Below are 70,697 nucleotides of genomic sequence, written 5' to 3' on the forward strand. Positions count from 1 at the left end.
TGTGTGTGTCTTTGACTTAATTTTTCTTGTTTTCTGCCCTGCATGTAATGTTAATGCATTTGTTTTGCTTCTTGTTTGTCTCCTTTGTAGCATGAATCAGCCATTGCATTTGCTGTAGATGTTAGCATTTGGTTTTGTATGTGCAGTGTTTCTGGATATAATGCTCGTCTATCATTATGTATGTTGATCAAGCCATTGAAGCACATTTGGCCCTTGCCAGCCACCGTAGATCCCCTTACATTGTGGTTTGGCTCTGTGCTCTTGCATTCATCAACACTCACCAACTGCATTTTTCAGAGCACAAAATTCATGTAAATAACAGAATCACTGGTTTTCCATCTATATGATGAGCTTCTCTTAACCCATTTTGTCATCAATGGCCTCTGAAAACAGAGTCAACAAATCGTTGTTGTATTCTGAAAATCGACCAGATTTTTTTCAAAGATGTTTTGACCCCCTAACTCCTAACTTGAACTCAAATTGGCCAGTGCTGGTAGACACACCATGCACCTAGTGAAAGTAGAACAACAAAGCAGACAAGCAATCCAGCAAGAGGAGTGGTAGTACAGACATTGTTTAAACCCCATCAACTCTGCTTCTGGCACGGACTGGAAACAGACCAGACATTGAGCTGATGGAAGTTCCCAATGAGAGCATTTGGATCGGAAATTCTGTCTGAAGAGGAAGCCTTTTCTGTTCTCAACTTTTATGCTAAGCTATGCTAAGGTATACAAAACTACCAGCATGAGAGTGGTCAGTATTTCATCTAACCCTTCAGAAAGTGAAAAAGAGTATAACCTAAAAAAGATAAAGAGGGAAAATCAGTGTTTACTTGCAACAACAAGAGTGAGGGGACAGAATTGTGACTGCTTTGATAAAAGCAGAGGGAATAAAAGAAGAAGAAGAAAAAAAGGAAAAAAAAAAAAAGAGAAGTCATGTGGGCGAGAGATTTAGGAGTTTAGAGAAGGAGAAAAGAGGAGGGATCCACAAAGTGGACACACAGACTGCAGTCACAGGGGAGAAAAGGAAAAAGAAACTCACTCCAGAATAATTTTGTCTGATTAAAACCAGTGTAGCGATGCTTGCTTTAGATTATCAAGAAACAAACATTTCTATCTCAGCTATGAATCATCTTTATGAGCAACACATCAGTCTGTGAGTCCAAAATGTCTGCATTTGCAAAGCACACACACCAACACAGCTGAGCTGCAGTGGACTGAAAGTCATGTTGGGAGTGGTGAGAGAAACCACTGCAGAAAAATCCTCCACAGAAAGTTAACTCTTCATGCTCCGATCACACTGACCACGTGTGAGGAAATTACAGGTCTCATTGATATAAATAGTGTGTGCGTGTGTGGCACAGGACCAGTATCTGCTTGAGTTTTTGACACTATTGACCATTTTGGAGTTCCTGTTTCTACTTAGCTGGAAGTCATGACATGATAGACTAAATCCCATGTGGTCATTACTCTCTCCTAAACTGCAGATGTTCAAAAGCTTCACCAGATTCACAAATAGAATCATTGCACACATTTTATTTAAGTGAATACTTGGTAGAGTTTTTGAAGGCTGACAGCTTCAAAGCCTGAACCTAAAAGTTAAGATAGTGATACGGTGCATGTGTTTTGCTGAATAATGGCTGAATATTTTATTCTAACTGCTCTACATAAGCATTTTCCTTTTTTTTTCACACAGAGAGTAGGAAACCTTAAGGGTTTAAAGTATTGTCCCTCAACATGTCATCGGCAGGGAAAGCCATATTGGGAGTCACGCTGTACAGTGTGAATGGTGAAATTAACCATTCAGACAGGAGACAGTTTTTATCAAGCTGTAAATATGTTTGCTTGCTGTGTTCACTGGCGTCTGTCCATTTTTTTTCCCTGTGAAAGTAGAATGGAGTTGGTTTTTATTGCTGAACCATAATTTGACTGCATCAGAGAAGTCTTTCCCATTTATTTAGTATGTAAAACAAACATAACCAAGAAGTATTAATCCAAACCAAAGTGCAAGTTCTGTGAAAGCTCAGCGAGACAGAAAAGTGAAACACCAGGCATAGAGGTAGACTGTAACTGGACAGCAAAATGGTGGAGGAAAAAGGGGTGGGAAGTGGAAAGTTAAAGCAGAGTGAAAGCAAAAGACAGTGGGGATGGCTGAGGCATCTGAAAGGGTGAAGAGGGAATGGAAAGGTTGAAAAAGACAAAAGGACTGATACGAGAAAGGAAGAAGTGCAGGAACAGAGTTAAAGAAAATCAAGAATTAAAAATAATACAGTTTGACGTGTGGTTAAAAGAGAATAGAATTTGAAAAGCATCTTTAAAAATGGGACATCTTAGGAGGGGCTAAGAAGAAGAGGCGGAGATTAAAGATGGGGGGACGAGGGTGGAGAAAACTGAAAGGAGGAGATAGACTAAGTGAAAGAAGATCAGAGAAATCTGCAAAAAGCTGAAAGCAAAATATATATTTGGCATCATTTATGATAATCAGGTATTGGTTTTCATACTAAAGAGTATTTTTTTTTTAGATATGGTTAGGATTTGAGTCTGATGTGCATAAGCTTTGAAGAGCTTTAACATCTGGTTGTGACGTCATAACTGTGGGATGGTGCCAAAACATCCTCTTCTCTCGACAGAAGAGGAGCAGAAAGTGACCGATGCAAAAATCTTTCACTCCTCTGAAGCAAAGTGACCAATCTCTTCTTTTCCACCGAACTGCAAATCAACTCCTTTTTTCTCTTCCTTTTTTTCAGTTTAGTCCCACATGGACAAACACCACACACACACACACACACACACACACACACATACACGTACAAAACTGCAGGCAGTGGTCAAACTCTCTGTAAAACATTGACCTCAATGGAAAAGAATGCAAACTCTCTCTCCCCTCTGAGTCTCTCCCTCTCTCTTGCTGTCTCCTCCCCTCGTGTGTCTGAAACACATATTGGTTAAATTAAACTGCCACAGAGAGGGGAGAGAGACACAGAGACAGAGAATTTTCTTTTTCCCACATTTGACCCAGACTCACTCTCTGTTTTCAGCATCAACTCTCATGTCCCCTTTTTTCTGACCAGCACAGAGAAAACAAACACCTTTTCTTCTTAAGCTTACTGGTATGAGCTGAAAGTATCTTCAGGCAATCAACTGATCACACAGGAAGTGTAGGTACTGGGAGCGAGCACACACAAACAGAAAACAGGGCTGGAGATCCTACATGTAACCATGGCTGCAATGTTTATATGAGAAATCAGCTGTTAGCAGCCTGTAGCATGTCAATGCTAACAAATGCAAGGCCTGATGTTTCCCCACAAGGTGAGGTGAAGGAGGTGAGAATGACGTACTGGTTCTCAGGTGTGAGCTACGTAGTGACAACATGGACCTGTCCTTCCATCCATCATTGTTGGGAACGTAAGATCCATCTCCAATAAGATGGACGAGCTAGCTGTGCTAACCCAGCAACAGAGGAATACCAGAGGGCAGAGTAGCATCATGCTATTCACAGACTAACCGAGCTAACACTAGGCACTAACACCACATTGGAAGAACTTCACCTACTGTGAGCAGACAGGAAACATGGTACAGTGACTGAACAGACTGCTGGAGAAGCTTGATCCTGGACCCTGTGGAGGTGGAGGCTGGCTGACTGGACAATGATGGACAAGCTGTCATCAACAATTTTGTTATGGACCTTTTTACACTTTCTTATTTTTTTTCTTCATTGCTGCTGTGACTCCTGAATTCCCCCCCCCCCCCCCCCCCCCCCCAATAAAGTATTTTCTGTTCTGTTCAATTCTATTCTATTCCTATATTTTTTTATTCTATTCTATTGAGTTGGTGTTCGTATGTTAAAATTTCACCCCTGAGCTCTGCCATGTCCTCAGACATTATTTGTTTATTTTTTTTGTAGGCCATCAGAGTACCACACCCTGCCATTAAACAGTAAATACACTAAACATTTAATTGTTTTTCTTCTCTGGTGCTTTTACTCTCTGTCACTTAAGGTTACGCCAAAAACTGCAAAATTCAACTGAGTACAGTTAAAACATTTTCTATGTTTGAACCCCCGCGACCCCAAAAAGGCTGTGGATAAAGATTACAGTCTCTAATATAGGTCAATAAATCAATAAATAGTTATTTTTAAGACAGATCAGCACAGAGTTTTTGAAGGGTAGAGGTGAAGAGAAACGAAAAGAACAGAAAAGACATGTTAGAGTCTGATTTGTAACAATGAACCAAAAATGTTATAAAATACAAAATGTAATGATGCTGAGCCCCAAAGGTAAAAATTTAATGTATCAAGTTGCTATATTTGGGGTTTTACTACATTTTAATGAAATTTCAGGCTCAGTCCATTTGTTCCAATATCAACCAATTTTTGATTTTCTTTTTTTTTTTTTTACTTTTTGGGTTGTTGTTACAAAATGCACTTTAACAAGTTTTTTGTGTTTTCAAGGGTACTTAACACACATTTTGGCTCCTAAGTGGGCACTTTAGCATGTGTCTTTCTCTTTTTAATAATTAGTCCATGGGGGGCCCGCACCCTCTGTGCACACCACTAAAGATAAGAGGCATTTATTTAACATATCTTTACGTGTCAATCTCAAGCTCTCAAAACCAAAAGCAGTCACTGAAAACTCTCCTGTTTAAACAAGTGTCAAACCGACTTATCGGAGGAAATTGAAACAGGGAAGAGGGAAATAATATAAACAACAACGCTGCCAAAGCTCACTCAGGCAGTTGTTTTAAAAGGGCAAAAAGTTTGGCCCATAGAAAGACCACCAGACTGTGAGTGTGGAGGCTTTACCAATGGGGGCAGTAGACGCTCAGCAAGGATTGGTAGCCAGAGGCAACACAGTTGAGTTTAAGTATCTTAAACTGCTTCCAGAAAGTGCTCCGAAACCTTGAGGCAGGGTGAGTCACCGTCAATAATGTAGCATTTTAGCCACATTAGCTCCATGCCCCTTTTAATGACAACATTTAAAAAAGTGTTGGATGGGGAAAGTTTGTATTTGTGAAATGTGGTGCATTTGATTGCTCAACTTCAGCTACTTGTCAGAACTCTAAGTTCAGTGGTTGATGGATTTAGAAAATGCTCTTCGGAAGTCTTCTGTTTTTATCAGGCTGTATACTTAAATGGACTTCATTAGGGTTCATTGACTGTGAAGACAAAATATTTAGAGCTCCTCCTGCTGGCTGGATCAGTCATTAACTCCAACTCCAATTTCTATGGAATGCAAAGGAGGCTTAAGTATGTCAGCAACTTTTCCACAACATAACAAAGATACAGACTGGCTAGCATATTATCACTATTATTGCTAGTATGCCATGCCAGAATTAGTCTAAAGTAAAGATCAGATGATAGAATGTTAATTGAGCTGATTTTCCCAATGCTTTGTATAAGATGCACAATAAGTATTTAAAAGAAGGTGTGTTAGAATGATTGAGAGCTATTTCAGCCAATAATGGCCAGTTACATAATTTCCTCCTTGATCTGCCTTCTCACTAAGAGACAGACCCCTCTGACTGACTAAAAAGAGATCCCCTTGTCGAATTGTCAAAATTAACCTCAAACTTCAGATGCCATAAAGCGTTTCTGTCCTTTGGGTCAAAATAAAGTAATTAAAAGTCAAACAAATAGTTTAATTCAACAGTCACATTATACAAATGTCAGTTAAATGCTAATAGCAGTGTGGAGATGTCTGTACTTTGTTTTTTGTTTTTTTGTTTTGTTTTGGTTTTCAAGTAAAAAAAGTAAAAGGTAATCACAAGAAACTCTGTGTGAGAGCTTTTTTCACCCTCTCCTGTAGTTTATTGAAAAGCTTCAAGTATCAGTTCCTTTGTCTCTAAATAAACGCTGAAGACAGAAGGAAAAAAAAAAGGTTACAGCCTCCCTCTCCTCCTACTCAGTTTTTCTTCTCTCTCTTTCTTTCCCTCTGTCTGTCAGCCAGACTCTGGGTTTGTCTTTGGGTTTTGCAACGTCACCCTGCCACGTTGAGGATGGAGAGTCTGCCTCTTTCGCTCTCCTTCTTCTTCTTACACACATAAGACAGGGGTCAAGAGAGGTAATGAAACAGAGTGAGAAGTGATGAGAATTTTTCTAAGTGAAGCTGCAAGCGAAGGAGAAACTACTGATTGCACAGAGAAGAGATTGATGTAAACATAGGAACTTCAGCAGCCAAGTATTATTATAAACACAAAGGTGTACCTTTAACTTCACCTTTTTTTTTTCTTTTTTTTTCTTGATCTGAGTATCAGATCCGTGCAAGAGTTTAAGGCAGAGACCTTTGATGAGTAGAGCCAAAAAAGTAAAGCTGGTGTAGAAAGAAGGAGGAAAGGGTTCAGACTAGACCATAAGAAGTTTATTTTGAGAGCGGTATGGGCAGGGCAGTTTGGCTGGCTTCTTTTAGGTCCTCATCATCTCACATTAACAGAGTTAGATTGCGTGTAGTGAGGAAACTTGAAGCATTCTGGGTAAAAACTTTCTGCCAGAGCAGATGAATGTGGTATCTGTACTGCATAAAAGGCATCATCTGCTTAACATGTTAATGTCCTGTTCTACCTGTTTAGCAAAATTTGTAACTCAGATAAGAACAATGATAAAGCAAAACTTACACTTTAGTTGAACGATGTTGAGTAGTGAAAGATGTTCCCTGAAATTTTCCCCATTTTTTTCATACATAGATGTTTTTCATGCATAGATTTTTTGTGCAATCTTAATATGTTTGTATGATTATTTTTCTATCTATTTCCACAGTTATAATCTTGAGGAATATTTCAGCGTTGTTGTGTGAAGGACAGAAAAACAAGACCCTGCATCTGGGGGTGATTGGTACCCAAGTCTGGAGCTTTTTCCTGGGCTGAGGTCGTTGGGTCTTAAGGCAGGTTGGAGCCCCAGCCTGGGATATGGTTGGGGAACTAGTGCTGTTCAAAACTAATTTAAATTAAACTTTTAATTTTTAATATCTGACAGTCATCTCCAAAAATTTAGTCTTGTCTTTCTCAGAAAAACAAATTGGGGAGAAAGTGTTTTAGCTTATCATCTTCTCATCTTTCTTATGAGATGGGAACAGATGCACATTAATCCTTTAATGCTTTTACATTTCTTTACATCACTGAAAATTTCACAGAGCCTTTTCAATGTCATATCTCCTTTGAATATTGTTGTTAAATTCCTGTCTTCTTGGATGCCCAATTAGAAATGCAGCAGAGAACTTCTGGGTAATGACATCCTCTGATATGTATTCTCTGCTGCCAGTTTAGCTTGGTGCAGATGCAATGTTCACTATTTCAGCATCGACTTGACTTCCCTCTTTACTTTCTGTTTTCTCAGACTGCTGGGGTCACCAACCTCTACGCCAATGATGCAAAGTATTCAGCATTGATGGAGAAAACATATGTCAGACTAACAGGAGGCAGAATTTACGTTCCACCACCCAGAGTGCAGAGCCCCAACCCACATCATTAAAAATATGTGTAGAAGTTAAGTCACATTTAGTGAGTTAAGGTTAAAGAAGAGGAGGGAAAATCATGAAATGAACGGATGGTAATGACATCAATGTGTTTACAGAATGAGTTACAGCATACCTGACGCCACGTGAGCCACCTGAGGTAGTAAAGCTCCACCCATCTGGCACTTAAGGGGTGATAAAACAAACACCTAAGAATTAATGAAGGTATCCTGAGCCTAGAGCAGAGGCAGCTGGTAAAGCTTTTACTGTGTCAGTCTGAGCAACTGATCCACCCCCACTGACACTTTACCACCCCCGACCTTTGACCTCCACAAGGCAACGAGCAGTGATGGCTCTCTGAGCTTTCATGTGGAAGTTTGTAGACACACACGTATGCACTCACACTCTGTCTTCAGACCTGACATCCTTTTCTTCTTCTAGCTTTCAAGCCAGGCCCCTCAGTCAGGATTTCTCACAGCTTTCCTATCATGTATTCTACGCTCCTGAGGGGCTAGAGCAGGGGGCAGATGTTATACTACTACTTTGCCAACACATCAAATTGGTACAAAAGTTGGTCAATCTAAAAACATCATGTAACAGTCACTGATCCATTCTGTGGACAAAGCTCTGGTACTTATCTTCTCACAGACGATTTAACAGGATAAGTTTGTGACTTATCTTCTAACTGCTGTTTGTTTGTTCATGCAGGTACAGCAGGTTTGTAACCACAGAGGTGGCGGAGATAAACGTTGCAGTGATTGCTGTGTTGTGTCTCTTCCTTTTCCCGAGCTTTGTGGTTTTGGATAGCAGCCAGAGGGGAAAAAAAAACATTAGTGAACGGAGCAGCAGCAGGCCACAGAGCGGGTAAACTGAGTCTCTGCAGACATGGAGGAGTTATTTGATCTGAATGTAGGGGATGATTTGGCACCGCCCACTCCCACCCTACTTGTCATACTTTTTAAGCGATGATACAACCACTCCAGCCACGTAGGGAATGACGGTACCATTGAGTCTGCTGCTTTTCTCTATATTCCTTCTCTGAATCTTCACGCATTTTCAGGAAGCCTCTCAAGCTGCTTGTTGAGAAGCAACAAAGGACTCTCTTTGAGAAAAGCTGTGGTAGCTGTTTTTAGTCTGCGTCTTCGTTTTCCCTGCTTTAATCAGCTAAACCTGAATTTAACATCACCTCTCTAGTCAGCACACAGCAGGACTGCCTTGTTTAAAGCTTGCAAATGGCGCCTGAGCGCACCATGAGGGCGAGGACACACAAACACAAAAACACACGAGGTTATAAACACACACACATTAACACAGGCACACACACACACAGGTGTGACGGGAGACTGGAGGCTGTGGATTTACAACAGAGGAAATGGAGGGACTGCTGGAGGTCATGACACGTCATTAACACACATACACACACATGCACAAATGCACAAACACACATATTTGATCAATTCTTCTGTCAAATGCGAAGAAAAAGTAAACTCAATGTAAATAGTGACGTAATCGGGGGCGGAGCTTAAAGTTGATAACACAGCTCATCGTGTGAAAGCTTGTTCAGAAGTGAGCTGAAACAGAGCAGGGTGTCTGCTGGTATGAGCCCCTCTGCTTTCAGCCATGTGGAAGCTGAGTAACTGCCCTGAGAGAGTGTGTGTCGCTGTTTTTGCAGTAACACTCGGTAGCACTTTAGATTACAGCCCGCGTCTTACAGTGTAGTTTCCCGTCTCTTACAGTGTAGTTTCGTCAACTGTAGGGGTAACTCTCACATATGTACCTTGACATTTTGCGGTACCTATCGGGTAGTTACGCTCTCGTCTTACAGTGTAGTTTCCCGTCTCTTACAGTGTAGTTTCCTCAACTGTAGGGGTAACTCTCACACATGTACCTTGACATTTTGCAGTACCTATCGGGTAGTTACGCTCTCGTCTTACAGTGTAGTTTCCCGTCTCTTACAGTGTAGTTTCGTCAACTGTAGGGGTAACTCTCACACATGTACCTTGACATTTTGCGGTACCTATCGGGTAGTTATGCTCGCGTCTTACAGTGTAAGTCCCGGAGTCTTACAGTGTAGTTTCCCGTGTCTTACCATGAACTTATCAAAACAGTGTAATTTTCCTGGACATATGCTCTAACTATGCAAACCTTGATGTATCACTTCCTCTTAAGAATCAGCATGGATAAAGATTATGTAGACCAATGATAAAGTTAAAAGCTGTAATGTATTGATGAGTATGGGTTTCACATAATAATGATATTCAGACGTATAAAATATCTTTATTTTTTTATACACACAGAGACCCCACATTGTAATTCTCCTTTTAAGGTACTGATCCATTAAGATCACACTTGTCTTTGCTTACTGGCTAACTATCCAGTATTTTCTGTTATAAATTGCCTCTGTTCTTCGTTGATGTGTTGTAAGCATTTTGTATATAATTTTATTCAGGCAACTTGGAGGGCAGACCGGGGTCCTTAGGATTTTGCGTATTTGCGTTCATGCCTTTATGCGGGCAGCCTGGGGTCCTAAAAGTTGTATAGCCCGAACGGAGATTCCGCGATTGTTTAAAAGCATCTTCAAAACATCTTATAAGTCATCAGTGATGCATTCTTGAGGAAGTAAGTACTTTAATAGCTTACAAGTTATCTTTAAGGAGTGTTGAGAGGGGAATAAACATTTAGTTTGTTTGATTATGTGGCAGGAATTTTGGCTCTTGTTTCCCTTACGTTGCACTGCTAATGCTAAATAGCTAGTGGGCGCATCATTAACGTCTGGTAGACACTGTCTTTGATTCACCTTCTGTTATTTATTGTTTCAGATACCATACACTGCCAACCCTGTTGAGATGCACTACTGATAAGTGGCTGTTGGACGTTGATGTCACACACATTATTCATCCTCTTCGTTCATTCATTCTCCATGCATCCGGCCGTTGCTGTAATGCTGTTTCTAAAAGGATACATAAAAGACTGAACTGTGAACTGTGGATCTGCCTTTACTCTCTGACCGGAGTATCTGTGTGGATAAAGTGTCCAAGCATTATTCATCATAGAAACACAGATGTCACTAGCTTCAACAGTTCCACTGCAACAACCCAGCACTTTACCTGTAACTACTGGTCAACACCTGGAACTGGACTAGATTATAAAATGCACACTAGTAGAGGGTAGTTAAACATTAAGTACAGCGAACAAGTGTGCACTTTAAAATCCAGCCCGGTTCCAGTTGTTGACCAGTAGTTACAGTAAAGTAGTGGGTAGTTACACAGTAAGTAAAGCCAACAAGTGTGCACTTTAAAATCCAGCCCGGTTCCAGTTGTTGACCAGTAGTTACAGTAAAGTAGTGGGTAGTTACACAGTAAGTAAAGCCAACAAGTGTGCACTTTAAAATCCAGCCCGGTTCCAGTTGTTGACCAGTAGTTACAGGTAAAGTAGTGGGTAGTTACACAGTAAGTAAAGCCAACAAGTGTGCACTTTAAAATCCAGCCCGGTTCCAGTTGTTGACCAGTAGTTACAGGTAAAGTAGTGGGTAGTTGCACAGTAAGTAAAGCCAACAAGTGTGCACTTTAAAATCCAGCCCGGTTCCAGTTGTTGACCAGTAGTTACAGTAAAGTAGTGGGTAGTTGCACAGTAAGTAAAGCCAACAAGTGTGCACTTTAAAATCCAGCCCGGTTCCAGTTGTTGACCAGTAGTTACAGGTAAAGTAGTGGGTTGTCGCAGTGGAAGTACTGGACAGTTAGACAGTAAGCAGTGGCTAGTGTTAACTTAATGGCCGGGTTACTTAAAAGGTGAATTACTATGTGGGGTCTCTGTGTGTTTAAAAAAATAAAGTTGTTTTTTTTTTACATCTGCAAGTCTTATCATTATTGTGTGAAACACATACTCATCAATACATTACAGTGTTTAGGTTCATCATTGGTCTACTTTATTCACCATACTAATTGTTAAGAGGAAGTGGCACATTAACAGCAAAAGCATATGCCCAGGAAAATTACACTGTTTTGACAAGTTCATGGTAAGACACGGGAAACTACACTGTAAGACGAGAGCGTAACTACCCGATAGGTACCGCAAAATGTCAAGGTACATGTGTAAGAGTTACCCCTACAGTTGACGAAACTACACTGTAAGAGACGGGAAACTACACTGTAAGACGAGAGCGTAACTACCCGATAGGTACCGCAAAATGTCAAGGTACATGTGTGAGAGTTACCCCTACAGTTGACGAAACTACACTGTAAGACTCCAGGACTTACACTGTAAGACGAGAGCGTAACTACCCGATAGGTACCGCAAAATGGCAAGGTACATGTGTGAGAGTTACCCCTACAGTTGACGAAACTACACTGTAAGAGACGGGAAACTACACTGTAAGACGCGGGCTGTAATCTAAAGTGCTACCTAACACTCATACTTACTCTGTAAGTCATCCGTAGCAGCAGTGGAAAGACTTCTTATGCCCGCTGTAAAAAGAAGTTCTCAAATCCATTTAAAATACTTAAAAACATAAAGTTTCTTGTAACCTTAGGTTTTTCCTGTAATCCTTAAAACCTTGGATATTACTTCTGACTGTTGGTACAGTTAAAATACAAAGTACCGGAATCAATGGCAGTTTTGAGGTAGATGTGGTTTATTAATTAGTTAGGAAAAGATAAATCATTACTGTTAACTGGAGGACAGACTTGACAAAATACAGAATAATAAAAGCAGAATTGAGAAGTTTTTTAAAAGTGCATGTTTGACAAAGCGAGTCTACATTTTTTCTGCTCAAAACATTGCATTGCACAGGGAAAATGGTTATTGGGCCTTTTATGCTCGAGAAAAAATCTGCCAATGTGGTTCAAACTCTTTCTAAATGTTTTGCTTCCTCCTTGTCTAGAGGAAGTATGCAAAAATATGATAAATCTTAAAGACTAAAGTTCATTGTTTTGCATTACAAACCTAATAAGTTGTCAATCCATGGTAAGTGAATGCCATTTGTGTCAATACACAGATATACTCGGGCATGATTTGGGTGCGTGAGAGTAGATTCTTTGCCTGAATACAACTTTAAAGAGAAATGAAGACACACTGGTTATCAAAGATCTGCATCAGTGAAATCTGATCCATTCAAGATTAGTTTTTCTGTGCATCTTTTCAGAAATATCACCAACCTAAGTATCATTAGAATAAAAAAAAAATGGATCTCGAAGCCCAACTGCTGGTGGTAGCCAGTGGTTAGCAACAAATTACTTGCAACTTGGACTTGACTATTTTCTGTACTGAATTGTATATAGCCTTGTTGTCAACTTGAAAACAACTGTTTTTCTGTTATTAACAAGTCTGTGTTTCATTATCTTACAGAGACTCCTCTCTGGATTACTGTAGAGATACAAACCTGAACTGACTCTGTTGTCTTGCTCTGACAGCAATTGAGAAATGTGACAGTTTCATAAGTAATTTTAAGATTTAGATTTTTTTTAAAGGCTTTTAAAGGTAAAATGTAAGTTTCGTCAGTCTCTCCTCCAAAAGGAGAACGAAACAGCTGTTTTTAGTTTGTTTTTGAATAAAAGTCAAACTTTTAACTCCTTATGTATTCCTTGAAGTGAGGGAATCTGTCTGACTCATAGACCGTATATAGAATGGACAGCATGGCTCCGCCATTTACCATTGTCCGGATTTGAAATGTAACAAGTGACGCTAATGGTAGCCATTGTGCAGCCAGAGTCTGCACAGTAGAGACTGTGAGGGATTCTGGGAAATCCTGAGTGGAGCCGGGTGACAAAAATAAGAACTTGAATACAAGGTAGCCAAATTTTATCTTCAAATCACCACAACAATCCTGTGTAAGAAACATTTCTACGAGGTATATTTTAAAGTTTGAACACAGCTCATCTGGAATGACTGGAGATCCAGATTTTTGGACCTATTCTGCAGCCAGCCACAAGGGGGAGCAGTTTTGGTGGCAAACTCACTTTGAGCTCAGCAAGATGCCGAACCATCTTGGACATAAATTCACCCCCCAAAAAAACCTGGATTTCTGTTTTTTGTTTTGTTTGTTTGACAGCAATTTGACCCATATGACCCACCAATAGTTGACTTGGTGTACATAAAAATCATATGTCAGTTGAAGGTTATGGAATAATTAGCCAGTGGTTCTCCAGTGAAATAGGTAGATCGTGACAATCATCATTTATGCTAATGTTTCCCTTCATGTTGGGACATTTCAAACTAAACCTCACTTACAGATTGACAGATTAATGGTAAACATTTCGTTGTGTGTGTCTGTCTGTCAGTCTGTGTTTGTTCCTAGAAGGCAGAACTATAAGTGCAAAGCTGTCTGATGTCCCCAGACTCAGGGTAATGTTTGAATGGAAAGACACTGATTGCATGTTAGCATTTTGTGCTACTTCACACTACCATATCATTATCATCACCCCGCTCTGCCTGGTTGGATGTTTGCCCCCGGGGGTGAGGGTGTTTTGTGAGCTCAGGGTTTGTCTGGACGTGTGGCGGGAATTAAGCCAGGTATGCTTGCATACAGGTATATGAGCTTCAATTATACACACTTTTTCAGTATCAAGAGGAAGACATAAAAAACACATTTAAACTATTTAACAGTTAAAAAAAAAAAAAAAAAAAAATTAACTGCTTTAATATAAATTGACCTGTTTGGTATTTTTTTTTCTATGAAGCTAGCTGTTTTGGTTTTTATTCTAACTTTCATTCTTACATGTTCAATAAATAACCCATTAAATATCTTTTCTTTGCTTATTTGTATCTAAAATTAAGTTGACAATGTCTGTGTGTCTCCTGTGGCTCATAGTTAAATAAAAAAAAAGATAAAATAAAAAAGATAGAAGAAGAAAAGAGTCTGAGTCAGAGTATAACTGGATTTTCTTTCTGTTGATCATTTCTTTCTCTCTGTGCTGTCTGGCAGGAGCACAGTGTTCATACTTTCCATCCTCAGCTTGTCTGCCTTGTGTGTGTTGTGTGTGTGTGTGAGTGTAGAGGGGGGATGGGTTTGATATTCTTTGCATGTTGGGAAACTGGGAAAGTAAGTACAACAGAGAGACATTAAGAGTGTTAAACATTCCTCTCTCTCTCTCTCTCTGGCTGTACTGAGTCATTTCTGGGTCTGCTTTTCCATTCGTTCACTCTCAGCTGGCCTCCTCCTCTCCTCTTTTTGATCCAACCTATCCTTCCTCAAGACTTCTTTTTCTTGCCTTATCTTCCACTCTCTATTCCATCCTCTTTCTTTCCACACAGGTAAACTTCATCAGGATGATTCCCTTATCATTTGTCTCCTGAAGCCCATCTCCATCTAAACATAGATGAGCAATGCCATTGAAACATTCTGTATATGTTGCTTTATGACCAAAGGATTTCCCTCTGCTGACGTCGAGCCTGTGAGGAAGATGCTGGCATCTGTCTGCTTTTCTGGTCTGCTGTTTGAGATGCACCAAACACTGAACACGCAGCACTGTGGGCTAACTGCACCAGATAGACTTGAAATGAATTGGCAAGAACTCAAGTACTGTAGCTGAGAACCAAAATACTGTGTAATTTGCAGCTTTGGGTTTGGTCTTGGTGCCACATACATATGGGTAAAAACGACACTACACAAGGCTCAGTGTCTACAGCCATGCTAGGATGTCCTTAAGGCTGCACTTAAGCACAAAATTCTTAAATTTAATTTCATAAAAATACATCCATGAGCTTTCTAAGATGAACTTCTTTTTTTTATTTTGTTTTAACAACAATTTTTATAAGGATAACTGTTGTCATTTTGGGCCTTTAAACTGATAACATTAGTAATATGTACTCTGTTTTATCAAATCTACCAGGCTAGGCTTTATTTATGCCCCGTTTACTCAACGTTTCATCTAAAAACGCTAAAACGCAGTGAAAAAAATAGAAGCAGAAGCCACTTCTGGGAGATCTCTGCCAAAGTAGAGTTGGGCCAATCATCTAGTGTATTGAAGAATACTAAGTGCAAAAGTGGTGCAACAAATGCACATTTTGTTGAAAGACAGTCAGCAGATTGAGCAGCACAATCGTAACATGGTAGTTTGCGATGATTGAAACAACAGTACTGTTGTACTGTCAAATGCGTTGGTGCAAAGCAGAGTGTGACAACAGCATTTCCACTGAAATGGTAGGCTTACTGTTTACACGGCAACAGTGTTGGCAGCGCTTTAGAAAAATTCTACTCTGGGGGCCGTTCCCAAAAGTTTGCGTTTTAGGTCAGCTGAAATGTCATTTCCGAGTACTCGTAAGGCTGAAATGCAACAGAACTTTTGCGTTTCAACCTAAAATAGTTGCCGTGTAAACGGCCCCTTAGCTTTTTGCTTTAGATAGTTACCAAAAAAAAAAAAACCTTCAGAGAAAATGAAGGATCTTGCTTCTCACTGATTAACTTTGCCTGCCAGTGCTGTGTGATTATAGGGACTTTGGGTCTACAGGTTATGAATGGATATGTGTTCAACCCAACCACTGATACAAAGAAACATTTTTTTAGAAATAACTAATTTTGGAGCTGATAGTCTTAATTTGTATTGTGAATCATGAACAGGGAAACAACCAGTGATCAGACCACAAAGGCTTCCTTTCTTTTTGGACTGTGCCAAAGCTTGATTGTGGGTAGTGACCAAAAGGAACAAAATCGCTAATACAAGCAGCTTTGGGGGTGGCAGTAGCTCAGTCTGTAGGGACTTGGCTTAGGGATCTGAGGGTCGCTGGTTCAAGCACAGGTGCGGACCAAGATTGGAACTGGGCTGATACCTGGGGAGGTGTTGGCTTACATTCCTGAGCACTGTCGGGTGCCCTTGAGCAAGGCGCCAAAACCCCCAACTGCTCAGGTGCGCGCTGAAGGTGCAGCACCATCACTCTGACCTCGATCAGTGCATGTTTCTGTGCAAAAGTGCTGTTTATGTGTGTGTGTGTGTATATATAGCATGTTCAGAGTGTAAAAACAGAATTTTCCCCAAGGGGATTAATAAACGTAAATCTTAAATGAGCTTTTTCTGCAGGATGTCTGGGCTCAGCCTTGCACCAAGACATCCAGGAGTGACTTGGAGTAGATCTTCTGCTCCTCTGCATTGAGAGGAGCCAGATAAAGTGGTTTGGGCACCTTGTTAGGATGCCTCCCAGACGCCTCCCTTGTAAGATGTTATGTGCATGGGAGGAGACCCAGGAGTTAGACCCAGGACACGATGGAGAGATTATGCCTCTCGGCTACTTCAGTATCCACCCAGAGGAGGCGGAGGAAGTGACTGGTGCAGGAATATAACATATTTGTCATGGATTAAAACACTGCAAAAAATGCCTGATTTAATTTAAGCCAGAATGGTACGACATAAGGCCATTTAGGAGCTGAGCAGATCATTAGAAAGTTACTGCTCGAAACTTATCTCCATCTCTTCCAGTTTTGTTCCGAGTCAAGATGCCAGTTGGTGTTAAGCCCACATAGTAAAAAAATGTTCCACTTATCTCCACTTTTAAAAAGTCTCTTAGTATCTATTTACTTTATCCCATCACTGTTTGGGATTTTAGACCAGTGACAAAATGCCTTTAGATGTCCTTAGATGTAGGTTCACTCCTGCATTTTGTTACCCTCTTATGTTCTCAGTCAGTTTTAATTATTCTCCTGTGGTTACAGAGGTGGTGTGGAGGATTGCCACAAAAGCACCCTACAAAACACACACACATATATATTTAAATGCCAGACAACCTCTTTGAGCCTGTCTGAATTTACCTTGGCAGCTGATCAAAAAAAGAAAACCTGTGTGTACAAAGGGAATCAGTGCCTTGCTCACGGGCTCATACATTCAGACACATTTGATTACAGAACTATGAATGATAAATCCTCTGTGAAAATCTGAGCAGCTCTGAGTTCAGTTTGACCTCATTGACAGGGAGAGAAAGAGAGAAAGGTTGGGAGCGAGTGTCGTGGAGGATGAGCTACAGAATAGGGGGAGGGAAGAAGAGTGAGTCATACATGTGGACGTGGCTTCCCTTGCTCTCTCCCTCTCTCCCCCATTTGCTCCAGATCCCTGCCTCTAGTTCTCAACTGTCCCCCCCATTTGCCTCCTGAAACACAGCAAGGCCTTCAATTATCTTTTAGGAAAAAACGAGAGAGAAAGAAAGAGACCGTGGACCAAGGCGAACCTCATCTCAGCACTGCTTTACTTCTCTGTCTATTATTCTCAGCTGAGGAAATTCCTTTATAATTTCAGATTAAACTGATTCCAACTTGCTCTCTTTCTCTCCCTCAGTTGTAATTCCAGGGGTAGTTTTAATAACAGGTGGCAGCAGAGTGTAGTCAGTCTAGCCCACAGGCCTGCACTTTGCACCCACACCCAATGAATTAACTTATTACATCCTTAAGGGCAATTTGAAGTCTCTCTATAGCATTTTTTGATGTCTGTAACTATGCGAGCGTAACTCCCAGGCATGCGCGTGACGAGACACAGTGCAGTCTGGGTCGAAGGACAGGCTGCTCAAATATGATACAAAATGAAGTTTGAACAGGAAGAAAGACTGAAAGCTGAGACAGAGATAGTTGCGATCTTTAATTAGCTTAGTTCACTTTAATGATTGCTGTATATGGTACACTAAATAATTTTCTTTATTGAAGCTTAGGGTTGGTCAGAAGTTTGGCAAGTAAAATAAAGCTATAGCCAGTTAGCTGCACGTTAGCTTATAGTAGCTAACATGCAGCTAGCTGTCTTTTTTTTTTTTTTTTAATGACTTCCCTTATTCATACACTACTTTATACATGGTCATTAGATTTCAAATAATTTGACACAGTGGGGCAAAAAATTATCATTATTTAAGCTAAGGGTTGGTAAAACCTTTTATTCAGTGAAATAAAGCTAAAGCCAGCTGGCTGCGAGTTAGCTTTCAGTAGGTCATCATAGCAAGTCGTTTGTAATTCTTTCTCACATGCTGTCCACAAACACTTCTTCTTTCCTCAAAAAATAAAAAAAATAAAAAAATTAGAAATGATAAATAAATAAATAATGGAACTGATTTTGTTTGCCAGAAGAGTAACTTTTATCTGTTATTGCTTTTGGCATGAATTGCGCCAGGAGCTGGCAAACTAACTTGCTAGTTGGCATCCCTTCTGCAGTCACTGTTTCTTCTTTGTCTTCCCTCGTTTTGCAAACAGCACAAGGAACCACTCTCACCCCCTACTCTATGGAAAGTCGCTATGGCTGTCCCGGAAGTTACAAAACTATTTCATCACTGAATTTGCATGTAATTTTCATGATTGCTGCAGGAAAGAGGGTTAACCTGGGAGAGACAGAAAGTGTGTGTACAAAACAAAACAACATAAATACATTAACTAAAAATGAAATCCCTTCTGACCTTTTTTCTTCAAATGTCAAAATATAATCCCTCTTCATTTCTTCAGGGTTGGGACTGGCAAAAGCCACCCAATAGTGATAAGCACGTGCATGATTTGTTTTCATGCAGTCGCCTGCTCTGGCTGCAGCTGAGAGGGACTGCTGCGGGTGAAGGGGAATGCCTAACCTCGATCCCTCTGAGGGTGGCAGAAAGGGGGGGCTAAAACTATTTAACTTTTTCTTTTTTTTTTTAACAGCTAAGCTTTAACCCCACTCCTAAAATTAGCTACATATCAATATTCCAGCCCAGCCCACAGAGTAGAGCCAAAACCAAAACCAAACCAAAGTCATAGCCTGTCTGTTAACCCTGGTTTTTAACTGGCCTCACATTCGCTTAGCTTACCAGCACATTTTTTTATTCATTGTTGATTGTTGTTAAAGTAACAATGTTTAAACCTTTAATGGATTTTATTGTTTTCTAAAAAAGGCCAAAGGGAAACCATTGTCCTGGAAGCAACTATTTGCGTTGCAGCTGTGTTGAAGACACATAGACGTGGAACAGCCAATTAGTAGGTGGTCAGTTCCTGTCAAGTACTGAAGACACACACATACACAAACACACACTCACACATAGGGGTGTAGTGCATGATTATTAGGTGGAAACCTCCCATTGAACACACAAAGTTGTAGTAAATGACTATTAGCAGGAGGCCCCTCACACACACACACACACACACACAAAGATGCACGTGCACTCACACACATACTCTGCATAAAACCCATAACTCCTCTCGCCTCCCCTTTGCCAGTAGCATAAACTTCAAACACACAGAAGCTTCCGTTCAGTAAGAGCCAATTTACACACACACAAACTCACACACACATACATCTATCTACACAAACACCTACAGAAACACACACCTACATGTTTTACTATTGTAGAGGCTCTGAAAGACACTAATGAGAAAACAGCAGGTAGGCCAACCTTTTCATCCTCCCTCGTTCTGTCTTTCTCCCTCTTTAACACACACACTGCTGTCTTGCTGTGTGTGATGACACACAGCTGTGTGTTCAGGTTTTACAACCTGGGAGGAAGTGCAAAGTCGACAGCAGAGCAACATCAAAGGGGCTGCTACTGTACAGTAAAGTTCAAATAAAATCAATACACCAACCCTTGTTTTAGTTAACTTTAGTCCAAACATAAAGTCTGCAAAAGTTTCATCAGATTTATTTTTGAACACTGAAGCATGCTGGGATGCCAAGACACAACATAATCATAACTTTGCTCTTACAGGCCCTCAAAGACGTTCTTTCTTTACTGAAACTTTTTCATTTTCTCAAAAGTAACCATGAAATTACAGTAGAGTGCTTACGAGATTTATATTTATAATCTGTCGTTGTAAACTTGTAGGAGTCTTGATGGATGCCAAAACTGTGCTGACACATGCACGTACACTGTCCAAAACTCCAACACCCAAACACTGATTTGAAAACAAGTCAGCCAAAAAGAAAATCAACAGGTGTCGCGGAAAATGTTGCTCCACCCACTTAAAATTTGGCTTAGGTAAGAAAAAAAAGAAAAGGGAAGAAAAAAATCTAAAAGTTGTGATGAACATGAGTTACATTTTAGAAGACACCATTTATTACAGAGGTATTTTACTTTGCTGTGTGTCAGCATTTAGTCTTGAACTTAATCTGAAGTTCAGTGGAAAACTGAAATTGTGACGTGAAGCATCACTTAAGTTATTGCAATTTACCCTGAATCTGCAGGGGACAAAAGTCAATAAGATTTTCATTGTTTTAGCCAAAACCAAAGGTACAAAACTAATTCTGATATTAGGGATATTATCAAAATCAGCCAGTTGAAGCCCAGACCAAGGTGCATGACTGTGGCCCTAGTACCAACCCTTGTGGAACTCCATGAAAAACTTTTGACCAGTGGATATAAAGAGAATTTAATGGCATTAACAAAAGATGAGGTCTCTTGCTGTTTTATCTTAATGGTACAGTAGTAGTAATCCTTAAACTTGGTAGCATGTATGTGTGGCCCTTCATCCATTAATGCTGATACAGATTTCTATACAATGCTCCTTATCAGAATCAAGTCCAGTAAAAAGGAAACCCCATTGGCCACATGTAGAGTTAACAGTGCTGTTTATGTCATGTTTCCAGTGATCAAAGCAGCAGTTATTATATCCAGGTGAAGGCATTGTAACATCAGCCATGCTCATTAGTAGATTTTTCAAAGGAGCATATGACTTTTTAAATTGCCATTGTCCTGCCTACTGTGTTATTGGCAAAAAGCCACAATGTGTTCATGGCCACAGGAATAATTACATTCAGGTGCATAACGAAGGAAAACTGCACTTAGCACCAACACTTTATGAATACGCTTTTCTCCAAGATGGGTGTTAGGAATAGCATGCTAAGTGCTATCCAGTTGGTAGGTGGTGTAGACCAGTGTCCCTCAAAGTGGGGTGCCAAGACCCCCAGGGGTCCGTGAACCACTGCTTGGGGGCCTGTGGAATAATTTAAAAGAAATTGAGCGTTTAGAAGCATATCAACAAACTGGGATCTCTTGCACCAATAAAATCAGCTATTTTTGTCCCAGTTCTCTTGCCCAATCATGTGATCGCAACAGTCTTTCAGTATATAATTCACACTACTAGAAAAAAAACTCAAAACCAAAAAAAACACCTTGGTGCAGTGGCATGCACAGACTTTTTTTGAAGGATAGGGGTGAAGAGAAGAAAAAAATGAACGCTCAACATGTTTTCTTTGTCGCCCAAGAGACTAGTTTATCATATTTTAACCAACTAAAAGGAAAAGGTAAGTGTCTTGCCAAGCAGGAGGGCACTTTTGCACACGTTTTGGCTCCTGAGAGGGCACTTCAGCACAAGTTTTTCAACAATTGGGTCTCCCCTCTGTGCACACCACTGCCTCAAGTTGGAGTTTTAATGTTGGGGTCAACATTTTCTCGAAGTTTACAAAATGAAATACTTGGAAAGTAATGTAGCTAAAATCGAATTTTTTGCAAAATACATTATTTAATAGTACTGATATCATGCTAATCAATATGATGGTAATGAGGGGGCCCCTAGAAAATGTCTCACCTGAAAGGGGTCCTTGGCCGAAAAAATGTTTGAGAACCTCTGGTGTAGACTGTATCAGCTTTGTGTAAAAGTGACAAACATTTTGATCTTAACTGCAACAAAGTTTTGCTACCTGTCTTTGCAGATTCCTGGACCTTGAAACACATATAGGTCATACCAGTCTGCTTTGATGATAATTAATGAGATGCTGTATACATATAGAGTTGACAAGGCCTTTCTACTGCGACTCATGCCTCCAATGTGACTCGTGCTGTCAAAGTCACAGACAATCAACCCCACGTTCAGACAGTTGGTAAGTCAGAGTCAGTGAACAGTCACAGCAGTACAGCGAGTAATAACTGCTTCTATTTCAGTCTGTTTGGACAACACACTGCCTTCCAACCAAAGACACACACGCCCTTTTCTTTCTCCATGTTACTTTGAATGTCCTTTTTTCCCCTCTTTAACTTCTCTGAAACCAGTTTTGTCCTCTCCATCTTTCATCTTCTCTCATCATCCTACCACATCATCCACCTCCTCTTTTCCTCTGTCTCTTTTCCTGCTCATTACTGCCTAATGATGCAGTCTGATCTTGCTTTTCACCCTCCTTACCCTGAGACATATCTGACCTATATCATGACCTAATAATCCTTATGAGGTTAGCATGCTCCCACATGTTTTCACTAAACACGATAATAACGTTCTTGTGGCGTTATTTCTTGATTTCTTCTTTATACTGGTGAGATGATTCTGATATTGTGACAGGTCTGATGTGCATCTGTATGAAAAAGACAAAATATGTATAGGCCACAACTGTTTTGATCCCCGTGAGGGTTACAAAAAAGAAATAAAATTCAATTCAATAAATGGAAGGAAAGGAAAGAGACAATGTAAGACTGAGGAAAGATCTCTATCATGACAATTATGAAACATACATCGGCACCTCGTGTTTAAATAGTTCAGACTCCCCCATCATAAACCCTCGATTTCCCTCTCCATACACCCAGCCACACATGAACCCGCGTGGTTTTGCAACATTATTCTCAAAGCCTTGGATCTGAAGTAGAAGGATAAAAATATATTCGTAAGGAATTTTATAATATGTTTCAACGACAGTTCAACTTTCCCTCTTGAGCCAGTAAAGTCACAAGGCTGAGTTGGATCTAATTTGAGGTTGTTAATTGCATTGCTCTGTGAATTGTAGGGAGTTTGAGGCACTCTTTAGCTCCAAAGTTGTGCTATTTAAAACAGACCTGCTCCGATTGTAATCTGCTAAAGTCAACTCTCATACTGAAATCATCAATCACTTCACCCCCTCAGAGGAGATGAGAGGTGAAAGAGGGGTGCTTATGAAGACATACATAACAGGTCATTACATCCAGCCACTCAGACCAGAGGAGGGGATTCAGGTAATATTTTCTCCTGTTCAAACATCTCCATCTGTAACTGTGATTTATTAAGACCAGTGCCATCTTTCCTCCTCTCTGCTCCTCCCTACCTGTTCCTCCCCTCTGCATCCTGCTGTCATACCTCCTCTTTTTACATTCTTCCACCCGCCTCCTTCACCTCCACGCTATCTGTTTTTTAACGACACAGTCGGGAACCAAAGTGAAGATGGACTCCACTCCCAGGGGGGAAACAGCTGGGAGGAAGACAAGATGAGGGTTTAGGACCCTTCTTCCACCTCCCCTCCTGAAGCCCCCTCCTCACCTGTGTCTGCTGAAAGATGTAATAGAATCCAAAAAGCTCTGACACCTGGACTGACAGCTGTCCGTCGATGAATTCAGAAGCATTTATACAAGAAGATTATCAAACACTAATATTGAACAAACCATGAGGACCAAATGTAAAATTGAAAACTGATCTTGTACATTTCAATTTAAATTAAAAGTTATACGATACAGCTGATGTATGTTATCAATTTGGGACAGTACAAACAAGTAGTTTAATGTAAGTGACACACAGTCACTTTACATGGACAAGGTTGCTAATCCTTTCCAGCATTGCCAAGGTGCCTTGAGCAAGACACCAAATCGCTGACTGCTTAGGGCCCCAGCCTGATGACAGCCCCCTCATATTGACATCTCTGTATTGCTGCATTTCCACTGGATCCTCCAGCCTGTGTCTGTGTGTCATTTTTTACATTTGCCTCCATGAAAAGGTGATGAAATGGGTCCCTAACTGCGCTGTAAAAGCTTACACAACACTCTAACGTAAACCTTCAGACGCTGTCAGATGGTTGTGTGGACCCTGTAAATTGTTTTGCCCTGATGGTTATTATTATAACTATTGGTACTATTACTGTTATTAGTCTCTGCTCTGCAGCATAAACCTGTCATTTTCAGACAGTTCAACATTTCTGGAATTCTGAAGCTCGGCTTCGTATTCATATGTAGAAGTGAACAACCCTAACTTTGGACACGATTTATGACCTATGAGATTTGATTCCATGAAGATAAAACACATTTCCTGAATCCTTGAATCCTTTCCTCTGTCAGTCACTTTTACAAATCCAAACATGTTTTGGTACCTGTGTACATAAGACAGTCGCACTGGGCTGTGATCTTCTAAAGGAGTCTTTCTTTTATACAGAGTGTACATAAAGTATCTTTAAAATTTAAAAAGTACATTACAAAAGCAATTGATTAGATATTTTAATAAGATGTATTCTATGTACTCAGGGGTTATCAAAGTTAAAACACCACAACACGAGCTGTCCTGCTCCAGCATGCCCAAACCTGGCCCAGAATCGGATCAGATCGGTACAACCTTGGAGGGTAGTGGGACATTGAGTGGGAAGCAACCAAGATACACCTTAGGGAGCAAGGAGAAAAAATTCCCACCACCCCACTCAGCTCACTTGCTCTGACACAGACACGGTGAAGCAATAGAACTAAGTATGGTAAAGATCCTACATCCCGTCAGTCAATCTGTGCATGGCACAATAAATTTATGGAGACAGGGACTGTGTTGGATTTGGCCTGAAAAAAATGTTTGGACAAAGAAGACCACAGTGGAAAAAAAGTCAAACTGACCAAAGACATATGAGATGAAAAAAAGAAGAAGATTTTAGACTACCAGAGGGGGCGATTTTTTTAACCCCTTGACCGAGACTAACAGGTGTCTCATGAGCAGAGCTGTACTTTAGCATTGAGACACAGCCACTTACCTGTCTGTCACCAGTTTTTCTTATATTTACAGGGACACCAGCACTAGTAATAGTAACTGTAGCAGCAGTTTTTAAAGGGGGAGACACTTTTAACTTTGGGCTTTTAAAAAAGGTGGACACCTATCATTTGTCAATTTGGGAGGAATGAAGGGAACTTAAATCAGTGCCTGGCGCAGTGGTTGTAACACACACACTAATGAACAGGAGATTTTAAAGGGCAAGTTCATAAAATTCTGAAATTAAGAGGTCAATTATATTAACTTGGATTTTTGTAGATTGTCCAATCGTGATCATTTTATGAAGAGCAAAATCATTATCCCCTCATTTGAGAAACTGCAGCTCATCTGTGAAAATTTGTATATGGTTATCTTTTATTATCATATAAATTCCTTGAAGAGGATTGTTTGGTTTATTCACTTAAAGCTGAAAACTGAAGTCATATTTCATTACAAGATAATACCATACATTTCACAAAACACGACCAAACTTAAAATGCTGTATATTTTCACATATCAAACAGGATTTTGAAAGTAACATTATTAGAAATTGTAACTTTGGGTTCCGTCTCTAAACTTGCAACACTGAGACAGGCAGAGACTAATAAACAATAGGCCCATGAACTGACCTTCAAGCAGAATCTAAGCTAATCACCATGGATCGATCTACCTTTTCCTGGATCTTAAATCATTTTCTTTATTTTCATGAAATATCTAGACGTTTGAATCAAGATCTAAAATCACTTGAAATTCCCATCATTACATCTAGACAGACCAAGCTCCTGGTGGGATCACAGGCTACAGGATATGGACATGGATGTAAACTTCATACCTCTGTGTTAGTGTGTGAGCAAGTTGATGTTTAAGTGTTAAATGTATCACAGGTAGAAGTGAAACTAAACTCACAGCTTGGTGATAGTTGTCTCTGGCTTTTACTTCCCTATGCTGTAGACTGGCGCCAAGTTTACATGTGAAGTGCAAACACTGTCTGTCACTGGCCTTTCTGGGTTTTTAACTTCCATGCCTTTTTGTGTTCAAGAAAACTATATTTTATGTATTCTATATTTTTGTGAAGTGCAATTGATTGATGAATTGAAATGATTCCATTCATTTTTTTCACATTATTTTTTCATACAGTTTTAGAGTCTATATTTACAAAGTAAAGCAATGCAACATTAAAAGCACTGCAGGATTATTTGTGCCATCACAGCACGAAGCAGGAAGACACTGCAGCAGCTTATCAATGGTATTCCAAAGGGGACAAACAGCATAATTACTGTAATAATTCTGCACCTTAACCCCTCTTAATAATGCTTGCTCAAAGTCAGAATCGAAATGCACCTTCAGCAGAGGCTTGGGAAAAACTCTTGTTTACATTTATTTGCTGTTTTAGCCAGTTAGACAATCTCCTGACCAGACGGCTGTAAACTTTTATAATGACCTTAGTCAGTCTCAGATTTGACCGTGCCTTATTCCATAACACATTATTTTACAATTGATTTTAAATTAGATGACTTTGACATGTATATATCTTAATAAATTGTCATAAATCATAGCTCAGGCTGTGAAAGGAATTCCTTAAAAATGTGCTGCTGCTTCCTAAAACTCTTTGTCAGAGATTTTCCATGAAAAAGAATTTGACTCGTCTTCATTTCAGTCCCCTCAGCCAACATTTCCAGTTCTTTTCCTCGCGATGTGCCAGTTTAAAACCTGTGCAGCGTCCCTTGATTCTTCAGCGAGAATTTTGTGACACGTCTCTGCTGCCTTTCTTTCACCTTTTCAACCGACTGAAGGATATGGCATATGCAATGCGAAGATGTGATTATTCTCCGTAAGAACATTCAGTAATATGCAATTGTTCTGCAGATTTCATTTATTAAAGCTATTATATATGCAAATATTATTAACAACTGTAACACTTCAAGACCAAAATGGAGGGCAAAAAAGGCATAACTTAATAATAATGTGAACGAAAATCTGAGCTTTGATCATATCAGTTTAAGTCAAGTCACATAGTGTCTTTTTTCTTTTTCAATAATTTAATTTTTTAGATTTTACAGTTTTTCAGGCCAAGAGGCTGTTTTATTTAAAAATGCATTCAATAGGGAGTAATAAAAAAAAGGACCAGGCCATGACAGTCATCGATTGTGATGAGATTACTTATCAAGATGATCTAATTATTTAAGATCTTATTCAGTTTATTTAGCTCTAATTAAAGTCATATTGTTTGTTGTTTGTTTTTTTTTTTGTGCAAGACTTACAAACACTTTTCTCTTTCTTATTCTGCAGCAAAAATGCAGAAATTGCAGGGTTCTCTGACTTTATGGCTATACAGCTTGGCAATATGCTTTAATTAGATCCTGGTTAAATGTATGCAGTCAGGCTTTCAATACGTGTGTGTGTCTCAGGGATCAAACAAATTGTTCTGCTTGTAGGACCCGATGTGACCTCCTAACATGCTAAAGATAAAACCCTTGAAATTCTTACCCTCAGCTCAGAGCTTTGCGCTATGTCTGCCATGCATAGCTTCTTCAAAATCCAACCCTTTATGTGCATTTGTAAAGCTTAAAGACAAATGTACATAACCCTGTGCCCTTTAATTAAAGCCAGAATGTTTTTAGAGATGTTGAGGAGCATAATCATTATCTCCACAAATACAACATGTTTGGACTAAACTTCACAGCAGCAAAATGCTTTGCTTTATTGTGATCCAGTTTGACCCTCATTTGCCTAAACTAGATTTTACATCAAGGGATTGTTTCAGAGTTAAACAGTCCTTTTGAAGCATCGGTGTTATATTTGTATTGAACTTGATGAACTTCAACAGCAGCGATATAAACAATCACAAGGTGTCCATGTTTTTCAACCTTTTCATGTGACAAAAAAATAAATAGTTATTATGTAAAGACTTTTCTTCTGGATCTGTTTTGGTCACCACCATTCTGTGTGAGACATATGATATGGAGTGGTTTCATGGGTTATATGTAGGATGCTGCTTGGTTGTAGCTTATTTTGTCACCTTTTTGTCTATTTTTTATTTGGTGGTGAGCTGGAGTAGTGACAGTGAACTGATGGTGACTTTAGAGGAAGGAAAATCCTGAAAGAGACTATCAAGCTTGCCAAAGCCAACGGACTCTTTGGATTAAGTTCATTTCTTCCCAATGAGAAATTTTAATTGTGGGTTTAACAATTTTGTTCATATACATGATATTTAACATAAGCATAATAAAAAAACATCTGGATCTTGTATTTCTAAAGAGCTAAAGCTTATTATTTCATTTTAACTGAGTCCAGAGTTTTTGAGTTTGAAATCATAATTATCTTTTTTCAAAGAAGTATTTGAGCACACTGTAAAATTTAGGTCTCTTAAGTATTTCTACTTAATTAACATGCCACACCAGAACTTGAATTACAGTAGGACTGACAGGACTCACAGGTGGTTTATGGTATACACACTTAACAGTGGAAACTACAGCAGAATAGCTGTGAGTTTAGTTTCTATCATGTGCTTCCGAAATGAGGTGAATATGTTATTTCTATCAAAGGTACTGGAACTGAAACTTAATATCATTTTAAGTGTGTGTGTGTGTGTGTGTGTGTGTGTGTGTGTGTGTGTGTGTGTGTGTGTGTGTGTGTGTGTGTGTGTGTGTTAGCACTTGAGTGTGTTGTTTTGTGTCATTCTGAAGATCCGATCAGAGCTGGAGGTCGTACCAGGGAATGATGAGGTGGCGCTTTCCTCTCTTTCTTCTTCTTCGCCTCTTTTTCTTCCTGAAGGACGGCTTGCATTCCATCCTCTTCCCTGTAAAAAAAAAAAAAAAAAGGAACAGGCAGACACATGGATAATGTGAAGGTATCTGCAGTGTCTGTGTGTATGTGTCTGTGTATGAGAGAGAAAGAGAAAGAGGAGGAGTGAATTAGAGGCTTGCTTGGCCAGCTTCAGACTGTGCAACGTGTCTGCTGCTGGTGGATCAGATGGCAGAAAGCTGCTGCTCTGGGTCTCCCTGCAGCTCTTCTGCACCATAATGTCTGCCTTCTGCTTAATTACAGCTCACCTGCAGCCTGGCCGGCGCTGCACACAGTCTTCTGCAGGGGGGGAAACCAGAGCATCCCACATATAAACCTTTATTTGGACCGGGGGGGAAACTGCAGCCGCTTAAAAAAGGGCTTTTATTATTCAGAGCCAATAACAATCATAACGTCTGCAAACCCCACAATTGTGCAGGTATTTCAGGCAGAGGCAGCTTCAGCCAACTGCAGCCAGTCGTTAAAAAAATGCAAACATCTGGTTCACTCATAAGAGTTTTTTTTTTTTTTACCATTACCTGCTTGGCTCAGCCAGGTATCTATCCATCCATCTATCCATCTATCTATCTATCTATCTATCTATCTATCTATCTATCTATCTATCTATCTATCTATCTATCTATCTATCTATCTATCTATCTATCTATCCATCCATTCATCTATCCATCCATCTATCTATCTATCCATCTCTCTATCCATCTATCTATCTATCTATCTATCTATCTATCTATCTATCTATCTATCTATCTATCTATCTATCTATCTATCTATCCATCTATCTTCATTAAAGTAACACTTGATCCACCATCTAAATTCATTCCCATCAAATGAACTTAAAGCTCCTGTGATTATTTTTTTTAGCTTGCTATAAAACAAATGTGAAATTTAAATAAATGCACATACGTGAGATGCAAAAATAAAAAAAAAAAGATAAATAAATAAATGAAATTACAAAAGACAAGCAACATGAATGATCATTTCTTCTTTCTATTTTTACCATTCAAGAGACAAACATAAACGTGCCCAAATCAGCCATTTATCCTAAGGGGGCACTAAAATCTACTGAAGTAAAAGTCCCTTACTGGAGCTTTAACCAGAGTGTTGATTTTCTTTCTAAATTTTTTATGATCAGAGTATTACTCTGAATTGAATATCTTTTAGTCCTTTTTCCACTGCTCACTTTAGACTCTTTTGCTCAATTATTCCAAGAAAAATGTGAAACATTCAACTAGTTCAGCTCCTAAAATCACGGGAGTGCAGTTTATCCGCCAGTTGCAGTTTTGGTGAAACTGGCAAATAGGTTGCATGGGTCAGTTGTAACGCATGGCCTTTTGTTTTTACTGCTCTACTCAGAGAGACCAAGCGGCTAGTCGTTGGACTGTATTGTGGGTAATATACAGGAATTGATTACAAACAAAATAAAAGCAAGTTAAATATGTGTGGTATTAAATGTTTTGTAGTTTCACGTAGTTGTTGCCTGGAACATATTTCGGGGGTGAACTAAATGGGAACCTCATACTGTGTGTATGCAATGCGGGACTAAAATAAAAATTGACAGCTTACAGAGGACATTGAAAGATTTTTTTAATTAGAACAGCAGGAACAGAAACAACCCTTGAGCTCAAACCGAATCAAAAGAAACTACTGGAGCCTACAATTCCCATCATGCAATTCTGCTAAAAGGTTTGTGTTTCAATTTGTTCAAAAATAATGGTAAACAGTAAGTTTTGCACTATGGATAATTTCACCTGGGCTGAATAAAGTCAGCCAGCCGCTAGATTAATGTGTAGTTTCATTTTCACGGATCACAAAGTAATTTTAAAGACTTTTTATCGATAAAACTGACAGTTTATTTTTTGCTTGGAGTCAACGGCAAGCTTGAGAAAAAAAAAAGAACACTTGCAGGTAAAAAGCTTCTTTCCAAACAAGAATAGGTGGAGACCAAAACCAGAGCTTGAAAGAATAAATACTGGACTTTTCCTCATCAGACAGGCAGTGACATGACTCTGAACAATTATCCGATTAAATTCTCATCATGAACTAAATTCTTTGAAAGATATGTCAACAACAGAAACAATAAAGGACTCCAAACCTAAGAACTCTAATGCTACCGTAACTAAACTAGCAACAGAAACAAAAATATTGCAGAGCTAAACCAACAAAGTAAAGTAAACACTTCTAAGCCTACAGCTATGTTCTTCACATTATGATCAGATACCTTAAAAACTCTGGAAAAGCCCAAAACAGCTGTGAAAATCTGTAACTGATTTTGAAGGACAGCCAGAACTTTAAAGGCTCAGAATAACTTTAGTTAAAGCCCAGAGACATAAACAAATAAACCAAACCTTATCAGGAACTAGAGCTGTTTTTGAAATCTTAAAACTTAAGCTAGAATTACAGATGCTGTCCTAAGATCAACTGAACTAAAAGTGAGTCAGGAAGTAGACCAGAACCAGAAATAAAAACTGGATTAAACCCATGGCTGCTGGAGGAGGAGGAGATCCTCCTCCGACCCTCTGATGCTCTTCAGGATCAGGTTTCCTCCTGCTCAGCCCCCCTTCCTGCTCTGATCCAAACTGTGCAGTGGAATTATAGAAGGAGGGACCTGCTCATTTTCCTTCTTCTGTTCTTCTGTTTTTTTCTCTCTTTGAAGGAGGGGTCCATTCTTGTCTTCCCTAAACGTGAGCGGCAGCAGCTGGGTAATGAGGGTGCGTCCCCACTCAGTCCGGTCCCCAGCACCTCCCAGTTCTTCAGGCTCCCATATAAAAACCCTGGTGGAAAGTTCGTGTAGGCAGTAGGGAGTTTTCTGCTGGGGTCAGGAGGACTGTGAACAGACAAGCGGACCCTGCCCCAAACACCCGTGTATGAGTGGAGTGTAGCAGAAAGAGAAAACATCCCCAACTTTTTTCCTCTCTTGCCTCAAAGAGTCTACATGTCTAGTGGCATCTAGACATGTTCAGCTTTGTGGATTTGCGGCTGGCGCTGCTGCTCAGCGTAGCAGTGCTCCTGGTCAGGGCGCAGGGCGAGGACGACAGTAAGTTTCATCATTGTTTACTGGACCTTCTAAACCCCCTTTTTTGCTTTTGTTTTTTTTTTCTCTGGTTTTTGAAAGTGGATTTTCTCTTCATGGGTGGACGACTGCCGAGATCTTAGAGAAGAAAGGAAAAATTCTGACCTAGAGATAAGAACTTTGAAGCTCCTTCATGCATAGGTTCACAGAGACACAGAGCACCAGATTAGCTTGTAGTTTACACAGTACAGAGTGTGCGTAATGCATTGGGCATCCTAAGAAGGCCTCTCTCCCCACCTCTCTCCTTAGGTTTGTTAATGTCTGTCACCCCCCCACCTCCCCTATGCATGCAGAGCGAGTTGCTGCAGGTTTTCCTAGCTGTCCCCCAGGCAAAGTTTATAGCAGAGTGGCAAAATTTCACAATTTAAACAAAAAAATGTTGATTTTTTCATAGAAGCATCAGCTTTTTGGGGAGTTTTAAACGCCCAATACTCCTGTGGCATTTTAACAAATTAACCAACCTTACATTGAACCAGATTCTGTATGACGTTGACTTAGGCCTGAAAAGATGGACAGTTTTGATGTTATGACTAAAGAAGGGAAGCAGATGGATTTTGCACGCCAACTCCAGCAGAAATCCCTGCTTTCCTCCAGGAGACACGAGGCAGACAGGGAAAGTGCTTCACAGGCCTGATTGATGTGGCAGAGAAATTCACTGCCTGGAGCCAAGTGAAGAGTTGGCCAGGTGAGATAGAGAGGAAAACAGGGAGGGAGAGGCAGCAGGCGTAGTCATGTCTGCTGGAAACATTTGACCTCTGCAGCCTGTGAAGCCTTTTTTTCCTACACTTTAGATGTTTGGAAGTATGTCACAGAAAGATAAGTAACACAGGTTAGATAACCAGTGGAGCTCAGGCCTCTGTGGGTGTTAAAAGAGACTTTTTCTTTCTGAAAGAGGACAAAGAAAAGCTCTGAAAAGAAGAACCAAGTGACAGAAATTCAGTTTTTCCAGATGTTCCTCTTGTCTGGAAAGGACTCAGCTGTCTGCCTGCCTGTCTGTCTATCTGAAGCAGATGTTGTTGGACCGTCTGAACGGTCTCACAGCGCCACCAAGAGGCTTCTCTCTGCAACTGCTGACACATCTGGCCGCCACGTCCCCCACACCTCCTCCTCCCTCTTCTTTTCCACTCTTTTTTCTCTTACCTCTAATTACAAACATATGCAGACTGTTTCCACCAGCTGCTGCCAAGCCAATGGTTCCCTGTACTGCTGCTTTTCCCTCTGAGCTCAGCACTGTGGCATGCTGGGAGATTTATAAGCCTTTCACTGGAGCCCCACTTTGGGTTTGCTGGGGAGCCTGTGAAAGGCTTTGGGACTGTAAGATGGAGGAACTCTGAAGTTTTCTCTCTTGGTTAAAAGGAGGTGAAATGACAAGCAGATGTGTACTCTGTGTGCGTAACGACGATGTGACGTAGCCTACATCCAGACGCAGCACGTCAGTGACCTTTCTGTCACCTTTGTGGTGTGATTTTGAGGACACTTCCTGTCCACCTGTTCCCATTGGACAAGTTTGATGTTGTGATATTTCTGCATTGTGCCAGTATGGCGCATTTGTAGGTCGTTTTTTGAACATGACGCACTGAAACACTTTCATCAAATTTCAGTGTCAACAAAAGTGAAACTGTGCAGATCCTGACATTTTAACAGTGTATTTAAGATACTATTCTAAAATTACACTTTGATGTAAAACTAGTTGAGCTTCAGTATTTGTCAACAATGACGTGATGGAAGAATCTCTTTTGAACCCCAAACTGGATATTTTTCTCTGTTGATTTCTATACATTTAGACAGTAACTCTTTTTGTCTTATTTCAAGGTTTTTGAGAACTTTTACCTATGTGCGTGCATGTCCACACCTCACACTCTCTTCCCTCTCAGGTGCATCTGGAACCTGCACCTTGGATGGCCAGGTGTTTGCGGACCGGGATGTGTGGAAACCAGAGCCATGCCAGATCTGTGTATGCGACAGCGGCACGGTGATGTGCGATGAGGTCATCTGCGAGGATACAACTGACTGCCCCAACCCCGTCATTCCCCATGACGAGTGCTGCCCTATCTGCCCTGACGACGGTACGCCGGCCCTTTAATTCCTTATATTGTTGCTACATTACAACACAACAGCCCTTTTCTATCTCCCCCTTTTCTAAGGTATTCTTTTAAGTTTTTAGAAAAAAAATATCCAAACATCCAACACCCTGTGTGTGTGTTATCCCTATTTCTTTCACTGTCAAACCAAAAAACACTTTTTCCCCTCCGCCCTGCTACCTTCCCCTGTTCTTGCACGTAGGCCTACGATACATAAAAGCTAATGCTATGCTATCTTACATATGCTTATGTCATCATCATGGGACTCTCATTCAGTAGTTTAGCAAAATATGTACAAGTTTTTAGTGCGTTGACTTCCTTAATCAAACTTTCTCTCTTTTACCTCCTACAGGTTTCAAGTCCCAGGTTGAGGTAGGCCTTCCTTTATCAATTAACAGGAATACACACAGCTATCATAAACTGTCAAAAGCTATGTAGTTTAAACGATTAGGATTTTGTATGTACTGTTTTATTGCTTATTTATCTTTAGTTGACAAAAAGTGGGAAAATCATCAGCTCTAAAGTGAAGAACAGACACAGTAATCTCATTGATGAGCCACTTTACTGACTACATCAGATGCACGATATGTTGTTCATTTGCTCATTTATAGACTACTTAATTAGTTGTTATAAAGCACTAAGTTGCTTTTGTTTTCCTTTTTCCTCACAGGGACCAAAGGGAGAGCGTGGACCTAAGGGAGACAGGGTAAGTTCACACACTCATCCATCATTGATTTTTAGTCAACTGTAGTGTGTTTATTGTCCAGAAAGAATCCCTGTCAAAGCTTGAGTTGAAGCAGCTGCAGTGAAATGTGGTCAGATACAGGCTCATATGTAAACACAAGTTAGATCCTCTGTGGCTGTGAAGGATTCATAGTCTTTGAGAGGAGAAGAGAAATAACTAACAGGGGAGTGTGCTAAAAGCAGCTGGTTGATTGTTATACTTGCTTTGGTCAGATCATCTACAAAAGTTAGATGCATGCAATGAGCTCCACAAAACACGAATCATGTAAGTGAATTCTGCGTTGAGGGTTCAGTGTTGACTGAGAGCAGTTGAAAGATGTCTGTGTAGAAACATGCTGAGGTCAGGTTGAAACATGCAGACTGTGGGTGAAGATGTTTGGAGATGAGAAAGTGGAGGCTCCAGTGAAAGATGGTTGGAAGCACAGGAAATGGATAGATAGGAGAATCTGGAGATAAAAAAGTGTTTGAAGCTGAAAAATCAAGCTCAGTATTGAGTAAAATATTAACTTTCCATAAAAGGTTGAAGGGGCTTGATATTAGTTGAGAAAAACCCCTTCACCTGCAAATGAGGTGTTGATGTTTCCTGGAGAGGCCAAACTGTTGGGCTCTCCAATTTGAACTCATCACATCATATTTAACAGATGTGACTTCATGGTTTTTGACATGTTTTGATTTAGACAGTTAGCCAGATGAGTTGAAAGTTCTTTAGTTATTATATTTTGAGCAACTTGAAAGTATCTCCAAAGAATACTTAACTCTCATAACTTATTCAAACTTTTTGATTGTTTCCTATAGAGCAAACATTTTCCCCCAAAATATAGCAATAGTTGGTCTTACCCACTTCCTGTATGGTGATGTCACATGACCACTTCCAGCTCATTCATGGTTGATCAGCTGTGGTTGTCATCAGATGCAATGCTGCTCTCCCCTCTACAGGAACTAATGAGCCTGACAGAACACATATAGGAAATAAGATATTAAACAAAAAAAACCTACACCAGCACAGTCACATGACTTGGGGAGATGTTGTGGTTCCATCTTTAGTTATTGAAGTCCCTTGCACTCAAGTGACCCTTTGATTTTAGATCTAAAGCCTGACATCCTCTGTTTGTCTTGCCCCCATCTACAGGGTCTTCCTGGTCCCCCTGGTAATGATGGTATCCCCGGCCAGCCTGGTATGCCTGGACCTCCCGGCCCCCCTGGACCCCCTGGCCTCGGTGGAGTAAGTTATGAAGTTTTAATAAATTTTACTTTTCTTGTTTATATGTAAAGTTGAGTAGTTCTAAGACAACCACTTGAGGAACAGACATCCTGTGTTGCACATAAATCTCAGGCATGAATCAGATGAGGCATCACATCATGTCTCTAGATCAGGAAGTTTGACTTCTTTGTTTGCGGTTAGAAGACTTACAAAAATAACATAAAAATCTGCAGCAGAAATCTCTCCCAACTGATTATCATTTTTCTTAACCTTCATACAACATATGGAACAAAACCCACGTCAATGTTCCCTGTAGGGTGATGGCTTTACACTTCCTCAGAAAACTTAAAATGTCAATGTTATTTAGTTTTAAATACACAAAAGACCTGATAAAAAAGACTGATGCTGGAATGTTGGAAGTGCTGTTTCAACTAAAGCAGTTCGTCAACAAAATGGTCTCTCACAGTTCAGTTTCTTGAATTTGATGTAGCCTCTGGTCTGGGTCAGTACGTTGCACACATGTTAGCTAAATACATAATTTTAAAAATATATTTAATTTGGAAAACTAAGACTGTATTGAAATACTCAGTTATGTCCAATAAATTATTCTATTATTCCTAAGCTAACATTTCCAAAAATCTGCCAGCTAATATAGCAATTTGATACATTGAAGTATGAACTTCCATTCTTGTTTAGGACACATTGCAGTTCAGGGTTTATTTAGCTTAAATAAACTAGCTATTAATTTTGCTTTAAAGTAAGAAGTACTGTGGACTGCTAAGCTAGCACACTAAACTGAGCTAGCAAGACACATCAAGGTCTTTTAATAACACGCTAACTTAACTCACTTTTTAACTCACTTAAAAATCAGGCTGTGATTCAATTTACAAGACCTTTCTATCACTTTGTACATAATGTTTTAACTTGTTGGTGATTTATTTCCAGTAGACTTTTGCATATTTTGTGTAACGTTTAGCTTCGACACCATTGCTAAACCCCCAAGCTAAGCTAAGCTAACATGTGAATCTATTACAGCTGGCTTGCCTACTGATTTCAGAGTTTTCGAGTAGATTGAGCATTTCACAAGCATTTTACATTCATCCTTAATGTGATGAGTAAGAACTTCCATTTTAAACATAAAATGCTGGGCTAGATAAGGCATCAAGCTTACATTAACTTTACTTGAGAATGCACATCGCGCTGTACTGCAAGGTGTGTAAGTCCTGAGTTACACTAAGACTCTTGAGGACACATAACAACAGTAGCGACCAGAGAGACTTCTTTGAACCTGACAGATTCTTTATCACCCCAGAGTTTGGCAAAAAGTCAAAGGTCAGTGGAGGATCATGACAAGTAGGAAAGCAAGGGAATCAAAAACATGACCAGAAAACATGATACGGAGGATCAAAATAAGAAAACAGAGTAGAGCCGGATTGTCATTATTATTATAAAGAACAGACTGTTTGAGAGTGTTGTGGCTGGAATACTTCAAAATCATGTGCCCTATTTTTTCAGTTTCCTTACAAAATTCAAGTTTATTCTATGGCCTCTCTTACAAAGAGCAACATCTTAGGATTCAAACAAAAATGCCTAAATAAAGATCATAATTTCTACATCTCTGTTTTCTTTTCCCCAGAACTTCTCCCCTCAGATGTCCGGTGGCTATGATGACAAATCCCCCGCCATGCCTGTGCCTGGACCTATGGTAAGTTAGACCCTCAAAAACAAGCCTTTTTTGTTTTATTCAATGATAGAGTACTGACAGAGTGTCTGACTTGTGTCTGTTTGATTGACAGGGCCCAATGGGACCCCGTGGACCCCCTGGACCTGCTGGTGCAAGTGTACGTACATTATTTCCTCATTACTCAAATCAAAATGTTTCAAATGCTTGAATGCTCAAAGCTTTGAAGTCATGAAGACAGTTGCAGCAAAAGTCCTTTGGACATCTCTGTGGAATCACTTTGTCACTGCTACAGTAGACATTGCTTAGTTTTCTGTTCTGCACCCGACAGCACCAGAAGAAAATCAACACAGTTGTATCATGCACCATCTAGCATCACTAAGCATTTTGAGCTCTTAGCTTAATTTTGGGATTCTGGCATTTACTTCAGCTACTAATATAATCCATGAAAATTTTTCAGATTGATCAAATCTGAGAGAGAAATTTTTATCTCGGTGTAAACACAACAAACCATGTGGCCAGGAAAAGACAAAAGTCAAAATTTAAATCTAAGTGACGACTGTAATGCTCATCTGGTGATCGTGTTTATGTATTGCCACCTACAGGGACCTCAGGGATTCCCTGGACCCCCTGGTGAGTCTGGAGAGCCCGGATCTGCTGTGAGTATTAGAAAATCAGACACAAATGGACACCAGCAGTAGAATTCTGGTTCCTCTCTTACCTTTTGTGTGGGTTTGCCTCTACAGGGTGCCATGGGTCCCCGTGGTCCTGCTGGCCCCCCTGGAAAGAACGGAGAGGATGTAAGTGGAGTCCACAAAGTGTTCTCATTTTCACCATCCAAGGTCAGTTTGGATTCAAGAAAGAGTGTTATCTTTCCGCTGATCCCTTTCTTTTCTCCTAGGGTGAGTCTGGCAAACCTGGACGCGCTGGTGAGCGTGGACCTTCTGGCCCTCAGGTAAGTTGATGCTACCCTGTTATTCTCAAGGATGTCATGGAAAACACAACTGAACCACAATACTGAATTCTGTCTCCTGTCTTTTCCCCTCAGGGAGCTCGTGGTTTCCCCGGAACCCCTGGACTGCCCGGCATCAAAGGACACAGAGTGAGTCATAGCTTTCATGTTTTCATTGAGGAAAACCAAAATCAACTGTGTAACACTTGAATTAAGTTATGCCTCTTTCTCTGTAGGGATTCAGCGGTCTTGATGGTGCTAAGGGAGATGCTGGCCCTGCTGGTCCCAAGGTAATTGTTTAATCTGTTTTGGGAGTTTTTACTTACATACTGTGTAAAAAAGTCATTTTCAAACACTCATGGCAGCTTGAGTGCTTGTAAATATGGAAGTACCAAAAGTAGAGTTTTAGCTGTAGTGATGGTAGCTGTGGTAACAAAAGTAGGAGTGAAAGGGTTCATGCCTGAGCAGTGAATAACTAGCATTATTAAAATTTGGCACTGGAATATTAGCCCAAGTCATATTTTGTGGGGTAAGACACTTAACCAGGATCTGCCCCTAGTGTGCCATCTGTGTGTGAAAGGATCAATTAAAATGACTAGCTTTACATAACAGTATATGAACTTTAGTGTGATTGTGAATGTTAATGTGACTTGTAATGAAAAAGCACTTTTAAATGGTGAAAGGATAGAAGAATGGGCTATTGAAACACACAATGAAGGCTTTTAAAAATTTTGGAACATTTTTAAAATAAACAGGTATACAAACAAAATATTTGAAGCAGCAGAAGCTGAGATATCCTGACTTTTAGCCCCTATATTTGACCCAAACTGCATTTCCCATATTGCTTATTGTTTTGAGCAATACTTTGCATCACAAAACAATGTCCCATGAGGTCAAGTACTTCTTATGACTTTTGTAAAACTGACAGACTGACCCCTTCAGGGAAGGACTATAAATTCACACATAAGCAGGGGCAGCCTTGAAAGCAGTTACTGCATCAGCATTATTAGCCACATATTATCCTGCAGCAGCCATTTTGGCTACTTTTTAGCGAGCAGGAGCCATTATAGCAGTGGGAACAGCAGTAGCATTAGCTTTGTAGTAGCAACTGAGTTAGCTAGCAGCTACAATAATGGATATTTATTGACATTTTAGGTGCTTACTTTCTAGTGGAAGCCATATGGGCAAGTTATTGGCTAGCAACAACCATATTAGCTACATATGCAGCTACATGTTAGCTAGTATGACCATGACAGACGCTAATCACCGAACAGTAGCCATTCTCAACACCTGTCTGTTTGTTCCCATGTGTTTAGGGAGAGGCTGGAGCTCCTGGTGAGAATGGAACCCCTGGTGCTATGGTGAGTAATCGACCCACGTCTCCTCCATATTTACCACACAGTTACTAATTTGGACTCACTTTTCTTTAACAGCAAATCAAATCCTTGAAGCTAATTGATTCTCCATTTGTCTGTCTCAGGGACCTCGTGGTCTGCCTGGCGAGAGAGGTCGCACTGGTGCCAATGGTGCTGCTGTGAGTTCACACACACTTTACCACTACAACAAAGCAATTTATCATTGAGGCAATGAACAGATAATTTAATTATATTTGTATGTGTGCTACAGGGAGCTCGTGGTAACGATGGTGCTGCTGGTGCTGCTGGACCTCCCGTAAGTCTTTCTTTCTCTAAAAACTAAATAGATAAAATAAAGATGTAGTTGATGTGGAGACATATGAGATGCAGTTTTGACTTGAAGTCAGTAAGATTAAAGGACTTCCTCTGTTAGCTGTGATGGCCTGATCCTGTGCATACACATGTCTGACTGTTTGTTTTATTTAATTTCTGATCAGGGTCCCACTGGCCCCGCTGGACCCCCTGGATTCCCTGGTGGCCCTGGAGCTAAGGTACTATTGTTTTCAACATCATATACCACCCCAAACAAAAAAAAAAACTTTGGATATCTTTCTTCTGTAATTTCCGATAAACTGGCGAAAGATAAAGAATAAACTTAGTTGTATGTTGTGAACTGACAAATGAAACAATTTTGTTTCATTCATTGTTTGATTTTTGTTAGACCTTGTCTAACCCAGTCGCATGTGACCCCAGAGGGGGTCGCATGAGATTGGGATAGACAAAGTCATCAAAGCTGCAAACTGATCTTGGCAATTTTTTTTGACCAAAAGTGTCACAAATCTATCCTAAAAGAATATTTGTTCATGACAGTTTATCTGTGATATTATCGTGAAGTGTAGAAACATAGATTTCATTTCCATTCCCTTGTTTACTCGATGATTTTTTGAAGTGAACCTTATTCTTCATGTCTGGCATTATCTCATGTCCCCATGTCCTCTTTCCTTCCTCTAAATAGGGAGACGCCGGACCTCAGGGTGCTCGTGGAGGCGAGGGCCCCGCTGGAGCCCGTGGTGAGCCTGGTAACCCCGGACCTGCTGGTGCTGCCGGACCTTCTGTAAGGATAAGCAGCAAGATCTTTTAACACACTTCTTAGGTTTTTGATGAATCCCAGCAAAGAAAAGTAAACATCTCCCCCCTTCTTCTTTCCCAGGGAAACCCTGGTGCTGATGGAGCCGCCGGAGCTAAGGGAGCCCCTGTAAGTTTCTCTCCAAACCTAAATACGTTAAACATATTCTGCATGTCACGTTTAAGGGTTTTAATATCTTTTTATCGGAAAAGAATGAGAGACTGATAAGCAGCAGAGACTGCAGGCTGTTGTGTATCTGATATTGCCACAAACATCACTGGCTTTGCAGCATGATGTGACTGTTTTGTTGCTGTCTGCTGCCCCCTGCAGGGTGCTGCCGGAGTTGCTGGAGCCCCTGGTTTCCCTGGACCTCGTGGACCACCTGGACCTCAGGGTGCTGCTGGTGCCCCCGGACCCAAGGGTAACACTGTGAGTATAGCTTTCACAACTATTTGACAAAGATAAGATAGTAAATAGCTGCTCTTTTGTTTCTGTTGATTAAATTTTGCTTCTTAAATTGGTTTTGATATGTAAACAGAAACAAGTAGCAGGTCTTATTCTCTCTGTTGACAGCAATAGTTAATTAGTGTTGTGGTTTTATTTGTTTATCTTTACGTGTTTTTGTTTTTCTTCAACCCTTTTTAGGGTGAATCTGGTGCCCAAGGAGCCAAGGGAGAGGCTGGTGCCAAGGGAGAAGCTGTAAGTTCACTGTTTTCAAGATAGAGTGACTTCCTTTAAGTACACACGTGAACACACAATCAGTTTCTTATTCTGTCTTTTTGTTTGTATTCTCAAGGGTGCCCCTGGAGTTCAGGGACCCCCAGGACCATCTGGTGAGGAGGGCAAGAGAGGAGCAAGAGGAGAGCCTGGTGCTGCTGGAGCCCGTGGAGCTCCCGGCGAGAGAGTAAGAATCTCACCTTCTTCTTTATTGTTTTGTGTTACAAACAGAAAAATCAGTAGGGCTGGGTTGGCCGCCTGATAGTATAGTCTTACTCAATAGAAAATTGGTTTACGTTAAAACATTTCCCTATTTCATCACACCTGGAATAGCATGGAATAGTATGGAATAGTGGGAGTATTTGAGATCTTTCTTCCTGTAGTGCAGGAATAGACTAAGGCAACATGTTGATGTTATAAAAGCATAAATGCTGCAGGCAGACCTCTAGCTCATTTATGTAAGAAAATACTCTGGTGCCCCCTACAGGCTAGAAGAAAAAGCCGTTGTTACTCTTTAGAAGCTATAAACAATGTGGACTGCACACTTCCTTTAGCTTGAGTGAAGTTGAATCAGGGAAGTGCGAGAGAAGTTAGCCTCAGAGCTTAAAGACTGATGGAAGTGTGTTTGATTCTCTCTATAGGGTGCTCCTGGTGGTCGTGGTTTCCCTGGCTCTGATGGCCCTGCTGGACCCAAAGTGAGTCAAATGCACTAGCATTTAATCAAACCTTCAGGCCCCATTTCAACGCAACAGATTACTTCAGATTAGTTTGTAATGGAACCAACTTCTTTTTTTTCCTTACTTTTCTCTATAGGGTGCCACTGGTGAGCGTGGTGCCCCTGGTGCTGTTGGACCCAAAGGTGCCACTGGTGAGCCTGGACGCACTGGTGAGCCTGGTCTCCCCGGATCTAAGGTGAGCACGCTGCCTATCACAGTTTCTGTATCATCATTAAGCCCCAGTACAAGCCTTGTCCTCACATTTGACCTCTACCTGTAGGGTATGACTGGTAGCCCTGGCAGCCCTGGACCTGATGGCAAGACTGGACCTGCTGTAAGTTCAACAACACTGTAATATTTCAATTTTAATCCATTGTAATGAAACTTTCTAAAAGTTGTTAATCCTTAATAAATGTGCTTTTTCAGGGAGCTGCTGGTCAAGATGGTCGCCCTGGACCCCCTGGCCCAGTTGGAGCCAGAGGTCAGCCTGGAGTTATGGGATTCCCCGGACCCAAGGGAGCTGCTGTGAGTGATATTCAATCATTTTATATTAACATAGAGAATTACGAAATGAGACGCAAGCTAAATTATTAGTCCTCAGACATTTGTTAAAAGTTCCTTTTTTGCTCTTTCTGCAGGGTGAGGGTGGAAAGCCCGGTGAGAGGGGAGTGATGGGACCCACTGGCCCTGCTGTAAGTTGACTTTGCTCTGTTCTCCATTTATATGAGACTCTCTTGTTCAGTTGTAACACAAAACATCAAAAGCCCATGTCTAAAAGGTTGCTATCGATTTACACAGGGTGCCCCAGGAAAGGACGGTGATGTTGGTGCTCCTGGCCCTTCTGGACCCGCTGTAAGTAAAATTATCCTTAAGAGCCCCAAACACAAAGCTGGCCATGACCCAACCAACAACATAAAGCCCCACAATCAGATATGCAGCCAGCAATACTCCAAAATGTCTTACCTCTGGTCACTTCATGTTGGCTGTAACACATTTTCTCTTGCTCATTCTTAGGGTCCTGCTGGTGAGAGAGGAGAGCAGGGAGCTGCTGGAGGTCCTGGATTCCAGGGTCTTCCCGGACCTCAGGGTGCTGTTGGTGAGACTGGAAAGCCTGGAGAGCAGGTAAAGCCCAAGATATGAATAACTAGCATGACAAGTATGACTTTAATATGTCACAATTAGCTTATAAGTTGCATCTCTTCATGTGTAGGGTCTGCCTGGTGAAGCCGGAGCCCCCGGACCTGCTGGATCTAGAGTGAGTAACTCACTAACTTATCACTATATTCAGAGAGTTTTTCTTTGTAAAACCAAAAGTCAATTCCTTTCTTGTACTTTATTGTTTAAAAATTAGGCTTCAAACAGTAAAAAAACTGCCTAGCTGAAGCTCAAAAGCACATAATTAGCTTACATGTGCTCATGTTCATGCTAACTAGCTAAAGCAAGGACAATCAGCATTGAAAGCTAGAATTGCCAATTGAAGCTTATATTCAAAAATAAACAAAAAATCTTAGGATTTACAATATGGCTATAGAACAACTTTTATTTATAATAAGTATTACTTATTTCTTTAATATCTATTATTAATTTTAATTTCTTTTTTGAGAAGAATTGCTGAAACAAGTAAACAGTGCAGTTTTTTAGAAGAAAGCCAGTCAGATCTTTGTAAAAACTTGGACCACTTGTGCACTTATCTAAAATTCTTCCTCTACCTTCTCTCAGGGCGACAGAGGATTCCCTGGTGAGCGTGGTGCCCCCGGCCCTAGTGGACCTGCTGGTGCCCGTGGAGCCCCCGGCTCTGCTGGAAACGATGGTGCTAAGGTAGATCCCGGCAGGCTTGAAGTAAAACATCTTGGTGGCCTGTGGAAGTCTTGATGATTTTTTGGCTAACATCTTTTTTCTTCCACTTGCTCTTCTTAGGGAGATGCTGGTGCCCCAGGTAACCCTGGAGCTCAGGGTCCCCCAGGACTGCAGGGAATGCCCGGTGAGCGTGGTGCCGCTGGTCTTCCTGGACTGAGAGGAGATAGAGTGAGTGGTCAATATTCTTGATTTTACTAATCACCATCGCACACCAATTGCATCTCAAATTAACACTGAATAAGGAACAACTGCATCCCCACTAAGCTCTTTCTACAACAGGATCTGTTGTAGGGCCTGTCCTTGCATAACTCACTCTACTGTTCAATTCAACAACACAGGGTGACCAAGGAGCCAAGGGTGCTGATGGTGCCCCTGGTAAGGATGGTCCCCGTGGTTTGACCGGACCTATTGGACTTCCCGGACCTAATGGAGCCACCGGAGACAAGGGAGAGCCTGGCCCTGCTGGACCTGTTGGACTGACTGGAGCTCGTGGAGCCCCTGTAAGGACGTGTTTGTTGTACTTAAGAATCAGTGGATGAATCCTCTGCCAAATTTTATCCAATCCAGATTTTTGCAGCCCTCCAGTGACCCTTCTTTCCTTCCTTACCTTCTCTTCAGGGTGAGCGTGGAGAGGCTGGACCACCTGGGCCTGCTGGATTCGCTGGACCTCCTGTAAGTCACCACGAATGTTCTCACTTCTCTTCCTGACTTTTTGCCCCTCAAAGCTCCAAAATAGGCTTTACTGAGAAATCCCTTTGCTACACCACAGGGTGCTGATGGACAGCCTGGTGCTAAGGGAGAGGCTGGAGACAATGGTGCTAAGGGAGATTCTGGTCCCCCTGGTGCTGCTGGACCCACCGGAGCCCCCGGACCTCAGGTTTGTGAGGGAACACATCTGCAGCAAAAAAAATAATAATTCAGAGCAAACTCCAGAAGTCTTGCTGACCATGATGCCTGGTGCTGCCTCTGGATTGTTAATTGACATAATGTTGTTTTCTTGAAGGGTCCTGTTGGAAACACTGGTGCTAAGGGAAGCCGCGGACCCGCTGGACCTCCTGTAAGTCTTCATACAATTCATAACACTGACTTCATATGTCTATGTTCCTGGCCATAGCCATCTCACCAATGTCTATTCTTTACCCTAGGGTGCTACTGGCTTCCCTGGTGCTGCTGGCAGAGTTGGACCTCCTGGCCCCTCTGTAAGTCATTCTCCTAAGTTCCCACACTTTCTGTGACTAAACAAGCCTCCGGAAGGATTTTAAGCTCTATTGTGTTCTTCTTACAGGGCAACTCTGGACCTCCCGGACCCGCTGGACCTGGTGGCAAAGAAGGACCCAAAGGAAACCGTGGTGAGACTGGACCTGCTGGTCGCACTGGTGAGATGGGCGCTGCTGGACCCCCAGGAGTTCCTGGAGAGAAGGGTAGCCCTGGTGCTGAAGGTGCCTCTGTGAGTAAACTCATAGTCTTATAAAAAAAACTGTGATGCTGATTGGTTGGCATTATCCTTTAATTAACGGCCTCCACTGTTTCGAAGAGGACATGCCAGCCTTTTAGTTTCTGCAGCCTTACATCAACTTTGTCTTCTGTCCCCTTCAGGGTAGTGCTGGTCTGCCTGGACCTCAGGGTATTGCTGGACAGCGTGGTATTGTTGGTCTGCCTGGACAGAGAGGAGAGAGAGGTTTCCCTGGTCTGCCTGGACCTGCCGTAAGTACTTGGTGTTACTCTGCGAATATGTTGGAGCTAGAGCCAGAAAGCCAGAAAGCTCTAAAATGGCTTTGTGAAGTCTCATCTATCTTTAAACAATCTGAAAGGACCTTGAAATGAAAGTTCTTCCAACTCTGGAGATAAAAGTCTCAAATCACCTGTCTGTAATGCTTTTGTTGCTCAAAAGTGTACAAGTCACAGGTTTAAAAAGCTGAGTAAGCCTCCGTCAGTTGGAAGTTGTTTGAAAATGTTGTCTGACTGTCACCTACAGGGAGAGGCTGGAAAGGCTGGACCCGCTGGCCCAGGTGGTGAGCGTGGACCTCCTGGACCCATGGGACCCCCTGGACTGGCTGGAGCCCCTGGCGAGCCCGGACGTGAGGTGTGCAGAAACAAATGACTTTGAGCTCCAAGACCGTGCTTTTGTATGCTGTGTTCACAGTAGACTGTGAACATGTGTATTTATTAGTCAACTGTATCTTTTAGGGAAGCCCTGGAAACGAGGGATCAGCTGGACGTGACGGACCTGCTGGACCTAAGGTGAGTACAAACAACCCTGTTGCTAAATTGCCAGTGTCGGGGAGCTAGCCCATACCCTGGTGAAATAAATGTTTGAGAGCTGTGGTAGAACTTGTTTCCAAACTACTTTGAAAGAGTAAACTGGGATGCAGCCCATATTGCAAAAGGAAGAAATTGAGCTTCAGAGGAGCTGGAAACAAGAATCAGCACAACCAACCGGCAGAGTTAGCTCACAGCATGTGAACCGTGGTGGCTTCTTATTTTTGGCATTTAAGGCAGAAAAAGGCAAAAATATAGGAGGTTGCTGTTGCAAACCATAAATAAAGCTGTCCATCATGTAGCTTGTTATGGTTTGTATCAATAGGACGGTGGCAAGAATCACCAAATATCTTCCATTTTCTTCTAACGCTAACAGATTTACAACATCTCCTAAAGAAAGGGCTGATAGACGCAAAATTTCTTTGCTATTGATATTTAGGGAGACCGTGGAGAGTCTGGCCCCTCTGGAGCTCCTGGCGCCCCTGGACCCTCTGGAGCCCCTGGACCCGTTGGACCCGCTGGAAAGAACGGTGACCGTGGAGAGACTGTGAGTGACAAAACCTTTTCTGCCCAGTTCTTTCTTGTCATTTCCACTTCCTTTCACATATAGCCATCATCTCCATCAAACTAACTTTTGGACTTTTCAGGGACCTGCTGGACCTGCTGGCCCTGCTGGCCCTGCTGGACCTCGTGGCCCTGCTGTAAGTAACACCACTAGCTTTAATAAATAACCACTCAAAAAATGTAGGAGCTTGCATAGGAGCAAAAGCCAGCAGCCTTAGTAGAGTTTTACTTTCTTATAGGGAGCTATTGGACTTCGTGGAGACAAGGGAGAGACTGGTGAGGCTGGAGAGAGAGGCATGAAGGGACACAGAGGATTCACTGGAATGCAGGGACCTCCGGGACCTGCTGTACGTAATGTTACATTTTTACCTAAACATATACAAACAATGCATGCACAGCACAGAGTTAAATTCTATTCTTGATTCTGTTTTGCTGTTGCACATAGGGAGCTTCTGGAGAGCAGGGACCTGCTGGTACTGCTGGACCCGCTGGACCTAGAGTAAGTAAACTAGACTGCGAGCTGTTCTTTTCCATTTAAAGAGGTTCGTGAACAGAGTCATGAGGTTTATACTATATGCTGTGTTTAGGGCCCCTCTGGATCTGCTGGTTCTCCTGGTAAAGATGGTATGTCTGGCCTCCCTGGACCCACTGGACCTCCCGGACCTCGTGGTCGCTCTGGAGAGATGGGACCTGCTGTAAGTCCACTTAGCGATACACTGTCCATTGAGCTTCTTTGGTTGTCTCACAACACATGCCACCATCAGCAAAATAACATTTTCTCCTCTTCCTCTTCTTTCCTCTCTTATCTGCCAGGGTCCTCCTGGACCTCCTGGACCCCCTGGAGCACCCGGTGCCCCTGGCGGCGGATTCGACCTTGGCTTCATCTCTCAACCTCAGGAGAAGGCTCCTGATCCCTTCCGCATGTACCGCGCTGATGATGCCAATGTTCTTCGCGATCGTGACCTTGAGGTTGACAGTACCCTGAAGAGCCTGAGCCAGCAGATCGAGCAGATCCGCAGCCCTGATGGAACCCGCAAGAACCCTGCCAGAACCTGCCGTGACCTGAAGATGTGCCACCCTGACTGGAAGAGTGGTGAGTAAAAAAGGGCTTGGACATTGTTTGTTATGCAGACAGCAGAACTTCAAGAATACTCTGCTTTGAAGATCTGAGTTTTCTGATCTTTTTCTCTCTTGGTCTCCAGGCCACTACTGGATTGACCCTGACCAGGGCTGCATCCAGAATGCCATCAAGGTCTACTGCGACATGGAGACTGGAGAGACCCAGGTTCCACCAGTTCAGCGTGAAATTGCCAAGAAGAACTGGTACACCAGCAAGAACCCCAAGGAGAAGAAGCACATCTGGTTCGGAGAGACCATGAATGATGGCCTCCAGGTAAATCAACTTCAATCCACCAAACGGACCACTTCATACTGTCCCATTCATGAGCTTCTTCATCTGTTTTGGCATCCTCTTCATCCTTTTAGATTCAGTAACATCACTATCCTCCTCTTTCCTATATAGTTCCAGTACGGAAGCGAGGACTCTACACCTGAGGATGTCAACATCCAGCTGACCTTCCTGCGTCTCATGTCCACCGAGGCATCCCAGAACATCACCTTCCACTGCAAGAACGTCATCGCTTACATGGACCGCGCTGCCGGCAACCTCAAGAAGGCCGTGCTCCTCCAGGGTGACAACGAGATTGAGATCAAAGCTGAGGGCAGCAGCCAGTACACCTTCAACGCCCTGTCAGATGGATGCTCGGTGAGGAAGCTTCTGCTGATTTTCCACTACCAGTCCCATTCATGATTGGATAAGCTTGCCAAATGCTAAAACTTTTATAGTCAGGAAAACCAGGAAGTAGAAAGTCAAGAGGCAAAATCCCAATTAATTTCCATCCTATTGGTACATTGTAAGCAATTTTGACAGATATCAAAGAAATTAAGATTTAACCTAACTTTATAAATACATCCTACTATTGTTGCAAATGTTTTGATTTTACTTGGATTCACTACGGAGCAGCCATTTTTGATGTTGATACTAAAACATCTTTCTTTTTCCCTCTCTCCAGTCACACACCGGTAAATGGGAAACAACAGTCCTTGAATACAAGACAACGAAAACATCTCGCCTCCCCTTCAATGATATCGCTATTATGGATGTTGGTGGTCCAGACCAAGAGTTCGGCTTTGAAGTTGGACCCGTCTGTTTCTTGTAAAAAGAAATCTGGACTTGAAATTGTTGTTGTGTGCGTGTGTGTGTTTTATTTTTCCTAGCAGTCATCTCTCTCTAAGAAAAGCCCCACCAAAACGTTTCTCTTTTGCCATTTTTCTGAAAAATCCGACCCTTGGCTCGTGATCTGACGAGTTTCCATTCGGCCGTTGTTCCAATGGTCCACTTTGCCTGAAACCTGCACTTCAACAAGATAGCGACAATGTGGCGGAGTCTGCATCGACGCGTACGGGACCACTACTTTTTTATTTCTGACTCTTGTTTATTTTTGATTTTTTTTTTTTTTAAATCATCACCAACACCAAGGATCCTGTAAAGAAGACATTTTGTTTCACTGGCAACAAGAAAATAATATATGCTTCTGTAAAGTGTAAAAAATTTACTGCCCCTCTTCATCCAGCCGAACCAGGCCCCTCTGGAGTTTACAGAAACCGACAGAAACACAAAGGTGACTTTTGTATTTTTATACACCACTGCAGTGAGAGGAATGAAAGGACAGTCCCAACAGACAGAACCCAATTGCTTTGTACCACGTTTCCGGTGTTGATGAATAAACGGTGAAACTGACAGCCATATTTGTCTCTGTTGTTCTGCCCCCTCCACCTTCCCCAGACAACTCTGACAACTCCCTCCTCTTCATCCGCTGATGTTGTAGCTGTTGTGATTTGTTTGTTGTTGTGGTTGCTTTATTGTCTGTGCCTTTCAGCTTTATCCTAAAGAAAAGTCACATTAAAACCACCAGCAGAGAAACATGGGTTTAACCTCTTTTTTGGAAAAAAAAACATCCTTTGGCTACCTCAGAAAAGCAAGCATTATGTGTTGTTAAAAGATGGGGCCCAGTGTTTTTGAAGTGATGCCTGCAGCTGTTGTGAGGGTTGGTGGGGTAGTCAAAGTTTACTGACACTTTAACAGAAGCAGGAACAGCTAAAACTTAAGGTGCTATTCTTTCTTTGAGGTCACTCTGACGTGGCAGGGCCCTCTTGGTGCTAAAACGAAACCATTCATTTGATTCTTGAAGTCTAGGTAGAGACAAACTTTCTTATTTGCAGCCTTGGTAGAGCTGGCGGTCAATTTCTTAATTTCTTGCTCTGTTTGAGCTCAAGTGAAAACACTTCTTTTGGTTTTATGTTTGCAACCTCCCCGCAACTTTTTCTGTCGTTCAAATTCTTCTCCTCCTCTTCATCCACAAATCTGTTGTAGTTTGTGTCTTGTTTTCGTGTATGGGTGAATTTCTCAAAAAAAGAAAAGGAAATAGCAATCACAGGGAGAGTTTTTTAAAATGCACAAAAAGAGAGCCATCAGGAAAGACAGACGGAAACACCACAAGGATCTGTACCTATTTTGTATATGTATAATAAATTGAGATGTTTTTAATTATTTTGAATGCTGAAATAAAGCATGTTAAGTGGTCTAACATTGAATCCTGCCTAATTTCCCTGAGTGACTGCCCCCTATTTCTTGAATTAAAGCAGCTTTTTTAACAAATTTCCAGTTGTACAGTGACTGATTGAGGAAAGGAGATCAGAGACATGTCACAAATGTTTTTGTTGTTAGTTTGATGTTTATTTTTAACCTTTTGGAAGAGCCAGTCTTTATTGAAACAGACAGTGTGGGTGTGGAAAGAGAAAAGAGACAACCTAGCATCTAAAACAAGACTAGAGGATGGTCTGTGGGACTGTAGTAGATTCTCATTTTTGGTTTTAAGGGCTAAATAAGGTCATTGGTGGTCCTTGTTTCCTTACAATCATGCAGAATGGATGCAAAAAAAACTGACTTTAACAGCTAAAGAAATGGAGCTTTGTTGCCCCAAGTCTTAAATTAACAGCTTCCTCTCACCAATAACCTCCCTTTATGCTGTTGTCTGAAGTTGTGTCCCGAATGAAATAAGGATTTCAAAGTAGCAGCAAACTTGGCAGCATGTTTTGTATCTGAGTCAGAAATCAGCGGCCTACCTTTCAATAAGTAGACTCTCTGTCTTGGGAGCCTTTGAGCTGGTGTTGTTTGATCCAGGCCATTAAATCCAATTCAAAATTTCTGAAAAAACATAATCCAACAGGAAACGTGTAGCTTTCATAATCCAGTGTTGATATGATAAGATATTTGCCAGAAATAATCCAGTATTTCCACAGCGAGACAGATCATCTGCACTGCTCAGGCAGCAGGTCTGAATGCTGCTGCATTAACCTGCTCTGGGCTGAGCCTGTTGGCATCAGCCTGGCTTTACAAAGACATCAATTGTCCACCTTTAGGGGGGCAGCTACCCAGGAAAAGGGGATAGGTTTGCAGTCCCAGCGGGAATCCGAATTATTTTTGCAAGAATTTGGGTCTTTATTTGAGGCCGAAGCAAAGGAATGCTGACTTCTCTGGTTGCAGACACAGAGGAGGCTCTGTTTGCTGAGAGGGACTCAGCAGCTGGCTTTACACCCAGGGTAAACATCAAAGTGATGTGGATGAGATGAGGGTGAGGCTGAGAAGAAGTAATGAAAAAGTGGAGAGATAATACACAATTTGAATGGGTTTTAGTTGTAGTTCACCAACGTTTAAAAAAACTTTAGTTTTGATATATTGCTTGTCTCATCTTATGTCACTGGAGATGTCAATGCAGAAACAGTAACTCAACGATGTGAAACTCCCATACTCCATGACATTTCAGTTCAGCAAACTAAAATAGATGTTTATACAGACTGTCACCTGTTGGTGGTGCTATTGCTATAAGGAGGTAAGGTATTGCAAGGAGGCATGAGGTGTGTGTGAGTGTATAATACTCAAATGGATAAATATTATTACTTAACTTTTTTTGTCTCTATAATTCCAGTAACATTTAAGTACCATACAGATGTCATACTCATGTAAACATTTGTGTAACTTTAAAAACAACTAAGTGTTACTAGAAAAGAATTCTAGACTTAAACCTTTGGAGCTCAAAAATAAGTTTATCTAAAGACAAAAGTTGCAGTGCTTACAAGAGAAGTGTTATAATTGACTATACCTGTTTAATATTTATGTACATACATATCCCTGCAATATTGCAATATTACTTGTTTTGTTGCAGGAGCTCATTTGGGGGATTGCTGACACCCGGTGGACATAAACATTACTGCAGTCCATCAAATCGCCCTTCTTTTGCTTGTGTTTTTTTTTTTATTCAACCCAGCCAAGTCTACCAAAAAACCTGAGCCATGTTGGAGTGTTGTAAGTAACACACACACTCCAATGCAGACCCACACGAAAACACACCTATCCTTATATCTAACTTTTTTATTTTTTCTAATGTTAGGGGAAAAAAATTATATTAAAATAAAATTCCTGCAGCATTTTTTTCCTTGCTGCCTCTGCTGCTGCTACTCCTGTCACATACAACTTGGGTAAGTTAGAGTACAACACAGAGACTCAAGCAAACCATGAAACAGCATCCAGACATCACCTTTGACAAGTCTGAGGCTATAAAGCAGGGCAAAATTAGGAAGGTTTTAGGAAGGACAGAAGAAGAAATAATATAGGTCTTTTCTTTGAGTTTGGCATTTTGTAGGGCATATTGGCACAGTTGTACCATTTCAGATTTCTGAAGTATCAAGCTTTATTTCATATTAATGTCACTCAGGTTCTAAAAAATATCAAAGGATTAAAAATAAATGAATAAAAAGCCCAATATCTATACATTAACCCTTCCCAGAAAACCATACAAAAATGATGATGCTTGACTCCAACAGGAGTAGATTAATTCCAAAATATATAAATCAATGTGTTATTATTATCATTATTATTATCATCATTATTACCAATAAAAACACAAAGATCAAAGCATTCATCATCACCACTGATATACATTTATATTGGCAATAGATAGGCCTACTCACCTTTCAGCTGTTTGTAGTTGAGAGTCGTTGCTATCTCTGTCCAGCTGTGTCTCGGCCAGCTGGTGAAGATCCTCTTTATCTGATGATGAATCAGATCCGTAGTCATCCGTTACCATGCTCAAAATTTCTTTTTGGTTGTAAACTTGTTTTCTGCTCGATTTGCTTTACAACAAACAAAATGTTTGCACGCTGTTTAGTTACCCCCTTGAGCAATTATTCTTTTTCTGTTTGACTTATTGGCGATTGGCACAATGAATTGGCTCGAGATGCATTACCGCCACCTACTGGATTGGAGTGTATCAGAAAAAGTTATTCATTGGTCAATTAGGATAATGACGCCTTCATAGAACAGTCAGAGCCAATAGAATCAAGCTCTGAGGACCGCCTTTAATTCAAGCCCACCAATAGCTTTTCAGGAGGCTAACAAGTTTGTAATACAAAGTGATGACTAAGCCCAAAGATATACGAACGAGCCTTTCTTTCCAATCTTGAACAGCGTTTTGATGAACAATCAGCTGAGCTGAAGGTGGTGTTCAGTAGTTTTTTGGGGGGAATTGCTTTTTTGTCACGTTCAATAAAGTTTCTGCTCATAAACAGCAAAGGTAAGACAAAATTTCTGGTTCTGATTTCCAAAGCCAGTGTAAACCAAAGTAAAACAAAATGTCAAACATATAAATCTTTTTACTAAATGAGGGTGAAGCTTGGCTCGACTTTCACTCGCTTTCTGGCTTTCTGCTAACCAGGTATGTGTACCAGTTGCTGGGCTAGTGAGTGTGTTCACACAGTCAGGTTGGGAGCTGTGAGTGTACACTGACACTGAGCCAAGGAGGAGGAGCTCAGTATGAATTTTGCGTTTACCAACAAGTTACCAAAATTCCTGCAGACCCTACCTTTAAATTCTAAAGTCTTATAAGAGACAGAGGTTATTTTTTCCCATCCATCTTTTTTTCAATATGTGTTCTTTCAGGTGTTCTTCTCAGTACAGGTATGGTGACATCATCAGTGGGCCTCTGGGTCGCAGCACCCATAAGGAGAGATATCTCTTCCTGTAAAGGTACAGAAAGTCATGTAATGGCAAAACTTTCTTTGGGGGATAAACTTATTTCAGCTCTTGAAAACAGACAAAGAAACTCTTGTCTAAAACTGACTTATCTCTAAAGTGATGTTTTACATTTTCAAGTTATTACTGATTTTAAAGAAACAATTATTAGCTCTACTCTTGGAAGTTTAATTAGCAGCACAGGTGTTTTTTGCTATTATGGACAGAGCATGATATGTATGTTTTTCACTCAACAAGTCACTTATAAAGATATGTTGACATTTTGTCTTGGGGTGTTAAATTGTAGATGTTTTAAGAAACAAGTTCAAACTGTTGCAGGACTACATAGTGTGCACAGCCACTATGTACAGTACTGTTACACATGAAACACGCTGACAAAGCTTTAAAATTAAAACAGATACCGTCATTTTTTTAAATCTCTTTAACCAAATAAAACCTTGTAAATGCATATTTTGTCCAGACGTCTTCCCTATTTAGGGAGCAGACAGTGTCTTTGGTGAAAATGTATGCCTATGATGATGGCAGTGAGGCCAGTGGTACAGCCATATTCAACAGAGAACATTTTGTCATCTTGTATTCCTCTCTCACAACTGGTAGGTTCTGGATAAGTAGTGGGAACACAGAGGGGTGGGATGCTTTCTGTCTGTCTTTGTGTCATCACTTTGTCCTTACTTATTTGGTTTCAGCTCTAAATGTTTTAAGAAATGAAAGTAATCTTAAACTTCGGCCAAGTTTGATCAGCTTAACCACAATTCAGAGAGGTCATTTGTGCATTAAATCTAGGGCTGTACAATTAACCCGATTTTAATGTAATAGAATTCAATTTTTAACCACAAAGGCCACATTGAAAAATGTTTCATGTACACAGACCTGGAGGGGATCTTGTAACTTGTACTCTGTTGCCATTAAAACCATGTGTGCAATCCACACATCTCCATATTTTTGTGTTTAGGCCAAGATGTTGTCTTTCTTTATATTTCTGCCCTTTATTTTGAGTGACTGATGAGATATCAGTAAGATTCTTTTATATTTTATATCTTCATTTATGCTCTTACAGTTTGTCTTTTTCATTTTACAAAAGAGTGCATTCCACTTGTTGACACATTGCACTGGTTGAGACAGGGATTTGGTTTTATTTACATTCCTGCACTTTATTTTGTGTGAGATTCACAGAAGAGATGATTCATATTTATTTTTCATATTATTCTTCATACAAGGCCTGTTCCTTGCAGTACTTTTTTCCTTTCTCTGATTTTATTTAAGGTAATTAATGGTGATTATATTACATGTTTATGAGGCTTGGGGTCAAATCAATGAGCCAATATTCTGCTGTGATTGTAATAGTCAAATTAAGATGTTATTTATATTAATTCATATATCAATTCATCTCATTTCATCATAACGTGTAGGCCTGGCCTACAGGAAAGAATTGTTTATCTGTTGATGGTATCTTTTGTTGTGTTGGTCATACTATAGAATGATGTATTGCTTGTGTTGTAGGATTCTTGTAGGATTCTTGTAGGATTGTGGTCTCTGCAGACATGATTAAGGGAGTGGTGGACAACAGTGCTAAGGCCAATGACTTCATGGCCGATATGAATCTCGGCCGCGATATGGTAAACACATCTTAAGCTTTGCCGTGGGAAAAGTCACTGCAATTGTGCTTTATGTAAGAGACTGAATCCACAAAGAGCAACTTTGCAAAAATGCTTGACTCCCAGAACGCTTCCACAGGCCTCTATCTAACCTGAATTATGAGCTTCAAACTATGCACTCATAAGAAAGATCTGAATAAACAAAAGGGCCAAAGTTTGCATTGCAATCTTGATTTTTTTGAACACTGACATAAAAGATATTTGCGCAGAACAAAACAAACAAATGTATTTGTGAATATCATATTTTCTGGACTATAAGGAGTAAAAGGTGCATCATAGTGTCAACAAAAATGTGTCAACAACCAACATATAAGCTAAGTTGTATTGGACTATAAGTTGCATTTATTCAAATGATATGGTATGTTTACAGTATTTCCAGAAATAGTATTTACATTTAACTTTGAAAAGTATGTGTATATTATTAGGTTTCAATGTGTTTCCTACAGCACCCCATATCTGATATATATATATATATATATATATATATATATATATATATATATATATATATATAGATAGATAGATAGATAGATAGATAGATAGATAGATAGACATATACATATATAAAATCAAAGACCCCAGGGCCTGGAATACTTCTTGGTGGTAAAAAGAACTCTGGGAGAGGTATTATAACCATAACCCAATTTATTGACAGCCTATAGGTCGATAAAACTGACAGACTAAGAGCACGAGCAACCAAAAACAGGAGACAGAAGCTGCATTGGAGGAGTTGTTGATTGACCTGGAAGAAAATGTGTTTAATTTTAATGATCGAGAGAAATTCTATTCAAAAATAACATCTCTGAACCTTTGTAATAAAGTGCTTTTGAAAAAAGGAAAAACAGAAGAGCTCATGAAAAAAATATATAAAACCAAGCGAAACACAGAACCCAAGTCTGGAGAAGCTATTCTGTATGTATGTTAAATTACAAAGAGAGACGATGATTACAATTTAATGTTTATGCTAATCAGTAAGCTTGTACATGGAGAATATCAAAGGAGTGTTGACAGGACAGGAGCGAGATTGATACATCATTCATCCTGCAGTCTCAATCGTTTGCTGTAGCGACCTCCAAGCGGTGACTGTGCGTGATTACAGGACCGCGGACAGCTCCTTGGCTGCTGACAGCTTCAAGATGAGAAAATCAAACAAAAGCTTTTCACACGTAACATTTAAGAGAAATTCTATATTCTTTGTCAACAAAATCATTGTAAGTTACCTTACAGACACGTTTCATACGATCATACGATCATATGAGACTTACGTAATGTGGGAGAAACTGCATTGGTTAAATTGGGTAACAGACAGGACAATTGACGTATAGACATGAGATTTACTTGTACATTATTAACCAGAATGCATTAAGTTGCATTGAACCCATTCAGTTAAGTCTGATACTGGCCTTTATTTTTAGCTCCAACTCCGAGAAGTTTTTGCTGTTTTTTCCCGGAAAATACATTTGAATGTGAATGGAAAAAAGTATGTGTCGTGCCAAAGAGTGCAGCATGTGTAGTCCAAGTGATTGCCCAAGCAACTGTTTCACTTTCTGCAAGAAAAAAAACAGCTGTTTTTCGACACATCTTTTCTATTGCTAATCTGTTTAAGTCGAAAAACAGATGAAATTACCAATAATAATACGAATGTGCTAGAGTAGGTGTTTGATCAAATGGATTTGACTTTTACCTGACAATGATGAGGGGTCTAAAACCTCTGTGCAGTGACTCTGAGCTCCTGTTCCTGATTCCTTGACTCTCTGTCCCCATCTAGTCTTGGAGTCTATTGTTGGTTAACGCCCATGTCATGTCCTTGGATCGACACTCCGCCCTGATGCCCTGAGCCATGAAACTGCATGTGCAAAATAACCTTGAGAATGGTTCATAAAAGTGCTCCACGGAGCTAAAAGTGTCCTTTAAATGCATTGTATAGCCCCGGTGAACGGAATAAGGCGCAATCAAATGAAATAGAAAGTAAACACGCATGCTGAGTGTGTACCAGCCACATGCTTTTAGAACTTTATCTGCGCCCCCTCGGAGGGGATCCTCCCTTTCAAGCTTGCACTGCCCAGGAGATAAGCCCATTTACTGGCACCTAATTTCACCTCAGATGACCCCTGGATGTTGTGATCAACATGTTAAAATATCTTGTAGTATATGAAAAAAGAGTCCAGACACATTACACTGCATACATAAATGTAACATTTTCAGGCTTTTTATGTAATGTATTAAGTTTTTCAGCTTTTAATTGTAACTATAGCAGTCATATCAGACTCCAAATAAATGAATCAAAAATAGATATATTGACCTCAGACACAGAAGCCATGGGTTATTGCCTTCGAACTTTGATTATAATTTTCTGTCTAAAATTCAGAGTGTCTTTATTTTAATTTAAAGGAGGTTAATCTTTTTTTCGATATAACAGTATTCGGTGTAATCTTGAAAATTTGGGGTGTTATCTTTTTCAAGCAGCAAGATCTGGAACCGACCCAAATGCCATGTAGCCTATCTCGGAGGTGGGCCGGGTGCGCCCATGCCCTCTTGGATGTATAAAAGCGCGCACAGTTGGAGCTCTTCATGGCATTCAACTCCAACCCAAACAACCAACAAGATGACTTCCCTCACCGAGAAGGACAAGGCCACAGTCAAGGCCTTCTGGTCCAAAGCCGGTCCCAAGGCTGCGGAAATCGGCGCTGATGCTTTGGGCAGGTAGATATCACCCAAGACAGACTCTTGTAGACTGTATTTGATCCTCTTTTTACTTATGAACTGATATTTCTTCACCAGGATGCTGGTGGTGTATCCCCAGACTAAGACCTACTTCGCCCACTGGAGTGACACAAGCGTCGGCTCTGGCCCCGTGAAGAAGCACGGAAAAACCGTGATGGGTGGAGTTGCAGATGCTGTGGCCAAAATCGACGATTTGACTGCTGGTCTGCTGAACCTCAGCGAGCTGCACGCCTTCACCCTGCGTGTGGATCCTGCCAACTTCAAGGTATGTGTTATGGGCGATGATCAGCACCTTAACTTCTTTTTTATGTGTTAAAAAAAAAGATACAACATTTTCCCACAGTGATTAATGAGCAGTCCTAAAAAATTCTCTTCTTTTTTTTGTTAGATCCTTGCCCACAACATCCTCGTGGTCTGTGCCATTATGTTCCCTAATGACTTCACCCCTGAGGTCCATGTCTGCATGGACAAATTCCTGGCTGCCCTGGCCCGTGCCCTGGCTGAGAAGTACCGATAAACGGAAAAAAGGGATGCAGACAGCAGATGAAGGACGACAGCTTGGTCTTGAATACAGTCTGTCAGTCTAAATACATAAATAAAAGATAAAATGCAATGAAACTCTTTCTGTGGTGGTTATTCCCCGCCCTCCCTATTGGGCATGGTTAAAAATGGAGTTGTGCACAAGAGACCACAGGAATTTTTTTTAAGTAGTCTTATAGTTGGAAGACCGTTGATTGGTATGATTATTTATGTAGCCTATGCAGAGGACATACCTTAATTTGCTGAAATTAATGCAGGAGTAGCGTGATTCGATTAACACAATGATGTTTTAAACTGTATAGGCTAAGATAACTCCAGTAGTCTTCTTGCTGTGTTATTGTTTGTGACTATTAGCACAATTGTTGCCAATTTTAATATATTTTAGGAGAGCAGAGAGGTTATAAATAGTTGCACGCTGATATTCCTCATTGTTTGAATCTTCACTTGGTCCTGCATCGGGCCTTCTGCCTAAAGCAAACATTCTTGTTCTTCCATTTACTTCAGCTGGTGCTGGCTTTGATTGTTGCCGTAGAGCGATGGGTTTGCATAGACTAACTCTAGCCTATGCCTATTAGTCTCAGACGCAGAGTCTTACCTTGGCGTTTGCTATAACAGGGGTCAGGACCAGGACTTATTCCTGTGGTTTATCACATCACCTCATACAACCCCATATAGAGAAAAAAAAATCGACGCGGTGTCAAATGGGATTAAAAAACACATTACAGAAAGTTGGTACAGAGACAAAACACTAAAATTTTGCATGAAAACATTTAAAGATGAGAAAAAAAAACTTCTCCAAAATAATAAAAGAAAATATTCCCAAAGGAAAAAGTGGGACAAGGGTGAATACCAATACTAGACTCTGGAGAGGTTAACACATCTAAAACTTTTACGGACATTGTTGCTACATTCACAAAAATAAATAAATAAAAATAAATAAATGAATAAAAATCACGATGCATTTTCTTCTGAGCTGTTTAACAGCTGTTGTCAGAGCTTAATTGTCAATTTGTTTCAAATGTGGGCTATATGATGTCAATATAAGTATATTACTCAGAAAGAGTCCCGCACAACTCGGCCTTTTTTCCTCAGAGATACTCCTCATCATACAATGAATGCGCAGAAATGTGCGCTCATAGAAATGACATTCAGCGCAATAGGGGACGCGCTGTTAGTGTGTCGTGCGTGAAATAGAAGAGACCAAAATTTAAATTACCTTGATCATTTTCATAAAAATTCAAAATAAGAATTGGACATGAAAACTGGCATCGCCCAGAAACAGTTTCAGTGTAAACAAAGATAAAGTTTAATTATCTCATGGCAAAGCCTTGTCATTCGCACTGGAGCGCATTCGGGTGGGCACCCATCTGTGCATTCGGCCCAGCAGAATGAAGAGGTAATCTGCTCTAAATCACTCTTTAAACAAGTTCGATACGTCTAACAATCAAAGTACCGAAAGTTATTCCCGCATCCCACTTGGAGTTTAGTTGACATGATTTGGACAGATTTCGGGAAGATACTGCGTCTCTTTGTCCGCCTCTTGTCTCTCTGCAGAAAGCAGACCGTGTTTTAAACAAGTCACAGACTTGTACCGTAAAAGGACAAAGATGATCACACGTTCGTGTTTCCATCGACATATTACACAAATACTTGCAGTCTATACTATTTCATTGTCTCGTGGTCAAAATTGTTTTCCCCTGAATCTTTTCCGTAGTACCCCAAACAAGTAAAGCACAACTGCAAGAGCTGTCCAAATCAAATACCAGGCTAAAATTATGATCAGCCTTGAACGTGCAATAACCAACACACTTCGCATTTTGAGCAAAAAAAGTTTTTTAAGGTTTATCTGTCGGTCAAAGTAAGATAGAGACATGGATAATGTGAAATAAAAATCACAAAACTTTCAGACAGTACAGTCAGAAATGCGCCTTGGGCCAGTGTCACGCAGGCGGAACCCTTGTGCTCTCCATCATGTTCCTACCGACCACATTTCGAAGTAACACAGATAGTCACAATAGTGCATTGATGTCAATACAGCCGGGGTTTTATGACCTTTTACCGTAGATTTGGATTGTTATTAGACTAATACAGCTGTTAAATAAGAAATTAACACGAGTGACAAATGTGGACGTTAACTGTTTGGTCGTAAGTGACGTAACAGATCACGTTCGCCTCGCAGCTAACGTGAAGTTAGCAAGAATGCTAACAAGATGTTTAACCCATCAGCCGGGTTACCAGAGGACCGAAAATCCTTTTACAGCCAGTCACAACAAAGTGTGTACAAGACTGGTGATAAAACCAGTCCCATCAGCGTCATCCTGGTCAGCTCTGGCAGCAGAGGGAACAAACTCCTCTTTCGATACCCTTTTCAAAGAGTTGCTGACTGTCCGTCATCTCTCACAGGTAGGTGGAACATCTCTGTGTGGAAAGAACTTAACATAGGTTCCCCATGAACAAACAACATGTCCTTTTTGAGAAAGCATTAAAATGTGTTAAATTGTTGCACATGCTCTATGACATATTGTGATGTTTGCAAGAACGTTTCTTTGCATGAGCCCGGAAAATAACTTCAACAAAAAAGTCACGATAAGACACCAGTTGATTTCTGGCAATGAAGAGCAACTTTCAGCTGGAGAAATGTTGCAAAAGACAGGTCACTGGTTCCTTTGATTATTTTTTTCGTGAGATTGTACAAATGTTTCCTCTTATCATTTCTGTCAACAAGCGAAACAACGAAGTCCATACGCTCTGAACACCAACGGGGAGGGTCCTGAAGATCAGGATGGTGATTCAAGGTAACAAGAGAGACAGAATTACGTTTTAGCCTTCATATGGTGATGTTTACATGACAAACCTATTAACATACACTCCAGATTCCTTTATTTTGGGTAGTGAAAAAAAGGGCAATGAATGTTTATACATGCAGATTCATATTAAGAATCGTAGAATTACATCAGATATGTTTAAGTTAATCATATGTGAGAGAAAAAGAAGCTGTCACTCAGAAAATGGTATGATTCTTTTTCAGTTTTCACTAAACATTGGCTTGGGCCACTTAAAATTACTGAGTGACTTATGTAGTTTCTGAGAAGAAGGTGCTCGAGTGGACGTGCTCTACACGTTTTTTTTTTTAAACCTTGAAACTAAAAGCAGAAATACAAATGCTGTCAAGTAGAATCCCACAATGTTTTTGCTGAGCTGTTCTTAAGCCATTGAGCAGTCAGAATGTTGCAGAATTTGCAAAACCCCTTTATCCCCTCCTTGTTAACAATCTCAAGAATTGTAATATCTCTCTGACTAAAACAAGTTTGTCAGACATTGTGTAATGAGTCTAGTTTATCACTGCTGCTTCACTGTTGGTCATGGTTTTAGGATAAAAAACTTGAGTCACATGGTTTATAAGGCAGTGACAAAAGAGTTTAAAGAAACATGTGACAGTCTAGAGACACTATGTGGGGATATCACAAATGAACAGCATGAGGGCCATTTTACTCCACTTTATTACTTAACTTAACATGTCACTTTAATGCACCTCTGAAAATGGGCCAGCAAATTCAATAGGCCTCTCAAAAAATCAAATGGACAGATACAGTTTAAAAGATTTTTTAATTGACAAAATAGTGTGACATATTAAATAAATGAAATGTTTTATTTGCTTTAAGGAAAAGTTGGTTTGTTTTGAATTGGGGTTTTATAAGGTACTTGTCCATTGTAAGTGTGCCCTCAAAGGATCACGGTCAGCTTGGCCCTTCTTTTTTTTAAGAAACCAGCTGTAGAACTGACATGGAAGGAAATCCTCTGGATGTTGCAGCCGTATGAGAGCTGCTGGTTTCTTCTGTTTCACAAAGGTCCTGATGTTCCTGAGTCTTGCTTGTAACAGCAGCAACTCCCTTAAATCCTGCGTGTGGATATCTTCTGCTCTCCATTTAGCAACCATTGCTCCTTGACAGCTGGAAAGTACTGACCCCCTGGCATAAGCCTGGAACTCAATATTAACCATGATTCCTGCAGTCAAAAAGACATAGTTCCTCAAAAAGCCCCTAGTTCCTGGGTAAAGTTTCTGTTGTACAAAAGCACCTCAACATCCTTGAAGAAGTACAAAGTTCTTAGGGCTAAAATTTCCTGGTACTTCTGGTGGAAAAGCATCTTTTTATCTCTGTACTCCTCTCTTTAGGTTTACAGAGGGGTCCTGTTGTGCTCACAGAAAACAGCATGCTGCATCATTGCTGCCAGAATCACTCATTATTTAGTTCAGTTTTATTTTTGTCTCTCTCATAACCCACAGACACAAAGAGGTGGTTAGAGGGCAGAAGAACATGCACATTCAGGTGTCAACAGCTCAAGAAAATTTTCTTTTTGACGGTAAAGTGTAGTTCTGAAAATTTCCAAACAGAGCGTACACTTACTCTGACACTTACAGCTTAGATCAGGGTTTCTTAAAATTACCTTAAATTAGCTTCAGCAGAGTGCAGTCAACCCATTTGCTGTGGCTTAATGGCTTAGCTTAATGCCATTTCTTCGCCTGGTTTCTCATTAAAAGAGCTGAGCTGACCGGGATCCCTTTGGATACCTGTATTTCATTGAGGTGACACTAAAGGTCAAATATCCATGTGAAGACAGTTTTAAACATTAATAAAATAAATGCTGTGTTAGAGGAAACTGGTAATTTGCTCAAAACCAAACACAGAGCAGCATTTTCATGTCACAGTACCACATGTTTATGTCTCTGTTTGGGTTGTTTGTTTTTATGTCCATTTTTATGCATTCAGCCCAACTGTGTGTTGCATTTTCCCTTTTCGTTTGCTTTTTTTCTTCTTTTTTTATGGCCCAATTCCCATTTCAGAGAACAATCTCCACTAACTGACGAACAGTTGGTAGCAGGGTAAGACCGAATCATTCTAAACCACCTTTCCTTCGCTTAGATCACCCCTGTCTTTTTTTACTCCCTTCTCTCCTTTTTTGTGTCCTCTATGGATCCCCAACCCTGTTCTCAGTTAATTCCTTGTAAATTACCAGTTGTACATCCAGTGAATCGATACCTTGGTTAAATCTTGTTTTCACTTTTGCTTTTCTCTGTACCTGTTTGCTTTAGAAAAGAAAATATCAGTTTACAAATTAAAATTGAATTGTCATTGATTATGGTACCATTAGCATGTAAACTCAGCAGTGCAAGCTAATTCCAAAAGCAATAAAACAACACTCTTTTTAAATTGTGCAGGAGAGGTAAGTCTGTACTGTGTTTAATTTAATTTCTGGAACTTAACGCCTTGATTTTGATCCCTTTGATTGCAGCATGAGTTAATTAAGACAAACCAGCATGAGTCTTTCACGTTCTTCATTCATACAGCGACTTCACTATTTCTGCAAGGAGGCCTCTTCCTCTTTCCTCCACCAGTAGCCACACCAGTTTATTTTTGTTTTTACTCTTATCTTGAATTATATTTCAGGCAGATGCATCTGATTAACACAACACCTCTTATAGACAGGAATGTGAAGCATAAAGACAGTCAAAGCTAATTTTAATCATCCTTTGTGCTCTCTCAGCCTGCCCTGCACATGTTTCCGACTGCTGTTTGCGCTTTTCCTCTCTGAAGGTTCTCTGACATCATCCTGGCCACCATTCTGGCCACTAAATCTGACATGTGTGGAAAGAAGTTTGAACTGAAGATAGACAATGTTCGATTTGTGGGTCACCCAACTCTTCTTCAGCATCCTACCATCATACAGGTAGTTTTCGGACAATAAATGAAAGGGAACATTATTTTTCGGGCACGAGAAAAGAGAATCCATTTATACTCATTTGCATTGTAAAAGACATTATTAGAAGGGAAATCATTCAATGTACATTGATGACTAAACCATCACTGACTGTGAAAATTCCTCTCTCCATCTGTAGGGTTCAAAGACCGATCCTTCACCTAAGAGAGAAATGCCGACCATGATCTTATTTAACGTGGTGTTTGCTCTGCGGGTATGAAAAATTATACTGTTCAAACTTTAAACTTCTTTCCTTGTTGTTTTACTATTTCAATAAGTTATGCTTAAATGACCCAAACATCGTCACAATGTCATATCACTATATTCAGTATAAACATGGTAAGTTCTGAGTTGCTGAGTAAGGGTGGGATAAGTAGATTTAATATTTTGTTAATGGGAGGCATGTGTGTGAGTGATAATATTCCAGCATACTTTATCTGTGAGAGCCATGAGAGCTCAGAGGGAGGAGGGGCGACTTAAAACTGCTTAATCATGCCACCCAGTGAGGCCAGCGTGGTCCTGCCCATGCTGAGTCACTGTACTCAGAAAGCTCCAGCTGGGATGAGGTTAGAAAATGTTAGATTACATTTTGTCGATTAGATCAGCTGCTGTGGTAATGGTAAATACAGACTGCTGTTAAGAAAAAACTCAACAGGGGTCACTTCCAGTGTACAATCAGTTTTTTTTTTAACAACCAACCACTGGTTTAAGATAAAGTGTTACCCAGTTTTCTTTTTTCCCACATCGATGTGTGCTATCTGTGTCATTTCTTTCACAAATATTTATCAGAATAATAGCAAACTTTTCAATAAAACAACTTGATTAGAAGATGTTTGCCTTGCCCTGTCAACCTGCCAGGGGGGAAATCAATATTACAAAAAACCTCAAGGTCAGACTCTTCATACAGTGTCCCAAACTTGAGGCTTTACAGTGATAGGATTTACTCAGGAGTTTTTTGTTTTCCTAACGTTAGCCATAATGATTTTTGTGGCATGTTAAGTGTTAATCCTTCTCTGTCTGCTTCCCTGTCTCTAAATAAGAGCCTCAAAATCATACATATTTCTTGCATGTCTATCTAACAAACACTGCTTTAATTTTCTGTTTTGATTGGCCTCTCCAGGCAAACGCTGACCCGTCTGTCATCAGCTGCATGCACAATTTATCCCGCCGCATCGCGATAGCTCTGCAGCATGAGGAGCGCCGCTGCCAGTACCTGACCAGAGAGGCCAAACTGATGCTGGCGGTCCAGGATGAGATTACTACCATGACTGAGAGTAAGAAATGCAGAATGTTGAGACAGTGTTTTTGAATTGAGAATTATAAATTAAATTCTTTTTTTTTTTTTATTCAAGCTGATGGCACCCCTCAGTCGCCATTTCGACAAATTCTTCCCAAATGCAAACTGGCGAGGGACCTAAAAGAAGCCTATGACAGGTGTGTGATAAAGCAGATGTGCTCCTTTCCTTTCTGATATTTGTATAATTCATATAGCTGATCTAGGATGTTTGTTATTGCAGCCTGTGCACAACTGGTTTGGTGCGACTTCATGTCAACAACTGGCTTGAGGTGAGCTTCTGTTTACCGCACAAGATTCACGTGATTGGTGGCACCTATATCCCCCCTGAGGCATTGGAGCGCAGCCTCAAGGCTATAAGGTAGGTCTTGCTCCAAAGTCTAACGTTTTTTATTTGGCTGGCTGAGTAACAGAAGCGAGAGTGATGCACGCAGGACAGACGTCAATGTTTTCTGCCTTGGTTTACTTATCTGACAACACACCTATCAGCTACTCTGGACTGTAAAAGTCCTCTTACAAGTGAAAAGAGATACTCAGTTTATTTCACAAGAGTATTAGCTCATACTGGGTTTTTTGCATCTTTATATAATGAAAGTCTTTATTTGTTAGGGACTTACTCTTGAGCTGTGGCAGGTCAAGAGTGAGGGGGAAACCCCTTTGGCAGCTTTTTTCTCATGTCAAAAACTGATTAAGAGGTGCTTGTTCTTTGCATTCAGAATGTCAACATTTCTGGATGTGATACTGCCACCTCTTGGTACTTCAGCGTACTGACATCAGAGGTCTAACTGATGTCTAAACTCTCCCTTATTTAATGCATCGTTTCATCCCTCAGACCCTATCATGCCCTGCTGCTGCTGGAGAGTGAGAAGGCACTGCTGAGCCAGCTTCCTGTGGACTGCTCGCCGGCGATGGTTCGCCTCATCAAAACGTGCTCAGCAGTGAAAAACCTGCAGCAGCTCGCTCAGGATGCTGACCTGGCCTTACTGCAGGTGCATGACAATCACAGCAGCTGCACTTTAGAACAACAAGTTTCAGAATTTGTTTATAACAAATATATAGCTCATCATTTTAAGCACCTATTTTTTTGAGATAATAACATGACACTATTTTTCTTACATATGATACACGATATAAGGATCATTATCCCTTGAATTCTACAGGATCATCAGACACTCAAATGTAGAGGAATTGCTGCCAGTCAGACAAATTGAAAGCTGTTTACTGAGCCAGGTTTCTGTATTGTTGTTGCTTTATTGCCATCTAGTGGACAAAGAATGTACATTCAAGCAGACCTTAAACTGCAAACAGGTCTCTGCAGCACAAATAGTTTGAGCAGTGTTTGCTTTAATTGCAGAGTTGATGGTCATGTGAATCCTCTTGTTTCTCATTATTTAGATTAATTAACTGTGTTCAATGCAATACTTCAATTAAAGTCTAACCCAAATCAACATGCTCATTTGACAACTCTGTTGTTTTTTTTTCCCTGGTAGATTTTTCAAATTGCTGCTCACTTGGTGTATTGGGGCAAAGCGATCATCATTTACCCACTGTGTGAGAACAACGTCTACATGCTATCTCCTCACGCCAACATTAGCCTGTGAGTATTCATGATGCTGAGCCAAGAGGAGCTAGAGGCCCATAATGTTGTAGAGCTTTCACTCCACATTACTAGAGTTGAAAACATTTATACAAAGTTTTCAAATCAGATTTGAAACATTTATACATCTTAAACCCAAAATTAGTTTCTTGCCTGTTTTGAGGCCATTGTGCAGGATGAGTTTATGATGAAGTCTGAGGAGAACTTGGGCCTTCTTTCTCTTTAATTTTTTCCTGACAGATACTCACCATTGGCTGAGCAGTTTGCCCAGCAGTTTCCTGGCCATGATCTGCCCTCAGTGTTAGCCAAGTTTTCACTTCCTGTTTCACTGGCTGAGTTTAGAAACCCTCTGGAGGCTCCGGCTCAGGAGGTAAGACTATTGTAATAATTTTACACCTCCACAAATCAACACATTCATTTCTACATGAAAATAGTCCGTAAGCCCCTAAATTATATTAACCATAACTATACCTAGTAGTATGTCAGAAAGGGTTAATGAAGACGCATTCTCAGCTAAATCCTCAGTATACACAGGACTGTTGATGTAAATTTAGAGGGTGTCTTGTAAAAGCAGAACCATCTGGTGTTTCCTACGACCCATCTTGTTTTGGCAGAGCTGCTAGAGTGTTGGTGATGAATTATAAATGGCAGAGGGACATCAGCTCCAGCTCCTGCAGTCTCCATTTTTCATGAGAACAAGATCAGGGCCATGACTTTTACATTTGGCTCTATTTTTAAAGCTTAGTGGTACCTACGTCCCCTAGTTTTAGGGACATGGGTGTGTTCAGTTCACTTGTTTGTCAGCTGAGATGCTCTTCCTCTCAACCAGGCCCAGCTGATCCAGATGGTGGTATGGATGCTGCAGCGCCGCCTCCTCATCCAGCTGCACACCTACGTCTGCCTGTTGGTGCCACCCAGCGAGGAGGAGCCTGGGATGAGGGACGAAGACCTGCCGTTCGCAGCCAGAGTAGGAGGCCGCAGTCTTAGTACGCCGAGCGCTCTCAGCTTTGGTTCCCCGAGTAAGTCCTCACTCAGCTGACCTCTCGGACAAACTATTTGAGACCTAAGAATGTAAAACAACTTTTGCTTCCTTTGTGCAGCGAGCAGTGATGACATGACCCTCACCAGTCCTAGCATGGACAACTCCAGTGCAGAGTTACTGCCCAGCGGGGACTCTCCGCTCAACAAGAGGATGACAGAGACGCTGCTAGCCAGCCTGTCAGAGCACGAGAGGCAGGTTATTCTAAGCATCCCTGCTGCACAAAATCAAGAGGATCTGCGAATGTTTGCCAGGTAATAAAGCTTACAAACAAAGTTGTGCATGAGTTTGCCAAAATGTTTTGATACTTGTCCATAGACGTGCTTCAAAAAAACAGATCAAAAGTATAGTAGTAAAGTAGTATATTTCCTATATGGAGAGCAAGTAATAACATCCTGGGGCCAGTTGTTCAATGGTAATCCAATCAGATTTTTGTTATCGGATCGAATCAAATTTTGAATATGGTTTGTTTGAAAGGGAAAGAAGGATTTTGATCTCAAAATCCAATCCTAGTTTTAAACTAGATCAAACCTTCAGTTTGTGTTTAAAACTTTTCTGTATAATTTGGATACCTTTGATCCAAAAAAGGGGATTATCCTGATCCCAACAGGGACTAGTATTTCAAAGTAGATTTCAGGGAGAAAATGAAGTAAAACTTTAAAATTAGTCCAATTATATATATATTTTTTGTCATTTAGTGTATTTTCTTTTGTTATTTGGCACTTGGCCTGTTTAACCATTACTTTAACATAAAGTAGGCGTAGGCTACTGACGCCTGAGATCCCCTGAGATGACGCCTTAGTAAAGTAAACTAAGAATAAAATAAAAAATGATCTTATCCCTATGAAATAATTCCCCAAACAGATTTTTATAACAAACAAAAAAAAAATATATTTTTCTGTCATTCATCACTTTTTATTAACTTCTAAGTCAACCATCATCAGAGATAAACTCATCAAAATAATTTCTAACAATTGCATCCCTTACTACACGTCCAGTCCGTCATTCTGACAGAAGGCCAGAGGTTGGTCTGGTTCTTCAACAGGCTCAGGTGCATCAGAAACGTCATCACAGAGAGAGATTCCCTTGATTGTAAATGTTGTGCAGGACAATACATGCAAGTATTATGTGCATTATGTTTTATCCTGAAAATCCTTTTTTTTATTGAGTATTTTGGTCATTTTTTTAAATTCAACATGTTTTCAAAATATCCACAACGCAAAAACAAATATGTATTTTTTTCTTCTTGTGGAGGGCTCATAAAAGAAATGAATAATGGAAGTGGATGTATGGATGATTTTTGTGTTTTGTCTCAAAATAAGAAACACTTAAAGTAAGTCTGTTCTTTACATAGCTAGCAGCCCACATTGTGATACTTTGTCCCATTTAGAGCGCTGGTGATCCTGATTTGGTAATCTTGAAAACTGCGTATCCGGATCAGGATGATCCAATCCAACGTTACTTTGAAAAAACAGCATAAAATAAGAAAGGTTACCTGATCCTGGATAGCAGAAAATTGAATTTCCAAATCTGGATCGCTTTACAAATCATTTGAGCGACTGGCCCCTGAAGATTAAAATATTGGTCCGATTTCCCAATGAGAAAAGCAACCAACAATCAAGAACACAACAGAAGCAGAAGCAGGAAGTGATGACTGGTAAATCATATGATAGGTTTCATTTTTTGTTTGAAAACACTCCAACAAAAAACAAGTGTTAGTGATACTCTAAGAGTTGTAGCTATAATTTTTCTTTTTCACCATCTAACCATGTAACGAAAGAAA

The 70,697-nt window shown here is 40.6% G+C and overlaps 3 protein-coding genes and 1 long non-coding RNA gene across 7 annotated transcripts in view; 3 read left to right on the forward strand and 1 right to left on the reverse strand.

The window, feature by feature from the left end:
• Window positions 1-30,436: 30,436 nt before the first annotated feature.
• Window positions 30,437-53,473, reverse strand: LOC141809102 (uncharacterized). 3 transcript variants are annotated; one of them, XR_012599984.1, is made up of 8 exons: window positions 53,249-53,473; window positions 51,344-51,858; window positions 44,188-44,488; window positions 43,442-43,589; window positions 40,874-41,031; window positions 38,334-38,392; window positions 35,568-35,678; window positions 30,437-31,680 (listed from the first exon to the last, which is right to left on the reverse strand). It is a non-coding gene; the product is annotated as an uncharacterized LOC141809102 (long non-coding RNA). The 3 variants fall into 3 exon arrangements; XR_012599985.1 differs by lacking the exon at window positions 51,344-51,858; XR_012599986.1 differs by lacking the exons at window positions 51,344-51,858; window positions 53,249-53,473 and adding an exon at window positions 44,943-45,174.
• On the forward strand, window positions 31,639-50,858 carry LOC141809101 (uncharacterized). Its single transcript, XM_074695920.1, has 49 exons — window positions 31,639-31,869; window positions 33,780-33,971; window positions 34,339-34,358; window positions 34,657-34,692; window positions 35,860-35,952; window positions 37,568-37,636; window positions 37,728-37,772; window positions 38,218-38,271; window positions 38,359-38,412; window positions 38,514-38,567; window positions 38,661-38,714; window positions 38,801-38,854; window positions 39,881-39,925; window positions 40,045-40,098; window positions 40,191-40,235; window positions 40,417-40,470; window positions 40,935-41,033; window positions 41,130-41,174; window positions 41,376-41,474; window positions 41,691-41,744; window positions 41,842-41,949; window positions 42,404-42,457; window positions 42,576-42,674; window positions 42,759-42,812; window positions 42,905-43,003; window positions 43,117-43,170; window positions 43,277-43,330; window positions 43,493-43,600; window positions 43,689-43,733; window positions 44,198-44,296; window positions 44,396-44,503; window positions 44,674-44,835; window positions 44,954-45,007; window positions 45,105-45,212; window positions 45,339-45,392; window positions 45,481-45,534; window positions 45,621-45,782; window positions 45,932-46,039; window positions 46,311-46,418; window positions 46,523-46,576; window positions 47,034-47,141; window positions 47,242-47,295; window positions 47,398-47,505; window positions 47,604-47,657; window positions 47,746-47,853; window positions 47,972-48,251; window positions 48,361-48,551; window positions 48,681-48,923; window positions 49,231-50,858. The coding sequence occupies exons 1-49, from the start codon at window positions 31,788-31,790 to the stop codon at window positions 49,375-49,377; spliced, it is 4,341 nt and encodes a 1,446-aa protein (XP_074552021.1). The 5' UTR covers window positions 31,639-31,787; the 3' UTR covers window positions 49,378-50,858.
• Window positions 53,474-58,507: 5,034 nt separating the features above from the next.
• LOC141809719 (hemoglobin embryonic subunit alpha-like) lies at window positions 58,508-59,305 on the forward strand. Its single transcript, XM_074696883.1, has 3 exons — window positions 58,508-58,666; window positions 58,745-58,952; window positions 59,076-59,305. The coding sequence occupies exons 1-3, from the start codon at window positions 58,569-58,571 to the stop codon at window positions 59,202-59,204; spliced, it is 435 nt and encodes a 144-aa protein (XP_074552984.1). The 5' UTR covers window positions 58,508-58,568; the 3' UTR covers window positions 59,205-59,305.
• Window positions 59,306-61,199: 1,894 nt separating this feature from the next.
• nprl3 (NPR3-like, GATOR1 complex subunit) overlaps window positions 61,200-70,697 on the forward strand; it is a 10,835-nt gene continuing 1,337 nt past the window's right edge. Inside the window, exons 1-13 of one of the 2 annotated variants that reach the window (XM_074697559.1) lie at window positions 61,200-61,630; window positions 61,953-62,022; window positions 64,071-64,109; window positions 64,822-64,954; window positions 65,124-65,198; window positions 66,105-66,258; window positions 66,337-66,418; window positions 66,502-66,639; window positions 67,111-67,267; window positions 67,769-67,875; window positions 68,116-68,245; window positions 68,705-68,894; window positions 68,976-69,168. In XM_074697559.1, coding sequence (XP_074553660.1) covers window positions 61,438-61,630; window positions 61,953-62,022; window positions 64,071-64,109; window positions 64,822-64,954; window positions 65,124-65,198; window positions 66,105-66,258; window positions 66,337-66,418; window positions 66,502-66,639; window positions 67,111-67,267; window positions 67,769-67,875; window positions 68,116-68,245; window positions 68,705-68,894; window positions 68,976-69,168 — 1,661 coding nt within the window. In that variant the 5' untranslated portion in view covers window positions 61,200-61,437. The remainder of the gene's footprint in view (window positions 61,631-61,952; window positions 62,023-64,070; window positions 64,110-64,821; window positions 64,955-65,123; window positions 65,199-66,104; window positions 66,259-66,336; window positions 66,419-66,501; window positions 66,640-67,110; window positions 67,268-67,768; window positions 67,876-68,115; window positions 68,246-68,704; window positions 68,895-68,975; window positions 69,169-70,697) is intronic. The other variant, XM_074697560.1, reaches the window with a different exon arrangement.

The sequence above is a fragment of the Halichoeres trimaculatus genome, unplaced genomic scaffold (genome assembly GCF_033239565.1).
Source record: "Halichoeres trimaculatus isolate MK-OKI-2021-1 unplaced genomic scaffold, fHalTri1.1 fHalTri1_scaffold_20, whole genome shotgun sequence".
NCBI classification, from domain to species: Eukaryota; Metazoa; Chordata; class Actinopteri; order Labriformes; family Labridae; genus Halichoeres; species Halichoeres trimaculatus.

Excerpts from the sequence above, each read along its gene's own strand:
- LOC141809101 (XM_074695920.1), top strand. The coding sequence starts at position 31,788 with ATGTTCAGCTTTGTGGATTTGCGGCTGGCGCTGCTGCTCAGCGTAGCA. Across the intron at positions 40,099-40,190 it reads CTGGTGCCAATGGTGCTGCT|GGAGCTCGTGGTAACGATGG; the intron begins GTGAGTTCACAC and ends TGTGTGCTACAG. Across the intron at positions 47,854-47,971 it reads CTGGAGAGATGGGACCTGCT|GGTCCTCCTGGACCTCCTGG; the intron begins GTAAGTCCACTT and ends CTTATCTGCCAG.
- LOC141809719 (XM_074696883.1), top strand. The coding sequence starts at position 58,569 with ATGACTTCCCTCACCGAGAAGGACAAGGCCACAGTCAAGGCCTTCTGG. Across the intron at positions 58,667-58,744 it reads GGCGCTGATGCTTTGGGCAG|GATGCTGGTGGTGTATCCCC; the intron begins GTAGATATCACC and ends TTTCTTCACCAG. Across the intron at positions 58,953-59,075 it reads TGGATCCTGCCAACTTCAAG|ATCCTTGCCCACAACATCCT; the intron begins GTATGTGTTATG and ends TTTTTTTGTTAG.